Source organism: Bidens hawaiensis, unplaced genomic scaffold (genome assembly GCF_021521415.1).
Source record: "Bidens hawaiensis isolate Kalapana, Puna unplaced genomic scaffold, B.hawaiensis_p1.1 tig00003241_1, whole genome shotgun sequence".
Taxonomy (NCBI): Eukaryota; Viridiplantae; Streptophyta; class Magnoliopsida; order Asterales; family Asteraceae; genus Bidens; species Bidens hawaiensis.
Window position 1 is genome coordinate 1,686,539 of NW_027491177.1, and position 72,089 is coordinate 1,758,627.

Sequence of the window (72,089 nt, forward strand, 5' to 3'; positions counted from 1 at the left end):
AATTATATGCCAGTCGTTGGTTTCGATGGTCTGAATACCAAAACTGGTCAAATTCAGACGGACGTCACCCATACAGATCTATCGTCATCACTGATGACTTGCTAAGTTAATATGTGACAATCGTAACATAAATGATTATATTTTAATCATTAAACTATCTTAAATGCATATTAAGCTAGTAAGAGTGATTAAGTTTAAGCCAAGATCCAATTAAGATGATAATTATATCACTTCCGTCATTTGAAATGACGGAACATCGGATAAAGTCCACCTCACCAGACAAGATATGGCATAATTTGTCATTATTCTATGATCCGTCATTTGAAATGACGGATCACCTAAAACCATCATGCTTTTTTCTCTCCTAGAAACCCTTTTAGCTCATCATTTTGTCCTATTTAAAAAAAAATATCCATTTGTTTAATATACATGTTATTTTTTTATAAATGTTTGTTAATTAGGGAAAGATGACATTACACGCTAATTTAATTGAAAATTTAACGTCGTTAGTGGGTAAGAATCATTGTAGTTACAAAACTCATACATCTGAACCTCATTAGTTAAGTCTAAAAATATTGAAGTGAATCCTCTAATAGAATAAAGTATAGGGTGAACCTTTTAACCAAACTAAACAAGTGGTGGGGTGTTTAAAGCAATGTTTTAAAAACCGGTATTTTACTTGTACCGGATTTAACTAAAAAAAATGGTACAACCGGTTGAACCGGGTTATACCGGGAGATTCGACCGGTTGAATAGTTTACCATTTCTTATAAATGTAACTTCAATCCAAAGAAAACCCAAACCTAAATGATTTCATAACAAAAAATAATCAAAAAGTTAATCCATATTAAAAAATAATGCAAAAACACTTAATTTAAAAAAAATAGTCCTAAAGTTTACATGTTTGAATGTTAATTGTTTGGTTGAAAGTAATTTTGAAAAATATGGATCGCAAAAATCAAAAATTTCTCGGACTTAAAACCGGTTTGCCGGTAAAAACCGGTATTTTAGACAAAAACCGCCGATACAATTTTCAAGCAAACCGGTGGAAAATACCGGACTCAAAATACCGGCATGTTGTACGAAATCCGGTTTAACCGGTTCAACCGATTGGTTTGAACCGGTTTTTAAAACAATAGTTTAAAGTACTGGTTGGAATCTTGTTTTCAAGATACCTTTTAAAATGTCATACATATTTATATGACATTAGCTTATTGTGTTTTTTCTAAGTTTAACCGTTATTCAACACTAGACCTAACTGACTCTAATTTTTCACTGTCTCCACTCACGACTCCAACCAAGTTCCCTAGAAGTCCATTGGTCTATGGTATGCGATGTTTGCCTCTCCTAGATATTCATAATGGGGGGCAAAATACGCATTCTTATATGTCAAGTCAATGTCACATTGACATAAAATTTTTTATTTTTAATTTTACATGTAGTGGTTAAGACTTTTATAATGATTAAATGATTTTAAATTAGATAAAGAAATTAATTAATTAAAAAAATGGGATGATGTGATTGATGTAGGTTGGTTGAATTAATGATGTGACTCATTTCTTTGCGTCCAAACACTGTTCCACATAAACGCACAAACCGTTTTTTTTTTTTGACGAAATGCCCCCTCTGTACCGTGTGTGTGAGAGAGATTCCCTTTTAAAAGTGGATGTAAGTTCAAGTCGTTGTAAGGGCACCCGCAGTGGGCGATGATTTGGGGCGAGATTGGACGAGCCCCCCCCCCCCCCCCTGAAATGTGGGGCGAGGGGGGGGGGGCGCAAACTATTTGTCACCGACTTCCCTTTTCTTTTTATTATTATTATATTTGTGTTATATTTTATTATTATTGGGCCACAACACCATTACACATAAAAAAACCCATATTTTGCTAACTGAGCGCCATATGACATAAAACGCCTCATTTTGTAGCCCCTTCACTACACATAGCCTAATGAGAAAGTTAGATGGTATTTAGGTGAAAAGAGTGACTAGAAAAATAGTAAGTGATAATGATAGCCATTAATTTCTTAAACTAGGAGAGTGGATCGAGGAAATCAAGGGCCAAATGTCACGAAATTGATTTAGATTTTTAGTTTTCCCTAACTATAAAAGTCTGGTAACGTTTGGTATAGGTTAACGAAGAACAACGAAATAAAATGACTCATTCAAATTTAATGAAAATAAGTGTGTATGATTGCAAATTTGAAAGAAATAAACCATTATCAAAGAAATGGTTTTCCTTATAAAAATAGTTATTTTCATTCCTCCCATCTATCATTTTTTTTTCATTCCCTACCTCTTATTTGATGTTAATTATCTATTTTGTTTTTCAACAACATTTCATAATTCTTACACTAAAACGTAGCAATAGAAAACATTTTTAATAATATGTTCTTTTAATTTAGAAAGCATGTTTAATTTATATATATATATATATATATATATATATATATATTAATTATTAGTTGGATAATGTTGTGAAGATCGGTAAACCAAATTATTTTGAAGAAAGGATATTTTTGTTATTTTTTATTAATTATATTTCACTCTTTCGTCTTTTCGTGTATACCAAAGAACACAATGTAGTGATACGTTTCATTCCCAAGGGTAACCAAATATGAAAATAAAATAACGATCCATTTCATTCTCTTGTTCATTTCATTTCTCTGTTCATTCATTCTCTCATTCAATCACTTCCGTAATGTACGAACCGACAACATGAAGTTTGCCTACCATAGTCACTGACCGGCATGATTGGAAGTTTGGCCGACTATTTTTAGCGATTTGTAACATACTAAACATGTTATCGTATTCGTGATTTTTGTGGTGCCATTAGTTGGATTGTTCTCGAAAATTGAGTCAACGTGATTTTTGTGGTGTCGTTAGATCTTGCGTAATACACGAGATGATCCAAATAATAAAAATACAAATAAATTTATGAAGTATATAATGTATGTAAAAAAATATATTCAGTTTAGCTTCTATATACAATGTGTACAACGAATTTTTGCATTAACAATTTAGAAACTAATAAATATATTGTATATATATAAACTTGAAGTTGAATTCATAGATTTAAATATATTTTTACTAATAAAATTTCATATGTAGATAAATTTAAAATACTAAATTTTCTAAACAAGCTTGTAAACAAATCAAACAAACACGAAATACTTTTGTACACCTTTAACTTTAACTAAACACATGATTGAACGCAAACATCTATTTTAACTTAAACACAACCTAGACGATTACGCTTTAATTATTTTTTAAAAAATCTCTATGATTCTTATCAAAGACTAGTAATAAAAAATTTTCGGCAAACTTTCAAAGATTCGATCTAGAATATATTAAACTGTACACCTGATGTAATGTTTATTAATTGTAAGTAAAACCCTGTATTCCCGGCCCAACCTATTTGGTTGAGTAATTTTACTTTATAGAAGTTGCTTGTTATTTAGAAGAAACTAAAAAAAGCACAAACTATTGTAATGGAAAACACAATTACAAGAAAGAAACCAACAAGCTCCTTATAACACAATTACCCGATAACTTGAAATATTTGCAACTCTCTGCTCCCACTTGAAGAATCGACCCAACCCAAAATTAAGAAGAAAACTGGCAGCCCTAAACCTCTCTCTGCACTCACGAACCAGCCCTGGGAACGCCAAGAAACCCGGGTAATCACCAATCTAATGTTGTTTAATCCATTCTCTATCGTTATTCCTTTGATTTTCTAATGAACCAATAACGAAATCACAGCATAAGGATTCTGTTTCTGCTCGTGAAATCGTCCTGAATTAGAGCTCGATCCTACTCGTGAAACCCTATAGTGTACCAGGTACTGCAGCCAGAATTTGTTGTGTTTTCGTGTTAATTCTAAGCTTTTAATCGGTGTTAAACCCGTGTGAAACTCAAACAGCTAAGAAAACATAATAATATGTAACCTAAAACTATAATGAAGAACATGTTAAAATCGGGTATATCATAACCTTGAAGTTAAAACCTTTAACTATTAAACCGAAAACTCAGTTTTTTAAACCAAATCCAGAAACCTAAGTAATATTACAACATCTTAATACAACACTAAACATATTATTTTGATAAGTTATAAACTGACCCGAAACTGTTTTACGCGAATCATCGTATTAAAGCCGAACGGCCAAAAAACCGGACTCGTACTTGTTAGTGAAGCTTTAAAATACTTTTAAAACTTATGAGATATTAGAACAACTTATTTTTATGTAATGTTACAGGTCCTAACGTACTTGTTAAATTTTAAATAATATATTAATTTTGTTAGAAATAAACCATAAAGGTGCTAACGGGCCCGAACTGAAACAAAACCATATTTTGGCTCTGAGCAGCCTAATGTAGGTATAAAACTTCTTGTAAGGTATTACTACGTATTATAACAGGTCACGACATGTTTCGCATCTAAAAACAATTTCTAAATAAATATAAAAGGGAAAGGACATTTTCGGAAATAAAGCGGGCTGAGTATAAACTTATAAATTTGGAAACAGTAAAGTGTAAATTTATAACAGAAAACTTTTACCATGAACCCCTAAAAGTTACGCAAAGTTCAGCCCTTAAAACCGTAACCAGTTTCTAGTAATTCGGCGACTCGTTTAAGTGGAAACTAGCTCGAAAACCAACCCGATATGTGACCTTGTTAACTTCTGTGCATTTGATAAATTTCCAAAATTTAAACATACATATATAAGTCCTTGAAATTGTATAAATCAGCCCCAAGGGGTAATATTGAATTCGGGCTATAAAAACAGTTTAAACGGAGACTTTTGTAACTCGCTTAACTAAGAAATAAGCCCTGCAACCTAACTGATATTATAACATCTTTTCACAGCCCTAAACATAATATTATGATGAGTTATAACCTGACCCGGAACTGTTTTACTTGAATCATCATTTTTTAACCGAACTAGAACCCAAACGGGCTAAAACTGGGCCAGTTAGCGAAAACGCAGCCATGAACATATTTTCAAAACCCAAGAATTACCAAAACAACCTACTTTTATGTATTATAGTGTAACATCCTAAAATATTATAATATTAAATAAAGAAAGTTGCGTTTAGTTATCGAGTGTTAAAAATTAATCTATGCTAAATAAAGAAAAGATCATGGATTGGGATTAAATAAGATGGATTAAAGGGTAATGGGCTTTAGGTCCATGGGCCTTGGGGAATATAAATATCCCCCTAAACCAACCTAAAACCCTAAACCCTCATTCATTTCCATCTTAATCTCTACACACTCAAAAACACACACATACACTTACACCTATATACGGCCGAGAGCAAGAGTGGGATCCAAGACCAAGTAAATGAGATTCTTGATAGATCCTTCAATACGCAAGATAAATACAAGGTCTATGGTCCGTGACTAAGCCAAACAAACATGAAAAGGTACGTTTTGGATCTTAAAGTTTACGTTTCTATAAACGTTTAGCCTTGAAACTTAGAACAAGAATTGTAAGGCCCCGTTACCGGTAGCCCTACTTTCGTGTTGGATACTCATAAACGCAGTTCTAAATATCAGAGTTAATTAAAACATTCGCGGAATATAAAAGCTTTCATAAAACATTTCATAACAAAACCCGTCTTGTCTTAAAACATCATTTTGTCTTTCAAAATAAACGAAACATTAAACATAAACGTTTTGAGTCTTCCGATGCCAGCCTCTTATTCAGTGCCACGTGTCTCCTCAAGCTAGTTGCCTCAACCTACTCACCTGCGTGCATACTAAAAGTCAGCTACGCTGAGTGAGTTCTAGTTAATCGGAATCCATACAATTCAAACACATACATACATATCCGAAGATACATAGCCATACTCAATCCGTTACCCTACTACCGTACATACATACATATCTATAATCACAAACCTCAGTCTACCGAGAGTACGTTCATAGTCCGCCGTCTATACCTGTACTCAGGGTCGTGAACACGTAAAAGGTCCGCAGTCCTTACCTATGTTCACCATTCATGGTACGTGCAAGGTCCGCGGTCCTTCCCTATACCATCCTACATCCACAACACGTACAAGGTCCACAGTCCTTCCCTATGTTGCAACCTAATTCATAGCACGTACGAGGTTCGCAGTCCTCCCCTATGCTACCACATCACAGCACGTATAAGGTCCACAGTCCTTTCCTATGCTGATGTCTATCTATAACACGTATAAGGTCCGCAGTCCTTAACTACGTTGTCGTCTATTATCTGTAACACGTATAAGGCCCACCGTCCCTATCTACGTTTACATCTATCATCTACATTACGTATAAGGCCCGCAGTCCTTAACTACGCCATCACTAGCCGAGTCTATGTCCGACAGAAGCTAGAGGGATTTGCCATCCTAACGTACTATGTCGAACGTAGAACTCACATACCATTCGTGTACCTGTATACACATACTTCACATATACAACAATTACATTATAGCATAAGAACACTCTAGGCGTTCTTTACATCATTCATTTAACAACCATACCCCTTGTCGATACGTGCAATATCCGAAGATCGTTCACGCCCCGACAAGTATTCATTTGTAATGTTCATACATCTTCGATATATAATATTCGTACCTTTATTTTTAACCTGACAGTACGCGCAATATCCGAAGATCGTTCGCGTACCGGCAAGCAATCATTCATATCCTTCACATATATCACATATGGCATACACTTATCACTTAGGATAAATGTATTAACAACACATCGAGTATGCACACAGCCCCGAAAACATAACAAGGAATGGGGCTAGAAACTCACCTGAACACGGTTACGTTCACCGTTAATCGTAATCCCTTTCTTCAGTTGTGCAAGGCTGAGTGTATAACAAGTATACGTATCAATTAACTATCACTACTCATATCATCTTTCTAGTCTTAACTACTACCCAGAACGAACGGGGGTCCGGGGGCAGCGCCCCTGGCAGCGAGGTCTAGGGGCAGCAGCCCCTAGCAGGGTCCAAGGGGCAGAGCCCCTGGCTGGGGTCGAGCCCCTGGCTGGGGTCGAGCTTGATTAGAAAAATTTTATTTACGTTAACTGTCTTAACATATTTTCCATTAGGTTTTTAATTTATTTTCTAATCGAACTTAACTTTAGGCGAGGTTAAACCTTAGGCGAACTTAGCTTTAGGCGAAGTTAAACCTTAGGCGAACTTAGCTTTAGGCGAAGTTGTCATCAGGCGAACTTAGCTTTAGGCGAAGTTAACCTTAGGCGAACTTAGCTTTAGGCGAAGTTGTCATCAGGCGAACTTAGCGTTAGGCGAAGTTAACCTTAGGCGAACTTAGCTTTAGGCGAAGTTGGCATCAGGCGAACTTAGCCTTGTAGGCGAAGTTCATCAGGCGAACTTAGCTTGCAGGCGAAGTTGTCGGCTGCAGCTACTGTTCGTTCTTAAATCCCTTAATCATCTTCGTTTCTTAACCAAATAACTCAATTTAGGTATCCACGGAATCGTCTGACCAGCGCCTACAAACCCCAACCATCAAATCGACCTAACATCGATGTTTAAAGGGTGCGATTTAGGCATATAGGTTACGGGTTCTTTTATCAATCAATTAACCATCAAATCATAACCATTTTCTGTAAGTTTAGCTTTGATGGATTCGTTTTTACCATACAAACACAGATCTATCATTTCTATACTAATCCAAACCTAAACGAACAAGTTCTCGATATAAACGTACCGTAAATGAGTCGAACTACGAACACGAGCTGGTCTTGTTGCTTTGGTTCGTCACGACGATCCAGCACCAACAAGCTCGGGTCCTTGCCTTTGGATCTTGGTTCAGGTCGTGTGTTTTGGGTGTGTGTAGAGATTAGGATGGATAAATGGATGGGGTTTAAGGGGGTATTTACACTCCCTTAAGCCCATGGACCGAAGGCCCATATTTCCTTTTGGTCCATATCCAATCCCATCTAATTATCCTACTAAGCCTTCATATTATGCTATTATTATTATTATCGTTCCACTAACTCGTTTATTTCACCCGACAAAATAATATATTAAATATTACATTAGAAATTTCGGGATGTTACAAGAATGGATCGGGTCTAAACGAAACGTAAAGTAACAAACTTGATGTTGGAAATGAACTTGACAAACCTATGGCTATGTACGACGACTTGTTTTGAACGTCCTTAAGCTTAAAGATCCAAGCTTTATAGTATATACGGGATATATACGAACGAAAACGGTTAGGGAACGTTAGTGGGTGATGTCGAACCATAACAAGGGTATTAAAATCGCCAAAATGCTTGTTAAGATTGATAAGAACCAAACCCGTAGTTGAACTGAATAACTTCGCCAGTTGATCAAGTTCGCCAGATGCTAAGGGCTGGCTATAACTTCGCCTGCCAAATAAGTTCGCTCATGGCTAAACTTCGCTACATGCTAAGTTCGCTGGTGGCCAACTTCGCTTGTATAAGTTCGCTTGTATACAAGTTCGCTGATGATAAGTTCGCTTATTGTTAAGTTCGGTTAATGATAAGTTCGCTGGAGTTATCAAATTAGAAAGTAAATTAAAACCTAATAAAAAATGTGTTAAGACAGTTAATGGAAAGAAAATTTTTCCAAGCTGACCTTGCAGCTCGACCCCAGCCAGGGGCTCTGCCCCTTGGAATCTGCTAGGGGCTGCCGCCCCTAGACCCCGCTGCCAGGGGCGCTGCCCCCGGACCCCATTCGTTGTGGGTTATATAAAGATGGAAATACAACATGAGTAGTAGTAGTTAATTGATACATGTAAATATTATACAGTTAGCCGTGCACAGCTCAATAAGGGAATAACGATTAACGGAGAGCGTAACAGGATTCAGGTGAGTTTCTAGCCCCGCTTCCTTGTTATGTTTTCGGGGCTGTGTGCATACTCGATGTGATAGTTAATACACTTATCTTAAGTGGTAAGTGTATGCCTTGTATGATTTATGTATGATGATTGTTTGACGGTGCGTGAACGATCTTCGGATATTGCATGTACCGTCAGGTGGTAGTTAAGATATGATTGATAAGTATGATGAAAGATATGATGTATGCATAATGTATGTATGTTATGATGATGGTACGTGAACGCTCTTCGGAGATTGCACGTATTGTCAAGGAAAGTATGTATGAACAGGTACGGTACAGTTACACGAAACAAAGGGACCAGACCCTAATAATATATGTGATGTTAGGGACCAGACCCTAATAATATATGTGATGTTAGGGACCAGACCCTAATAATATCTGTGATGTTAGGGACCAGACCCTTATAATATCTGTGATGTCAGGGACCAGACCCTTATAATATCTGTGAGGTTATAGGGCGAAAGGCTCTTTAAAACGTATGATTATGTATGTAAAGAAAATATGAAGGTAAGAATGAAAGTATATGCACTTATGTGTGTATGAAAGAAAGTTAAGAGGTTAAGTATGAAATGTAAGAAGGTATTGTATGAGTATGTGATTAACTAGAACTCACTCAGCATAGCTGACTTTTAGTATGCACGCAGGTGAGTAGAATGTGGCAGGTAGCTTGAGGAGGACACATGGCAGAGTTGGACGAAGCTGGCATCTGAAGATTTTTGCTATGATGTTTTATTTTAAATGACTATGAATGCTCGATAAGACAAGAATTATGGTTATGGAATGTAATGGTTTGAATGTTTTTAATGTTCCGCGAATGTTTTAATTAACTCTGATATTTAGAACTGCGTTTATGAGTAAATCCAACACGAAAATAGGGCTACCGGTAACGGGGCCTTACATATAGCAGGTATTAACAAGTTAGATAACCAAAAGTGCGTTTATAACGAAAGGGCATTTTTGGAAACCGGTTATTTCTTAAAAACTGAAATTATGAAAATATGATATTAGGACAGAAAATTTTGAGTTAAAACGAGCATAATTTAGTTACAAAGTGTTAAGGATAAGTGGTTTTAGAAAAATGGCCCGTTTACAAGTTTAAAACTATTGTTTCGTTAAAACTGACGAATGGGCAAACTTTAAAGACTAAAAGACTTCAAAAATATAAAATGGATATTTTTCCGGAAGTTATAAATATAATTATTTATTTTGATGTTATAAACCATTTTTTTTATATTTACAACACCCCTTTTTGTTAACAAATAGCATTTAACGCAAATTAAGGTATAACCGGTCTAAACCGAACAAGCATTCTGAAAAATGCAAAAACATGTAGATTCTGAATTTAACAGTAAGTATAAGTTTATAAAATTGTAATTTGAGTGTTTATTTATCTTACAAAAATTTAGTAAGCCTTTAACCCGTAGGTACGGGTAAACACAACACCCGAAAACAATAAAATTTGTGTAGGTTGGGGTGTTGGAAAACAACATCTCAAATGGAGATTTGTCATTTAGGACTTTTGTGGGCAAGCGATTGATGATGTAAGTTGCCTTGCTAAAGGCGTCATCCCAATGAGTAATGGGAACACTAGCATGAAAGAGCATGCTAGACCAGTTTCAACAATATGCCAGTGCTTTCTTTCCGCGCGACCATTTTGAGGTGCGGTGTATGGAAACGAGAAGCGATGAAACGTGCCATTTTGGTCAAAAATGTTGCAAACAATTTTGTTGACAAATCCGTACTGCCATCGCTTTGAAAAACTGGGCTTTATCCGTATCATTTACGGGATGTCCGATGGTCGAAAGTTGATCACAAATGGATTTGAACTTTCGCCCATATTTGTCAACGGTAGAAGACCCTTTGGTTATTTGACAAAGGGTATCACGAAGCAAGTGCATCCTCTCCAAAGAGGTGTTGTTGTACGTCGCTTCGAGGGCTGCCCAGATTTGGCGTGCAGTGGAAAGACCAAGTATTTCAGCCACCGCCTCTCCGGTAAGGGAAGAGTTGAGTATGGGGATGGCTTGTTGATCATTGAGAAACCAAGCCGATTAATCAAGATTGGGTTGCTCTTTAGATTCGACAAGAATTGTTTTCGGTGGAGGAGGAATAGAACCGTCAACATAGACGATTAGTTCTTGGTTTGCGAGTAAGGGAAGCATTTGGTTGTGCCAATAGAGGTAGTTAGAGGAAGAGAGTTTAAGTGTTATCATATGCATGATTGTGGCCATATGAAGCTTGGTTCCAGTTGTAGGGGTGGAAGAGGAGAATGAATACAAAATATACAGAATTAAATAGGAGGGAGTTATGGAGAAATTCTTTATGATGAATGATTATGATTGATTTCTTCTATTAATATGTGACAAAATCTAGCATTGATCAACCCTTCAAAGTAAAATATATGTATAGCAATCAGTTCATCAATCCTTCGAAGTAAGTAAAATACAAAGCAATCCATTTTTTAAGTCAATCATACAAACTACCAGTTAAGCATGCCATGTCACTTCTTTTTGCGACGTGCACGTCCTCCTCCGAAGGGCTCCTACCATGTATATAAATATATATATATGTGTGTGTGTGTGTGCTAAAATAAGCTGATAAACAATGTTTATATAAGGGAAACTTTGATGACATGTAATTAAAAAGAGAGAAAACAGTTACCTGTGGCACCTTGATCACCTCCTGTCCCTGCATCTACTGTTGCCCCTGCCTCTGCCTCTTGATCACCTGTGGCACCCACCCATGCCTCCTGTACCTGGCCATCTCTTGCAAGAACCATTTTCTCTTTTAGCTCCTTTAACTTGTTCTTGTAAGATCCATTTACTTTCTCAGGAAAAAGTGCAAGTCCATCATGTCTTGCTCAAAAAGATGGTAAACCATATTTCTAAAATTAAATAAATAAACATAAGTAAATAACAACTTGACATATGTAACACAGTCAAACAAAGAGGCTGTTACCTTTTTAATCTTTTTGCAGCAGAGAAAATCCTGAGCCCCGACAATATAAGGCACTTTTCATTTTGGAGTATTCCTTTCTCACATTCCCCACTTTTGATTGGTTTGGAACCATGATCACAGTACACCGGGAGATCCGAAGCAACCTTTTTGATAGCCTCCCACTCTTCAACATTTTCTGCCAACTCTTTAGTTACCTGTCCCCACCAGTTTTCAACATCTTCTCCCCACTCATCAAAATAGTCTTCCCACCTTCCATCAGCTTTATCATGCCATTCTTCATGTTCCTTAATAGGTTTTTTTAGACCAGTTTTGATGTCTTCAAGAACGCAGCTTTACAAAATGAGGAATTAACAATAAAAAAACTTGCAAAGAAAACATTAAAAAAAGATCAGTAAGTATTACAATGTTGTGCGAAAATGAGCTTCCTTCACCCCAAAATGAGCAAGCATGTCAAGATGAAAGTCATAGACGCCCGATTCGTCATTGCTAATCCAAGTAAGGCTTCTAATGTAGCCTTGATCACAAAAGACACGAATTGTTGATTTCATACCCAAGAATTCATTATTTCCTTTAAACTCCAATAAAGTGGTATCAGAGCAAGGAAATTCAAAAAGGAAATAAAATATTCGATCAAAAAAATATTTAAAGCAGGAAAATTCAAGAAGGAAATAGATCTCAATCAAGTCAATATTTAAAAATTATTTCGTTGAAGGACGACACATAGAAGAAAAGCAATTTAGAAACTTATAGAAAGTAAAGATCAGAATCAGAACATTATAAATTATTAATTTTGATTATTTGTAACAATCATGGTAAAGGATTGAAGATAGTATCAAGTATGATTGGAACCCTAACGATAATACAAATGAGGGTGCTTTCCGAATCATTAGATTTGTGGGACATTATCAAATACGAGTTTGAAGAGATAGAAACGAGGATGAACATACAGAAGAACAAGAAAAGAAAATTATGGAAGATAGAAAGAAAGATAGGAAGAAACTATTTATCATGTGTTGAGGTGTAACCCATACTATATATATGAAAGAATTTTGTCTTAAATATGTGTCAAAAATGCATGGGATATGTCATGCCAATTTCATGTTCAGTATAACTATAGTTAGTTCTATTAAACTATGGTTGTTTGTTTAATCATGTCTAATATTTATCCATTTAACTTTATTCACTCCTTATATGCATCTTAAAGCTCATACACATTTGGGAATGCTCAATGACCATATGACTATTAGCGAACCGAATGTTTGATGAACTCTTCGTAAATGATTAGACTGAAAGTTAGTTTATGTTCCTTAGTTTAATAAGTTGAAACTAAGTTTTAAACTGAAGCCTTTCGCGGTATGGGCGTGGGTTATATCATGAGACACATTTTGATTTGACTACCATATATTCTTTCTTGATTAAATCAATCTTCATTGCAGTTAGCACCTTCAATTTATTGATTCTTTCTTGAGTTTATGAATCACAAAGAAGATTTGAACTTGAGAAAATTCCTAAAATAGGTGTTTATGAAAAAGAATTTCAAGTTTTAAATAACTTTTCTATACAATTTCAAAAATAGGTATTATAAACTAGTCAGGGCGAGTAAGCTCTTAAACAAAACGAGTAGTTTACAGAATCAATAAAAACACGCCACATGGCCATAAGCTACCTAAAGCGAGCACGTTCCATACTCGTTTAGTCACCACGAGCACGTTCCATGCATGCCTCGTTTTCAACGCCCACGACTACTACATAAGTGTTTTAATCGCAACAAGTAGTTTGGCACGCGAAATACATTGGCACGAGTAGTTTTCCAAAAAAAACTAACTGGACCATCTATTTTGTAAGCTATAAGAGTATATCTTGGTCAACGACTGGTCCTTCGGGTATACATGTCGAATCGAGTGGGTTGTTCATTTTTGACGTTTAACTCGTCTCAAATACTGTGTACCACAATCAACTCGTGCCTAATAGTAGCTACTCGTGGTTACCTTTTAACTCGTTTCCATGGCCCGCCTCGAGGGTGTGCGAGCCGCACCCTCGACCGAGGCACGATTTTTTTGAGGGCCAAATTTTTATATATATATATATATATATATATATATATATATATATATATATATATATATATATATATATGGGATGGTTCAAGAGAGAAATGATATTATTGCAAGAAATGTGAGAAATGAATATGGACCACTAATTTTGTTTTAAGTTTTAAATGCTTAAAGCTAAATAAAGAAAATATTAATTATTCTCTTTCTTCAATTAATATAACTAATAAACCATAATACTTATCTATTTAACTAATATAACTAATTAAATTATTATGATTAGAAAATATTAAGAACTCATTTATTTTTATAACTTACTTTTTGTTTCTTAATTTTTATCCTACACAAGTATAATTTATTCATATATTAAAATTTCTTTCTATCCAAAACTAATTTCTTCCAACTCAATATATTAATATCCATCAACACATACTTATATTATAATGAATAATACCAAAAAAACTATTTTACATGTATTTGCGTTAGATATCAACAAAATTCATACAACCTACACAAAAACGAATAATCTACACTTGTTCTAAGAATAAGACAACATATAACCTACACACAAAAAACCATTTAACTTACACACAAAATTCATCATCAATAAAATACACACGCACACGAAAATATTTAACCTACACACGAAAAACATATAACCTACACACGGAAATTTTATCTTACACAAATACAATTTATTCATACATTAATTTCTTTTTATTCAAAACCAATTTCTTCTAACTCAACATATCAATATCCATCAACACGTAGTTACCTTGTGATGAATAATACAAAAAACTATCTTACACATGTTTGCATTAAATGTCAATGAAAACTATACAACCTATACAAAAACATATAACTTGCACTTGTTATAAGAATAAAAAAACATAAAACATACATAAGAAAAACATATAACCTACGCATGTGTAGGATATGTGTATCTTTGTGTAGTTTATATAATTGTTGATGTCGAATTTCATATGTAAGTTGTATGTTTTTTGTATGTTGTACGTTTTTATCGCTCAAAACAAGTGTAGGTTATATAACTTTGTGTAGGTTGTATATTTATTGTTTACATTTAATAGACACATTTGTATGATATTTTTTATTATTATTTATGACAATAATTTTTATAGGCATACCAATTGAAAAAAAAATATATTATGTTTTAATATTTAGTGTTAAAAAACATGCTAATAAAAGTGAAATTTATTTTTTAATATTATAATATTATATGAATAAATTGTATTTATGTTGAATAAAATGAAGAATGTGTAAATAAAAAATAAAACTAAAGTAATGTTTTTATCTTTTTAATTATTATAGTTCAATTAGTTAGATATATTAATTAGAGAGAAATTCATTATGGTTATATTGGTTGTATTAATTGGAGAGAGAGGATGCATTTATTATTGCATTTACATCTTTTTTAATTATTTTTAAATATTTAAAAGCTAAAATAAAACTAATGGCTCATATTCATTTCTCTCATTTCTTGCAATAATTTGATTTCTTTCTTGAACTTAAACCTATATATATATATATGTATGTATGTATAATTAAAAAATTATTCTTATTTATTATAATTGCATTTTGATCCCTTTTAAAGTATCAGGCCCAAAAGATTGGTTATTCATAATCTGTTGGATATAATTTAGGTTATTAGCTTATATATTTCGTTACTTGTTAAAGCTCTCGTGACTTTTTTATTTCTGCTCGACCTAGGTATGTAAATTCTGGAAGACGGCCATACTCGTTTCGGTTATGTTACATGTTAAACCATACGTACTTGTTTATTTGTATTAAAATTTACTCGCGATAGTCAGTGTTTTTGTTACTTTACTTGGCTCCTTACTTTAATAGTCTAATCTACTTGTTACGATATTTTTGTTACCAGTCAACTCGTCTTAACTACTTTGACATTACATTACAGTTAGTTTTTTTGTTATTAACCGAAACTAATCAAACCAAAACTGACAAACTAACTGAATCATATAACTGAAAACTGATTGGTTAATTCGTTTAAGGCTAATAACTATGAACATCCCTATTAATGGTACAACTCATGAGTTTCCGATAAAATATTCATCCATGGTTAAAAAGAATTATTATTATTTTTACATTTTAGAATAAGGAATTAAGGTATGTGGATAATACTAAAAAACATAATTACAGAATTTGCCCTTTATGTTTGTACAAAATTTCACTAATTGTCCTTTATGTTTAAAATTGATATGTTTTATTCTTTACGTTTACAAATCCAACAACGCTTGTCCTTTAGCCCTAACTCAGTTAGTTTTTCTCGTTAAATTGGGTCACATGTCTTGCACATGAGGGGAAATTAGTCTTCACCCTTCAATCCCCGCCACTATCTTCCACTTTCTCCTCCACCACTAACTAAGAAGGGCACCACCACCAACAACTACAACGAACATTGCCGTTACCACCATCTCAAACGGACGCCATTGTTACCACCGTCTCAAAAGGACGCCACCACCACCATCACCGACCGGAACAAAAACCTCGTCTCTCGAACCAAATTTTGGTCATCCTCTTCGACGCTCGCTATCACTGGAGTAGGATTTCAAGATATCCAGAGATCTGAAATCGATTTCTCATTCAAACCAACGACCCCAAATCAAGGTGAAGCCGGATCTGAGTTTGAAGAAACGTGGATCTACTCACTGGTAGCAGATCTACTTTCCTCGGGTGTGATTATATTATTTCACCGATGGTTCTTCTGGATCAGTGTTCTTCCACCTACAAAATGAACAGCGCCGTTACTTACCCCTCAGAAAGGGACAGAGGGGTCCTCTTTGGGGTAACCCTCCGGCGTGAGAATCAGTATATTTGTGGAGAAGATAATAATGTGTGTCAGAGAATCTCAAGAGTATTGCTTAATTGCTCAATACCCTCTGATTGTGAGACTGTCTGTTTTGTATGTAACTGACTGTGAGTGAATGTGATTCAATATGATTGAATGTGTTATCACTGCTTGTAACTGTCAATGATTGAGTATCAATCTGTCATCAAAGTGGAGTTGATGCTGTATTTATAGTGCTAAGGTTACCACCGGTTGGGCTCAACCTCGTTGGCTTCCTCCAATCGCACTGCGCCACGTGTCCTCTGGGACACCTGGCGCTTTCTCGTTGGTTGTAATCACGTGGTAACACATGTGTCATGCTGAGTTGTCGACCTTTCATTTGGCAGCTATCAACATCAGCATATTCTTTCTCCTTAAAAAGATGCCTTCTGGAAGGTTGTCTGACGTGCACAATCAAGGTTGCCCTAATCCTGATTTGGATAAGGACGAGGTTGATTATGCGCACGTGTGATATGCGCCCATCCTGAGGATGCGCGAGGTCTTCTCTTTATTCTCACGCGCAGATATTTCATGCGCAGATGTGATATGCACGAGCATGTGATATGCGCCGCGCGCTGATGCGCTGCGCGCATATGTGATGCGCGAGCATATGTGTGCCTGGGCAGATGCGATATACACGGGCATGTGATATGCGCCGCGCGCTGATGCGCCGCGCGCATATGTGATGCGCGAGCATATGTGTGCCTGGGCATATGATGCCTGAGCATGTTTTGTATGCGCCATGCGCATAGGTTTTGGCTTTGTGCCTTCATAATGTCTTTATCTTGTGGGTTGACCCGCCTTGCTCGGTGTTGAGGCGGGTACATACCTCTTCAGAGTTCAATCTTGCTTATGGGTTTTGACTAGACCATCGGAAACAGCAGATGGCTTCTCCGGCTACTGCCGAGAGCCAAGCCGACCAATTTTTCACAGAGATGGCGGTGACAGAAGGGACTGTCTAGGGTTCCGCCGCAACAACTAGCGGTGGTGGTGGAATCAGATGTGGAACAGTGAAAGAGCATCAAGTGATGAACAACCAAGGTAGTTACAAGACTCGGCATGTTGGTTCGACAATGGATGAATTTCCGGGGAGATACAGTTTTTTGGTGAACCCATCTTGCTACTGTTACTCTTATCACGTTTAATCATACAACATCAGACCATGAGAATGGTTTCATGAATCTCCGGTGATTTGGAGGCATCTCAGCAGCAAAGCAGTAGTAACAGTGAAGAAAGACCGGGGGAGGTCAATGAGTATTGTATAGATATAGTTATTACTTATTAGTTTAATTGTTAATTTTAAAAAAGTAAGTAAAATGACTAATTTGTCCTCATGTGCAAGACACATGACCTGACTTAACAAAAAATCTAACTGAGTTAAGGCTAAAGGAAAAACGTTGTTGGATTTGTAAACGTAAAGGATAAAACATATCAATTTTAAACATAAAGGATAATGAGTTAAATTTGATGCAAAACGATTTCAGTAGTTTTCTCTGCTAAAAATCATAATATAAGTTTACATAATGATTTGAAAAAACAAATAAAAATTAGCGACGAAGTTGTATTGTATTCAACGAAGAAGAGTACAAGCAGCAGCCAATTCAAATAAAATATTCTGGAATGAATGAACAGCCCGTTAACTCAGATCGAAACAACGCTGCCTGCGGCAATAGACAAATGTCTCTAATAAAACCCGTCACATCCATCATCCCGTCTCTACGTTACACACCCAGAAGAATAAACATCTTCACCGGCCACCGATCAACCCAGCACTCGGCATTGATCTCGTTGACCAACGTTTTGACAATTGAGAATAATAATAATAATAATAATAATAATAATAATAATAATAAGATAGAGAGTACGATTGATAATAGTTACATTGTGGGTACTTTCTTCGTTTCACCTTTTGGGTTTCTACTTCTCCGACGTCGTATTGGCAGCTCAGTCTCAGTCTCACATCCTAAGAAGAAGGTTGTTTCTGGTAGAAACCGGAGTGGAGAGTTTCTTCGGCGGTTTGGATCTAAGGATGCTGCTGACGTCATAATTGTTGGAGCTGGTGTCTCCCCTTGCTTATGCTCTTGGGAAGGTGAGATTAGATCTTTCACTTTATTATTACATGTTATATCTAATTGTTTATCGTTTAATCACCAGTTTTTGCAAAATTGATAGGGACATTTTGTATGTTTTGTTTTTAGTATTATGGTTTATTGATTACGAATGCATTTGTTATGATTTTTTGTTTCTTGATTACCCTTGCTTACAAATGAATTTGATACGATTAATGGAGATTAAAAATAAAATAAAACCAAATTGGGCACCGTATTGAAATACGAGTACCGAACCAATACATTTGGTACACAGTTTTGTTCATATTCGGTATCGGTATATTTGGCATCCGAACCGGTATGATCCCGATCTCATCCGTAAGTCTAAGGATCTGTATTTCAACAATCAATTCTATTAGTCCAAGAAACTGTGTATTAACAACCACTGCTATTAGTCTAAGAAACTGTATTTTAATAATAATCACTGCTATTAGTCTAAAGAATATGTGCTTCAACAATCACTGCTGTTAGCCACTGTCACTAGGGCTGTCAAAACATGTCAGACACGATGAACTGTGATACTAAACACGAACACAGCACGATAACTAATCGTGTCATTTTTTCCAAACACGAGCACGAACCTGTTTAGTAATAGGTTAACACGTAAAGACATGTTGACGGATCTGTTGATGAATCATACATGTGTAATGAAACAAAAAGTTTCAAAAACGAGCATAAAAGTCTTAATTAATACATAATCCATAACATATTTGAAACAAAAGACCACAATTCCATAAATACTTGGATCAAAAAATCATAGAAACAAATCATAACATCCATTAAAAAATTAATATTGGGTTCTAACGGGCAGGAGTGAAAGTTGTATGTAACCAAGATTTTAGGAGTGTATAGTATTTCTTTTTATTTAAAAATCTAAAATTGTTACTAACATGTCTTTAACATGTTAGGACATGAATATAAACAGGTCGACCTGTTTAGACACAAAACCCGTTAAGCTCAAACCCAAACATGTTAGGTCCCGTGTCGTGTCGTGTGACAACCCTAACTGTTATTAGTGTTAGAATATGTAATTTAACAGTCACTGCTATTAGTCTAAGAGTTTGTTTTAACAATCGCTGCTATTAGTATAAGAATATGTATTTTATCAATCACTGCAAATTGTCTTAGAATATGTTTTTAACTGGTTATAACAATAACAGGAAGGATGCAAAATTCGTGTGATAGAGAGAGATCTAACCGAGCCAGACAGAATTGTAGGTGAATTGCTACAACCAGGTGGCTATCTTAAGCTAATTGAGTTAGGTCTTGAAGGTATACATAACATGTTGTAGCTACCATTTACCCAAAACCAAGATTACAAAGTAATTAGCATATGGTCATAAATTCATAATCATTTATTGTGATGCAGACTGTGTGGAGGACATAGATTCTCAGAGGGTTTTTGGATATGCTCTTTTCAAAGATGGAAAGAGCACCAAATTATCATATTCTCTTGAAAATTTTCATCCAAATGTTTCTGGTAGAAGCTTTCACAACGGGCGGTTCATTCAAAAGATGCGAGAAAAAGCCAATGCTCTACCTAAGTTAGTACTAAACATATATTTTCTGTCACAACTATTCTTCAAAAAATGTTCTTTTTCGTTTCTTATAAACAATTTGATTATCTTCAGTGTAGAATTGCAGCAAGGCACTGTAATATCTCTTGTTGAAGATGAAGGAACCGTTAGAGGCGTTCAATACAAAACCAAATCCGATGAAGTTAGACAAATGTTTGCGCCTCTTACAGTTGTGTGTGATGGTTGTTTCTCTAAATTGCGTAGTTCTCTCTGCAAACCACAGGTACATTGTGTAAGTTACAGATTTTCACTGTTTTTATCTCGGTTTCAAGTTTTGACTTTTGGTCAACTACAGGTTGATGTCCCCTCGTGCTTTGTTGGACTGGTTTTAGAGAACTGTGAGCTTCCATACCCGAACCACGGGCACGTCGTTTTAGCAAACCCTTCACCGATCCTGTTTTATCCAATCAGTAGCAGTGAAATTCGTTGTTTAGTTGATATCCCGGGTCAAAAACTACCTTCTCTCAGTAACGGTGACATGGCAAAATATTTGAAAACCGTTGTGGCGCCTCAAGTTCCATGCGAGCTGCATGATGCTTTTATAGCTGCTGTTGATTTGGGGAATATAAAAACAATGCCAAACAGGAGCATGCCCGCACCTCCGGTTCGTACACCTGGCGCGATTTTACTGGGCGATGCTTTCAACATGCGCCATGCTTTGACAGGTGGTGGGATGACCGTTGCACTCTCGGACGTTGTTGTATTACGGGAACTTCTTAAACCGATGCATGATTTCACCAACACGTATTCAGTTACCAAATCTCTTGAATCGTTCTACACGTTACGCAAGGTAAACAATTTGATCTTGCCTTTTCTTTTCGTTTATCAGTTAAAATAGATTGTATGTAGTTTGATACTTATTTGCCTTATGCAGCCAGTGGCTTCTACAATTAATACATTGGCTGGGGCTCTGTATAAAGTGTTTTGTGCATCACCTGATCAAGCAATGAACGAAATGCGGGAAGCCTGTTTTGATTATTTGAGCCTAGGAGGTGCTTGTTCATCTGGGCCCATTGGGCTGCTTTCTGGGCTAAACCCGAGCCCGGCTTGGTTAGTGCTTCATTTCTTTGGTGTAGCTGTTTATGGGTTTGCTCGTCTTTTGCTACCTCTACCGACCCCTAAGCGGTTATGGATCGCGGTTAGGTTGATTCTGGTGAGTGTTCAATATTTGGTTCCCATATATTAATTTTTGCAAGTTTTAAGATCATTTACACTTTTACTTAACAAATTAATATTGAAAACCAGGGTGCATTAGGTATAATTTTGCCTATTATTAAAGCTGAAGGAGTGAGGCAAATGTTCTTTCCTGCATATCATAGAGCTACACCGAAGAAGGGTTCACAGTGATACTGGTTGAAATTTCAACAATTATAGCTTACTATATATACCAAGTTAGTGTTTGAGATGTAAATATTAATCTATTTTTCTTTTTGGGTATATATGTATTTTCTAGTAGTATTTCTACTTCTAGAGGCATATATCATGTAGAGATTTTTATTTTTAGTTCAAAATAGATAACAAAACAAGATCATTCTTGTGTGTTAGGATGTATGTTGATATTTTTTGAATTATAATAGATTTAAGATTGGTTTCTTGTATCATCGTGTGGTTAATTATGACTCCATTACTATTTCCACTGGTTCATCTTCAATATAACTGCACCCTTGAGAGGTTTCTTTCTTTCTTTATAGCAACTTAGCAAGTAATCTAATCACTGATTAAGTTAATGCTTCTTGGTATACATAGATCAGTCTTTTCTGCATGTAAAAAGTATATGAGTAGGATCTCACCAATTTTCGATTTCTCGCATTGTAAAGGAGAAAGGATTTAGCCTAACAAGCTTTTGTCCCACATTCATCTTTTCAAGATTAATATCACTTAATTAATAAACTTACTGACTAGTTACTTAACACACCAAACTTATTTTTTAAAGACGAAGTGAGAACCGATTGACTAAGATGGATAACGTGGTTTAACTATAGATCAACTACATGTGTACCACTGGTGGCATAGTGCCTTTAAAGTTGAACATAAAATAGACTGGTAGGTTATCTCTACTATGAAAGGGATTGACGTGAATGGGGATCCCTACCCCGCTTAGTGAGACATTGTGGTAGTGATCTCTACCGACTTAGAGAAAAGATTTTAGTATAAAGAAATTCTATAGTTTAAGATAGAGAAGTGGACATACCGTGGATTTGTTAGCGTATCTTTTTACATACTTACAGATCATATATATTCTCTCAAGAATTAGATGAAAGTTGTTAAAAACGAAAAATAAATAAATAAATAAATAGGTAAACTATTCACACCCTCTCTAGACTCTTGCAAACAAGTATTTAACTAGGTGATGGTTGGCCGATTACTCAAACTCAATTAACCGAATATACTAGTATATAATATATTGGAAAAAATGTATGTTGAATTTGTTGAAAACTTGAAATTTTGATAAGTATATATATGTTAGAACTTAGAAGTGTCGTTGAGTATTAATATTCCCACGTCGGTTATTGAGGTGAGTTTAAAAGAATGTTTCAAGTAATGTGCATTTAACCAGGTAAATCTTAACCACATGAAAATATAAACATGTATATTTGATGAGTATATGACATGGTTTTACAAGTGGGGTAGATATAATACTATGATTAACTAAACGTGAAGTATTGGGTCAGCCTATTTTGGCAACACCACCACACATTCACACCTAGAGCCAAGAGATGTGCATGAGTCAGTCAGCCTATTTTGGCAACACCACCACACATTCACACCTAGAGTGTAAGGCCCCATTACCGGTAGCCCTACTTTCGTGTTGGATTTACTCATAAACGCAGTTCTAAATATCAGAGTTAATTAAAACATTCGCGGAATATAAAAGCTTTCATAAAACATTTCATAACAAAACACCTCTTGTCTTAAAATAACATATTGTCTTTCGAAATAAACAAAACATTAAACTTAAACGTCTTGAGTCTTCCGATGCCAGCCCCTTATTCAGTGCCACGTGTCTCCTCAAGCGAGCTGCCTCATCCTACTCACCTGCGTGCATACTAAAAGTCAGCTACGCTGAGTGAGTTCTAGTTAATCACATACTCATACAATACCTTCTTACATTTCATACTTAACCTCTTAACTTTCTTACATACACACGTAAGTGCATATACTTTCATTCTTACCTTCATACTTCCTTTACATACATAATCATACGTTTTAAAGAGCCTTTCGCCCTATAACCTCACAGATATTATAAGGGTCTGGTCCCTAACATCACAGATATTATTAGGGTCTGGTCCCTAACATCACAGATATTATTAGGGTCTGGTCCCTAACATCACAGATATTATTAGGGTGTGGTCCCTTTGTTTCGTGTAACTATACCGTACCTGTTCATACATACTTTCCTTGACAATACGTGCAATCTCCGAAGAGCGTTCACGTACCATCATCATAACATACATACATTATGCATACCTCATATATTCATACATACATCCTATCTTTCATCATACTTATCAATCATATCTTAACTACCACCTGACGGTACATGCAATATCCGAAGATCGTTCACGCACCGTCAAACAATCATCATACATAAATCATACAAGGCAAACACTTACCACTTAAGATAAGTATATTAACTATCACATCGAGTATGCACACAGCCCCGAAAACATAACAAGGAAGTGGGGCTAGAAACTCACCTCAATGCGGTTGCGTTCACCGTTTACGGTTATTCCCTTCTTGAGCTGTGCACGACTAACTGTATAATAATTATACGTTTCAGTAAACTATCACTACACATATCGCCTTTCTAGTTTAATCATTACCCTCAACGAACGGGGGTCCGGGGGCAGCGCTCCTGGCATCGGGGTTCTAGGGGCGGCAGCCCCTAGCGGGGTCCAAGGGGCAGAGCCCCTGGCTGGGGTTAAATCATTCTTTTCTTTTCATTAATTGTCTTATCACATTTTCCATTAGCATTTTGAATCATTGAATAATATGCTACTTAAAAGTTCAAGGTTTATTTGTAATTAAATCATTTTTTTCTAAGTCCAGGGACCATTCTGTCATTCTGTTAAACTTCTAATTCGTTACTTATCCTTAACAAACTGACTTACCATGACGAACTGGTTCTTGTAACGAATTGGAACCTTTAACGAACTGGACTCTTAACGAATCAGTCCATGTAGCGAACCAGTCCAAGTAGCGAATTGGACATTCTAATTCGTTATCTACTTTAACGAACTGGTCATAACGAATCAAGGGTGATTCGTCACCCCTTTCCCTTAACGAATTGAACACGAACTATAATCAGTTCGCTATGTTCCCATGGACGAACTAGCTAGCGAATCACCTTTAATTCGCTATATTCCTATAGCGAACTAGGGTTAGGTCAGGAATGTCAGAACATTCCCCCTTAACCTCGTACCACTTTCCGGCGCCGTCATTGCCGGAAAGCCGCCGGAAAAACGCGATTTCGCCGGATAAACGGGTTTTAGCTCGTTTTTCGTCCCGTTCAATCCAGATCTGAGCTAGGGTGACTCCTAAGCTCATCATAGGTTCGGTTTATACCCGAATCCACCCGGATCTCGTGACTTAAACGGTTTAACGGTGTCGGCTCGTCGTTTCATGATTATATCTAACGGATTTAAGCTCAAACAATAAAATACTATCATTACCTCGGGTCGGTTCTCGGTTTCCTTCTTGATATCGGTTTAGAGAGAGAGAGAACTAGAGAGAGAATCTTAAGTGTGTGTTTTGGATGGTGTAAGGGATATGTGTAAATGAATTAAATTGAGGATTAAGGGAATATATATTTTTGATCATGGGCTTAAGCCCATGGTCTTTCCTTCATTCCTCCATAACCCAAGTCCATAACCCATATCCATTTACCCAACACAAGTCCATCTCGTATTCTATTCAACTAAAACGATAACGACCCGCTATAAAATAAACGAACTTTATTTTATTAATATAACCGAAAGTAGGATGTTACATAGAGCCTAGAGGTGTGCATGAGTCAGTACACAGATGAGCTATTTTTGAATTTAAACCGAACCAAAACCTAACCGAAATTTCGGTTTTAGAAGACCGAAAGGTTTCGGTTTTGTGTATGGGTTTGATTTGATGATGAGTTGGTATATAGTTTTACATGTGCACAATTGCACATAAGAAAATAAATTAGCCAACACTAATGTTTTTATTAATCTTTTTCAAGCGAACTTATGGTCTAAATTATGCATTAACCCTAAATCAAACAACAAAGGTATAAAAACAAGTTCTGCAGTGTTTGTCACCCATGTTCGGTTGTTTTTTTTTTTTTTTTTTTTTTTTTTCTGACACACCAACAAGATCCAAAAGAATTTCATGCACCCCACTTTTACGCTAATTTCTTTCTACCAAGATGACCTTGTTTAGAACACGTACCCTTGTTTTTTATTATATCAATCCATTCCATTGATTTCCGATCTCAGGTCTTCTCTTTTTTAATCCCATCTTCTTTCAGTTTTGTTATTTAATTTTGTTCATGGGCTTCGAGACCATGAATCCATCTAATTATATGCAGTAATGTATAACAATGTCATTAAAGAAATTATATCAAAGCATAATAAAAGACCCATAAATTCTAGAAAAAGATTTTATGGTTAACAATTGTTGTTAAGGTTTTACATTTTACTAGTTTGGTTCCTAACCAGTGTTGTAGAACTCGTTGGGCGATAAGGAAGGGATTAGCGATTAATCGGATTGGATTTTATATGTAGGCTTTTGAGATATACAAATATATACCAAAGTTTATATTTAAAATTTTCAGTTTTGACCGAGACCAACTAGCGGCAACTAATCAGAGCCTAGGAGGGATTTTTACAACCATGCCCCTAATTATGTTTTTCAGTTGAATGTCTTTATGTTTTATTCTTACTTTACATAGATAGTCATGCCAAGGAGGTTAGGAAACTCGACACGAAGGTTTGTCGGTGGCGGTAGCAATTCATTGGCCGGGATTTTTCATACAAAAACGCGTCTTACACCTATATTACCCGTTGTCCTCGTCTTGCTAGTAAGTTCGTTCATTATCGGTTTTTATTACATTTGATCTTGCAATAGTTCTGATAGTGTCTGTTTTTTCTTTAACAGGGAGCATTTGTTATCCTTACTCATCTTTATAGGCACTCAGGTTAGCATTTGGCCATGGTGAATTGACATGAATACCCTTGTCTACTTGACACACACTCATGGATTGCAGGTGGCTTTAGGGATAATTCAGTAATTAGCATGGTTGAAGGTAACAACATATCAACTTATTAATCACTCATCACAATTTTAATTATTACTAATTTTGTTACAATGTTTAGGTGAATTTGGTTGCACATTTGATGTTCAAATGGCAATACCTTATTTAAAGAAAACATATGGTGATGGAATGCACAAAGTGTTGCATGTGGGCCCCGATACGTGCTCGGTAGTCTCCAAATTAAGGAAGGTAAAAGATGTTGAAGCGTGGGGTGTGGAACCGTATGATATCGAGGATGCTGACATGGCATGCAATCGTCTAGTGAAAAAGGGAATCGTGCGAGTTGCTGACATCAAGTTTCCGTTGCCATACAGACCTAAATCATTCTCGCTTATCATAATTTCGGACGCAGTTGATTACCTTTCTCCAAAGTACCTTAATAAAACCCTTCAAAATTTAGCAAGATTATCTGCTGATAATCTTGTTATATTCACAGGTAACTTGCTAATTGCTATAGAAATATAAAACTCTTTTTTTTCAAAGTAATCACATACATTGCAGATTTACACCGTTGTTTATATCGGTTTCAGGTTATCCTGGTAAGTTAAGAGTTAAAAGCCAACATCTATCTAATTTTGGTCGCCCGGTAAACAAACATTCATGTTTTATGACTTCATTATGTGTTTTGTGAATTAAGATTATGATTAATATGTCGTATCTTTTAGGCTAAAATGAGAAGCGCGTTATGGTGGGCCCGGTTTTTTGTTCAAATGAGCCTTGAAGAGAATGAAGCTGCGGTGATGAAGTTTGAGCATGCGGCTTCTGAGGGTTCATATAAGCCGAAATGCCAAGTTTTTCATCTCAATTCGTATCAGTGATATAAGTGGATCAATGTGTGTGTTTTGATTAATGCAATTTGGTGAAGTTTTTAAACATTAGTCAATTCAATTTATTGGAATTTGATACCGTCAGCTTCATATGCAAATAAATATGAAATTGTGTTCTTATGTGGTGTAACAAATAGGCAGATGGGTTTTAAATCATCCAAACCATCATCCGTGAGCCGATAATAATCAATCATGACTATTCAATAAATGACACCTTTTGTTTTCAGTTATTAGCTCGGACACTGGATGATAGATTTAGTGGATACATTTTAAGCTTTTAAAGTTTTAATTGGTTTGTTTGGGCCTATGAAACCAACTAAAGTAAAGGCCCAACTCCTGTTTACATTTTGAGAACAATCTTTAAATAGAGGTGTACAAAACCGGTTTGGTTATTGCATATTCCAAACCGGTTCAATCTAGAAACCGGTTTAAGTATAGAAGTAGCCAAACTGTTCCGCACCGGTTCGGGTCGGTTTTAAACAAAAAAACCGGGTTGATTACGAAATACTCAAACCGCTATACAAACCGGCGATTTGGTTTCTGTTTGGATACCAGTTTGGTAGAAACCGGTTTTAGGGTTGAACCGGATTGGTTTGGTTTCCGATTAACCGGTTCCAACCCGGTTTTCTTTACACCTTTAATCTTAAATTTCGGAACACTATGTATTTCCTATAATTTATGAAAGAGAAAATGTTTACATACATTTTAAAAGTTATCTGATCCTATCAATAGTTTTGTTATTATTAAGATTTTTTTTCTTTAAATGTTTTTGGTTATATTTTATTGAAAGAAAAAAAACAGAGAATAGACATATTTGTAAAAAATAAAAAAGGTGATATTCAATTAAAAAATCATAACCTTATCCTAGGAATTCAAACCCACAATTATTGCCAACTTCTACGTACCATAACCATCAATCGCGTAATCTAATCTCATCCAACCAATCATTGTGGGTACCACCTCTCATTTATTAGTTTAAATTGCCGTTGGAGGGAAAATATAACTATATTAATTATGGCGTCGGTGATATTATAAAATTTTAAGGACATATTGTAACACCACGATCAAGGCGGCGGAACATGCCGGGGTGCAACGGATTGTTCAAGAACACAAGACATTATTAAAGTGACTATATTTAAACAACTCATTGACTTCATTTAATCATCGAAAGTAACACAACATCGTTCATACAAAATAACACCAAATGCAAGAAATAAATTGTTCATTCTTCTAATAACCTAAACGGTCTCAAAATCACGTCTTCCAAACTCCAATCAACCAATAATCAAATTTGTAACAATGCATAAAATATGATTTATCAACACATATGTTGGTGAGCAATTTAATAGTTTTGAGTATATATAATATAATGCAAAATCCACAACTCGTATATGAAACTATAAATAAAAGCAACAATTGCGGTATATAAATCATAAATAAATGAGGATCCTTTCTAATCAGTAACAACCAACATACTCGGATAATGAGTCCATATTCTACTAGCACAAGGCTAAATAGTTAGGGGTGCGTATGATCATACTTATTGAGGCTCAACAACAACAAAATAAACACTCGTGCACGTAAAGCATATGAAACATATAACACACAATAGAGCAAGTATTCTAAGTATCATACACCCTAGAGTTTGTGGTTTGAGGATCGAGTATATTAAATCATTCTTGTTTCGAATAAGTATGCATGTTACCCCCCAAAGTATAAAAGTGAAAACGGGGGATGAAATGTACTCACATGAAATAAGTAATTTGAAGGATTAGTTGCGAATAAAAGGAAATGTAAGTTCAACGAGCAAGACCTAGATTAAGAGGGTCTTGAGTTAGTAGATGGTCTTAAAAAATTTAAAGTAAAATAACATAACAAGTAAGATAAATAATTATAGGTTTGAGGGTTAAAAGTGTAAATACATAAGAAATTAAAGTAGTGGTTTTTGAAAAGTAAGTTTACTCGAAATCGGGTCTCGGTATTCTATCCATTAGTTTTACTTAACCTTTGCTAAGTAAATATTTGAGTATAATTACGATATTGCAAGACCCTTTGTTAAATAGATACTAAGACGAGATTTTACGAGTGTTCGAATTTGTTGGTTCGAGTCTTGATAATTGGTCAAGCTCGAAGCCGAGATTCCAAAGTGAAATGTTATGAGATAACTCAATGAAATCAAAAGAAACTTAACCAAGTGTGTAGTTCTATTAGGAAGAACCTCAACGTCTGTTAAGCGGGTGTTTGGCTTTGTTGGTCCAGACTTGTTATAAGATCAAGTTGGATCCGACATACCAAGTATTTTGAGAAAACAATTAAAATTAGTTTATAATATAGTTTTAAAGAAAATATGAGTTTCGGTGGCCCAAAACACAACTTGTGTGTCTTAAGCGAGGGAACTCGGTTTAGTTCGGTCTTGGTTCGGTCCTTGACTCGGAATAAGACCGAGGATGGTTACCACATACCCAATACCATAGAACTCATAAAAATAAACTTAGAAATGATAATACTTAAGTTTTACATACAACATGTTAAGAGTAAAGTATTTAAACAAAAGTTCTGTTTTGGTTCGGTCATAACCGAGGATGGTTGCCACATACCCAAATACCATTGAACTATTAAACTGATTTGGAAGCTAAAATGACTAGAAACTAAACAATTATAATATGCTTAAACAAATTAAAAGTGTTAACAAGGACTATAATAGTCCTCCATGTAGCCTTGGTAGCAATACACCTAAACCGACCATGGCCGGAGAAGGGAAAGCCAAGGAAAAAAAGGAAGTATGTTTTAAACAAACTATAATAACTAACTTTAATTAACAAGAATTAGCTAGAACAAGAACAAGCATTAGTTTGACCTTGAGAAGTCAAACTATCAAGAGTTTGAAAGATGAATACTTAGATCTAGATTGAGAGAGTTTTGAGGAAGAATGAACAACAAAAATGGGTGCATTGGATTTGTATTTATAGTGAAAAAAAAAAAAAGGTTATGCATGCATTTTGATTAGTTAAAATGGTCAAACAAGGTGGATGGTGGTGGAAAAAGTAAAGGTTTTCCATTAGTTTTAAACACTCCCTTAGCTTTAGTTGTTTGGCGATTTGGGTCCCTGAAGTTCGTTTTAAGTCGTTTTTAATAATAAAAGGGTGTTTTAAGGCACCGTAAAGGGTGTTTTCTTGATCCGACAATTGTGAAACATAAAACACAATATTTTATTAATAACGAAGGATCCGAAAGACAAAACCAGTCAGGTTTCCAATACAAATACAAATACAAGTTAAACCGAAAATGACGAATGTCACACATATAGAAGTTGATAATATCTATCATGCGATTGAATTTTAAAATTAATTGAAAGTTAAGTGTGCTAAATTAGAATGGGAATAAAATGAAAACCAGCAAGAAGCAAGAAACCCAACAAAACAAATATAGGAAAATAAATGAACTGAAATGAAATAAATTACAACAGATGATTAACAAAATTAAACTTGCATCATTTCTCCTAATTTAAACTCAAACATCAATTGTATTTTTGTTCCACTCAAGGAGGTGGCTTTAATGTCATTAACATAATTTGACACCAAGAACATTCCAAATTGTCACACCCGATCAAAGGCGGCGGAACATGCCAAGGTGTAACGATTGCCCATAAGCACATGACACTATTTAAAGTGACAATATTTAATAAAGTCATTTCATTTCACAACATCGAAAATGTCACATAACAATATTCATAGCAAGTCATAACAAAATATAGCAAATCAAATATTGTTCATTTTGCTAATATCCTAGAGGTATTTGTGATGTTTCCTCCACAAGCTCCATAATCAACCAAGATGTAAACATGTAATATTTCATAAAATAAAGTTTATCAACACAAAGGTTGGTGAGCAATTCAAAAGTTTGAGCATATAGATATAGTAAAAAAGATCCACAAAACTAGTATACGAAACAATAAATAAAAGCATAATTTGGATAAAATCGTTAATAGAATTACGTTAGTGACACCTAACTATAAGGGGATGTCAAATAGTCTAGGATTTAATAGTTATCGTTAATTACATTACGTTAACGACACCTTGCTACAAGGGGATGCCAAGTAGTCAAGGATTTATAGATTCCACCAACCAAAAGCGATAAACACGTAGGTATGTAATCATAGAACACCAAATCAAGCAAGTATTTAAGTAATGTATACAATAACGTTTATGGTTTAAGACCCAGGTATAAAACATTTAGTTTAGATAAGATGAAATGTCACCCCCAAAATAAAATATAGATAACGGGGTATGAAAGTACTCACATTCAAGTAATAAACTTGAAAGTTGATAATTTGGAGATTTGCAGGAACGACGGGTTTAACGAACAAAGCCTAAAAGGAAAGAAGTTTCGGGTTTAGAAAGGTTGTCTTGAAAGTCTTTAAATAAAATAAATGTTGAGAAATGTAAACAATTTAAGTTTCAAGGTTTAAAATGTTACTATTCGCAATTTATAATAATAACACTTTAAAATTGTAAGTTTACTCGAAACTGGATTAAAGTATCTAACCTTAATAGTTACTTAACCTATGTTAAGTAATAAGGTGGGTAAAAATGCAAGAATGCAAGTCCCTTTGGAATAAAGATACTAAAACGGGTTTTAACGAGTGTTCGGGTTGTTAGTTCGGGTCTTGACAAATGGTCAAACCCAAAGTCAACTTTCCAAAATATTAAATGTTATGAGATAACTCATAAAAATTAAGTAAGACTTAACCAAGTATATAGATCTATTGTTTTAGAATTAACAACGCACGTTAAGCGAGTGTTCGGTTTTGTCGGTCCAAACTTTGTTATGAGATCAAGTTGGATCCAACATTTCCAAGTACTTAAGAAAATAATTAAAATCAGTTTGTAAACTATTTTAAAGAAATATATAAGTCTTGATAGCTAAAAACAACTTGTGTGTCTTAAGCGAGTAAAAGTCGGTTTAGTTCGGTTTGGTTCGTTTTCCATCTCACAAATAGTTCATTGATGGTTTCCACATGCCCAAATATCCAAGAACTTGTATAATAATTTATAATTGAAGAAACTTAAGTTTTATAACCAAAAAGTTAAAAATAAAGTCTTTAAACAAAAGTTCGATTTTGGTTCGGTTTCCATCTCCCAATAAGTTCATAGATGGTTTCCACATACCCAATATCAAAGAACTTGTAAAAATGATTTTAGAAACTCAAATCTAACATTAAACATGTTTAAACAACTATTTTAACAAAACTAGTAAGCAAAAGTTCAGTTTACAGTTTAGAGCTATTTACGGTAACCGAAGCATAGACCCTCAAACTCATAACCATGGAACTTGTAAATACACTAAAATGAGTATAAGTTAAGCATGGTTAGTAAGCAATAATAAAGTTAGATAAGTATATATATATCAAGAACACGAAGTCTTCCATGAAGTTTTGCCTTACAAGGTCCGAAACTCACCGACTAGAGCCAGAGAAGTAACTACCAATGTTAAAAGGGGTATTATATTATATACATGTTATGCCACCATAAACAAGTATTAATAAGGTTAGATAAACAAATTAGAATGAAAGATTTAACTCAGTTTGACTTTTGGAAGTCAAACACTCAAGAACTCTTAAGAAAATAACCTTGAATCTTTGATATTTGAGAGAGATTTTTGGAGTTGTAGCTGGGATTAAAGGGTGGAAATGGTGGTGTATATATATGGTAATGTTGGTGGTCAAATGTGGGTGTTAACCAAAAGAGTTTGCATGAGAAAATGATCAAAACAAAGTGCAAACAAACAAAAATCCGTAGCTGCAGCTGATATTGCTCGCGCTACGCGACCGCCTAGGGTGTCCCCCGTCGCGCGGCGCGACGGGGTTGATTTCCTGATTTCCCAACTTTTCAAAAATGGCAGTTTTGGTCCCCGGAGTTCGTTTTAAGTGGTTTTTACGCGTTTTAAAGACCGAAATGAATGTTTTCAAGACCCAACAAGTGTAAAACAATGTTGTAACATAAAATCTATCATTTTGATTATTTCCAAAGTGTCGGTTTACAAAACGGGTCGGTTTACATGATAAAACGAATACAAACGAATACTATTCGGACCCGAAATTGACGAATGTTACACAAATTCTCAATAACATCCAACAAGTTACCGACATGATTGCATTAACTGCTTCACATTTCTCCTTATTTCTTGTAAGCTTACTCGGATATTCTAAGATCTCTTTACTGAATCAAAACTCACCAAAATAGATAATTTGACCAAGTCATATATGACCAAGCATACTCACCTATCACCTCTACAATGCACCGTGGACCGAAGATTCTTGGCTTAGTCCACACAACACACACTTTTAAATCCACATCATCTATGCCTCTTGAAGATAACGCCATTTTAATGGAAATATGATCCAATAACAATCTCAATATAAAACAATTAACATTAGTTGGTGCCCACATTGTCAAAAAGTAAAATCATTAGCCGGATACCTCATATTATCTGTTTCCCACCTTAGGTTTTGACCTCAAACGGAGTCTCGGACTAGTTCGCCCCTTCCATAACCACAAATCCAGACTAGCGGTGAATATCACATTTGAGACTAAATTTAAACAACTCTGTAATTCACCTCTCTATAGTCTCGTACTTGGTATTCTCTTCCATATTGATGGTCAGGTATATTTAATGTATATTATCATATTAATTGGTTCGTTTTAGTTTAAATATTGTGTGAACTTTGGTACTTCAAGCATGTTTATGTGTTTCAGGTCTTTGAACATTATGGATGTTTATTAATGATGTTTACGAGTTTGGAATGATGATTTAGAAGAGCAGAACTGAGTGGCAGGCATCCCACTGCAGAAAACAAGAATGCCAAGAAGTCCCTTCGCGCTACACGAAGGGATGAGGAGTTGCTTCTACGCGCTACGTGAAGAAGCCAATACCAAACCCAACTATTTTATTATTCGCGCTACGCCGAGGGCCATTATTTAAGATTTTCGCGCTACACGAAGAGGGTTAACGTCAGGAAAAATTAACGTAATTGCATAAAATCAGTTTTCAGCCCCCATTCGAAATATCTTTCATTCCAGAAGCTGTAGAAAAACCCTAAGGCGATTTTGCATCATCCGAGAGCTTTTGGTTTGTCCAATCGGTCCATGCTTCATCATTTCATCAGATAAGCAAGTTAATTGTTATGCCGGTGTTAGGCTAAACACCTCTGTGATTAGAGGTGCACAAAAACCCGAACCCGGAACCGGACCCGAAAAAAAACCCGGAACCGGTTTTTCTAAAACCCGGGTTTTTAATACCCGAACCCGACCCTACCCGTAGGGTAGGGATAGGGTATGACTTTAAATGTTGAAACCCGAACCCGATCTAAACCCGATAATACCCAAAACCCGGTTTAAACTATACCCGAAACCCGGTTCTAGTTATACCCGAAACCCGGGTTTTTTGCATACCTGAACCGGATTTTTTGCATGCTAGGATATTAGTGTTTATGCACATGTTTTTGTGTGGCTGTCCACATATCTATAGTCGTTCTCCAACGGATCTTTTTGGAGCACGTATACGATATAAATACTTGTTTAGAGCAACACCTTTTGATATAACAAACAACAACTGAAAACACATAAAATATGTGTTTTTTGTATCATTGTTTAGTTGTTTATGTATGTTTGAATGAACTTTGAAGTTTATATGCAAAAAAATGGAGTTAGGATAAAAAAATGAAGCAGACCCGTTAATAGAAGAAAACTGTAGAAAATGGATTTTTTTTAATGCCCGGAAAATAGGGTATTCAAAACCCATAAAACAGGTTTTTTTCAATACCCGAAAATAGGGTCTTCAAATACCCGGGTATTGAAGACCCGGTTCAATACCCTACCCGAACCCGGTACACAGGGTATGGTTTTTCAAGCCAATACCCTACCCTAACCCGACCCGATTATTGTTAATACTCGATTTTTCAATACCCGATCATACCTGAACCCGGTTCCATACCCGAACCCGGTTTTTCATAATACCCGATTTGTGCACCTCTATCTGTGATCACTTTAGGCTAGAATTTATGTAAACTGATTATGTCATACCCGGCCCTAAACGGCGGAAACAGCCGGGCGCGCGCGAGTGGGGATTGATAGTCAAGCACGGGTCATTGCAAACATTCAAGAAAAATAAAATTTCCATTGCGCATGAAATGTCTAGTACAAAATACATTACATTGTTTAGAATTACATAAAAACATCCAAGTATGAAAATTATTGAAGATTTCCGCGCCATATCCCCTCGCACGGCGGGGACAACCGCGCGTGTGGAAGGGATAGAACTAAAATCTTCCAAAAAGCTAATTTTATAGATGTTCTGCGTGAAGTGCTCTATGTGTGACCCCTTGCGCTACCTAGCTATCCCCTGAAAGACACGTAAAAACATTTGAATCAGTATAAACTTAGTGAGTTCACAAGTTTTGGTGACTTGATAAATTGTATTGCAACATAATCTTTGATAAAGCCATATTGAAACATATTTCTGATAACATTGTTTAAACATATGCTTGATAGAACCGTCCCGCGGGTCACGCGCAGACATTCCTGAAAACCGTGGCGCTGCCACTACAACAATTTAGATATACCGTCCCGCGGGTTACGCGCGGACGTTGTGCCGGAAAACAAGGCGCTCGTCTTTGTAAGAGGTGCGACCTCTACGAGCGGGCTCAATCCCATAGTACTACCCCGTGACATACTAGGCACTCGTCTATGCAAGGGGTGCGACCCCTACGAGTGGGTTGATCAAACACAGTAGTCCCTACCCTTAGAGTTCCAATGGTAAAGTGATCACTTACTCGTATCTTGCGCACTTACATCGAAAACCAAGATAAACATAGATAACCGTTTGCATTGCTCGTAAATACACCATGATAAAACATAATTTAAACACGTGTCCCTCGCCCCGAAAACAGTTTTAAAAACAGTGAAAATAGTGAAAATATGGGCTGTGAGACTCACCTGTGATTCTTGCTAAGTATGGTTTAGATTAAACGAGATTCGGGTTCCTTGGTGTTAGCCTTGAAATTGGGAGTCTAGAATATGATTAAATAACAAGAAATATGTATATTAAGATCAAGAAATCGAAGAATATAAGGGCTGGTTAGAAAAGTAATCTCAAGACTAAGGTTTCGGCTTACCTAGTGATGGAAACGGAAATGGAAACGGATGCTTGGGAGAGAATTACAGATTTAAGAGAGTTTGGGGTGTGTTTGTGTGATGTTTTATTCAAGGATTGATACATATTTATAGGCAAATTCAAGGGAACTCAATCCCTTGATTTAGGGGATTAAAATCTTATCATATCTAGGTGTAATGATGACAAAGTATGGGATTTATTATTATTTATTCAGGGATGGGGGTGATAGTCCTAGGGAGTGGTTAGAAAGATTCTGATTGATTTTTGACAGGACATGCAGGACTGTGGTTGGTGGGAGTAGGTGCGGCTGACAGCTGACATTTCGTGTTACAGTATACTTTTCCTGGTACTGTTGTCAGTGTGTAGTCAAAAGGTAAAAATATCTGAAACACGCTACTGGTCCCTTCTGGGCGGGGGAAATCCCCTTACATTTGAGAAATAGACTTAAGTGTTTTGTGCGTGTAGCCTTGCGCGTATAGCCTTCTGCGTGTAGGCTGTTTCTTTGCTGCGAGTAGGTGCGTAACCTTCTCGCAGTCAGGGACGTTGAGTTTCATTTGTAGATTTTCCATGAGGTCTTGGTATTTCAACATAGTGATCAGTTATGTTGAAGTCAATTCCATCCTGGAGCTTCAGACAAACTAGCTCTCAATGTTCCCGCCATGCGGGGAGGTTAGCCCCCTTTCCGCACGCGCATAAATGATTTGGGATGCACCCGCCTTAGCATCAAGCAGGGCGGTCAATCCATTAGACACGACATAAAGTTAAGTTATATGAAAACATAAAGCCAAAACATCCGCGCATGGCGCATATAACATATGCCTGCGCTGATCCTAACATGGCGCGCTCGCGCAGGGCGCATATAACATGCACGCGCTGATTCTAACATGGCGCACTCGCGCAGGGCGCATATAACATGCACGCGCTGATTCTAACATGGCGCGCTCGCGCAGGGCGCATATAACATGCACGCGCTGATTCTAACATGGCGCGCTCGCGCAGGGCGCATATAACATACTTACCTAATAATTAGGTTGATTACTTGGTTTATGGGATTGGGAAATTACCGGGTCTCACATTCTCCCCCTGATAGAAGAATTTCGTCCCGAAATTTAGGAGGCGTTGTCGACAGGAGCTATGCTTTGAAAGAGGTATGGATACTTCTTGCGCATTTGGTCTTCTCTTTCCCAAGTGAATTCAGGCCCACGCCTTGAGTTCCATTGAACCTTCACTAACTTGATCCGGCTCCTTCGCAACTTTTGCTCTTTCCAATCGGTTACTGCTATAGGCTCTTCTACGAAGTGTAGTTGTTTGTCGATATGAATCTCGTCCAACGGTAAAATTAACGTTTCATCGGATAAGCACTTCTTGAGGTTGGATATATGAAACGTGTCATGAACTCCACTAAGTTCGGCGGGTAATTGGAGCTTATAAGCAACTGGACCGATCCTTTCCAGGATCTCAAATGGTCCGATGTATCGCGGATTCAACTTTCCTCGCTTGCCGAAACGGGGGACTCCTTTCCATGGAGAGACTTTCAAAAGCACTTTATCCCCTACTTGAAATTCCAATGGTTTTCTTCTCACATCAGCATAGCTTTTCTGTCTGTCGCGCGCTGCCTTAAGGCGATCCCGTATCTGGAAAATTTTGTCCGTTGTTTCTTGGATCAATTCTGGACCAGTCATTTGCTTGTCACCTACTTCAGCCCAACACAGCGGGGACCTACACTTGCGCCCATACAGGGCTTCAAACGGCGCAGCCTTGAGGCTTGTGTGATAACTGTTATTGTACGAAAATTCAACCAATGGGAGATGAGTATCCCAGCTACCTCCGAAATCGATTGCGCACACGCGCAACATATCTTCTAATGTCTGAATTGTTCGCTCGCTTTGTCCATCCGTTTGGGGATGATAAGCCGTACTCATGTCAAGACGAGTACCTAAAGCCCCTTGTAACGATCTCTAAAATCTTGAGGTGAACCGACTATCTCTATCAGAAATGATGGACACCGGGACTCCATGTTTTGAAACTACTTCTCGAATATACAATCGGGCTAACTTTTCCATCTTATCGGTTTCCTTGATCGGCAGGAAGTGTGCTGACTTAGTTAGCCGGTCTACAATAACCCAAATCGTGTTGTAACCCCCGGGTGTCCTTGGCAGTTTGGTAATGAAGTCCATGGAGATTTGTTCCCACTTCCACATGGGGATTTCTAGCTGTTGAAGCAACCCCGACGGTTTCTGGTACTCAGCCTTCACCTTTGAACACGTTAGGCACTTACTGACATACGTCGCGATGGCGCCCTTAAGATTGGGCCACCAGTACAGTGCTTTAACATCTTGTCTGCGCCAGGATGTACTGAATACCGCGTTTTGTGAGCTTCGTTTAACACTTGCTCGCGCAATCCTCCCTTGAGAGGGACCCATAAGCGGTTAGCAAAATATCGAGTGTCATTCTCTTTGAGTTCCAAATCCTTAACCATACCCCCAAGGGATTCGTTCTTGACAAACTCTGATTTCAAGGCTTCTTGTTGAGCTTCTCGGATGCGGGTAGTGAGATCTGCGCGAATGGTCAATCTTAGAGCCTTAACTCGTAGCGTCCTTGCCCGCTCTTTCCTACTTAGAGCGTCCGCTACCACATTCGCCTTTCCAGGATGATACTTTATTTCACAATCATAATCATTCAATAACTCAACCCATCTTCGTTGCCTCATGTTTAAATCCTTCTGATCAAATATGTGTTGAAGGCTCTTGTGATCCGTAAAAATCAAACACTTTGTACCATAAAGGTAATGGCGCCAAATCTTTAGCGCGAAAACAACTGCTCCAAGTTCCAGATCGTGCGTTGTATAGTTCCTTTCATTGGCCTTGAGCTGACGAGAGGCATACGCTATGACTTTGTTTCTCTGCATAAGGACACATCCGAGTCCTTGATGTGATGCGTCGCAGTAGACGACGATGTCATCCGTCCCCTCGGGCAGAGACAAAATTGGCGCACTACATAACTTTTGCTTTAATATTTGAAACGCTGCATCCTGGTTTTCGCCCCAATCAAACTTCTTATCTTTCTGGGTTAGCGCGGTCAGAGGTAAAGCTATCTTGGAGAAGTTCTCAATGAAGCGTCGATAGTAGCCAGCCAGTCCTAGGAATTGCCTCACCTCAGTTGGTGTTTTTGGCGCTTCCCAATTTTCGATGGCTTTGACCTTGGAGGGGTCGACGTGTATTCCTTTCTCGTTTACAACGTGACCGAGAAAGTGAACTTCTCTAAGCCAAAACTCACATTTAGAAAACTTTGCATACAGCTTTTCTTTCTTCAGTAATTCCAAAATTAATCTCAGGTGTTGTTCATGCTCAGCTTTGGTTCGGGAGTAAATCAGAATATCATCTATAAACACAATCACAAACTTATCCAAGTATGGTTTGCACACACGGTTCATCAGATCCATGAATACAGCCGGCGCATTAGTTAGCCCGAAAGGCATCACTAAGAACTCATAATGGCCGTATCTAGTTCGGAAGGCTGTCTTCGGCACGTCTTCCTCATGGACCCTAAGTTGGTGGTATCCTGACCGTAGATCTATCTTTGAATAATAACTGGATCCCTGCAACTGATCAAATAAGTCATCCATCCTCGGTAAGGGGTACCGATTCTTGACTGTCAGCTTGTTCAGTTCTCTGTAGTCAATACACATTCTGAAGGAACCATCCTTCTTCTTTACAAAAAGCACTGGAGCTCCCCAAGGTGAAAAGCTTGGGCGTATGAAACCCTTATCCAATAGTTCCTGCAACTGATTGGATAGCTCTTGCATCTCAGATGGAGCTAGTCGATAGGGTGCTCGAGCTACTGGCGCAGCTCCTGGGACCAAGTCGATTCGAAACTCGACTTGTCGCGGCGGTGGTAATCCGTGCAAATCTTCAGGAAAAACTTCTGGGAATTCGCGCACCACTGGTAAGTCTTCCACCTTTCGCTCATCCCCTTTCTTCTCTACTACGTGCGCCAGGAAGGCGTAGCATCCTTTCCTCAGGCACTTGCGCGCCTTTAGACACGAAATGAGTTTTGTCGCAACTCCTCTTCTTTCTTCTTGAATTACTAAGGTTTCTCCGCTCAACAGTGGGACCCGAACCTGCTTCTTATGGCAAATAACTTCCGCGTGGTTTTCGACTAACCAATCCATACCTACCACAATGTCAAAACTTCCCAAGTCTATTGGCAATAAGTTAATATTGAATCCGTGACCTCCCATGACCAATACACATTGCTCAGTCCTCTCGTTCGCGCATATCTGCCTACCATTGGCTAGTTCTATAGTATAAGGCGTGTCTAGCCTACTGGTTGCTAGGCCTAGGGAGTTTTTAAACTCAGTGGATATAAAACTTAGGTCAGCGCCAGTATCAACTAAGACAGATGCAAAATGGTCGTTAAGTAGAAACGTACCGGTTACCACATTCGGTTCTTCTTTGGCTTCGCCCGCGCCGATCACAAAGGCTCGCCCGCAAGACTCACCTTCAAAAGAGACGTCTGCGCAGAAACCAACTGGATACGCAGGACCCACCATACTCAGAGACGTGACGTCCTTACGCGCAGTACGCAAGCTGTTCCCGCAGGAAATGCCTCCCAATGGTGAAGTATTCTGCCTGTTCCCGCAGCTGCGGATACAAGCCATCAGGGAAGGCCACCCGCGCAGCAAGGCTACACGCACAAGGCACTTAGCTCTCAATCATTCAGTGTCACCTGAAGGAATGAGCAAAGCCGGGAACAATCCCGCACAAAGGCGGGAGGGGGAATACTCCCGCCCAAAAGCCAGTCCGTACGATACGGGAAGATCTTTTGTACTGTACCTGACGAGGTATGGGCAAAAGATCTGACTAAAGATACGACAGCTTATTGACAACAGTATGGCGAGCAGCATGCTCTCGTACTGTATGTCACTATTAGCCGCTGCCTACTCACCAACTCCTGTCATACCACGTGCATAGCCGGCAGTTGGTGGAAAAGGAATAGTACACAGCAGGCCTGGTCACTGTCAGCCGCTGCCTACCCACCAACTACCAGCAGGGCACGTGCGTAGGCCACAGTTGGTAGAACAGGAATACTATTCAGCCGGCCACACCTCCTTGGAAACCTACCTTCGGCTATAAATACCCCAAATGGTATGATCATCTCATCTTATCATATTATCATCATATTATACCTGATATCTGCTCTAGCAATCTCTTAATATACATTTATATTTAAAGAGCAATCTAGTCTGATTCTCACGCCGGAGGGTGGTCACAAGGAGGAACCCCCCCCCCCCCCTTCTCAGTGACGAGCTCACGGTGTCTGTTTTGCAGGTTATCAGAAGAACCATCTTTGCCGGGTCTAACCCCTCGTGGGAAACATCTATCTAACCCCCAGGTTACCCGTAATCTGCCCAGGGTCCGGTTAGTGTTTCTTCATTGGCGCCATCCGTGGGACAAAGCTAGAACTTCATTTCTTTTCAGTTTTTTCAAACTTCTGGAAAGATGGTTAAAGAAACTCCGGTAACCACAACCCCAGCTACTAGGGGGAATACCGGCTACACAGTCTTTACAAACACTACCCCGGTTATCCAAGCCGGCGCAAGTGAAGTAAATTTTACGAACACTACCCCAGTTACCCAAGCTGGGGCAAGTGCAGTAAATAATCGCTCACTGGGATTCACCGATACCCAGTTAGAGAAACGAACAAGGCTCCCCCGCCAAACACTCGATGAAGTTAAGGCATGGGCGGAGGCACGTCAGAAGGAATTCCAAGCTGAGTTGGACGAACGCTTGCGTTCCGTCCAACAGGCTGACGAATTCGAAGAATACTTGGACGATGATTCGGAGGAATCCGATAGAGACGCAAACCCTCGTCATAAGGCGAAAGGGAAGCGTAAAGAAACGGACTCCCAACCGAGAAGGCGTTTTGGGGAAGCCTTCAAACCAAAAGACGCAGGTGGAAGCCCACGTGACTTCTCCAAAACATTCAGACCAACTGTGGCAAATGCGGAAACGTCCAAATTTGCAAGGGACATTGCGGAAGCAATTGCCCCAAAAAGTGCCAAACAGATGTCCAACATCGGCACTTATGATGGTATATCTGATCCAGACGATCATTTGAACAGGTTCATAGCGGGGGCAACCGTCAGTAGTTGGACGGAACCTACGTGGTGTTACATGTTCCAAATGACGCTTGTTGGGGCTGCTAGAGCGTGGTTCGATCGTCTACCGGTCAACCACATCTACGACTGGGCAGACTTCCAACAGAAGTTTAGCCAACACTTCAGCCAACAACGAAAGTATACCGAGGAGCAATGGACAATCCTCAAATGCATTAGAGAGGAAGATGAATCTTAGCTAGACTTCATCACTCGCTTCAACTCAAAGAAGCTAAGTCTGGGTAATATCAGCGAAGATCTTGTTCGCGCTGCCTTCATCCAGGGCGCGAACGACCCAGAGCTCATCCGCACCTTAACGGGTAAAGATGGCATGCCATCCACATGGGATGCCATCATGACAGCAGCAAAACGCTTTGCGGAAACGGAGAAGCAACTGGGTAGAGATCTCCCACAGAGCACAAACCTCTACACCCAGAAAACAAGAGAAGACAACGTCCTTACCGCCCGATTAAACAAAAAGCGGAAGCTAGGCATTTGGCAGTCAAGGGTAAACTTTGACACCTCATCCAGCTTGCAACATCGGTTAGGCGGAAGAGATAACGTACAGTCAAACCAGAACTCCAGATGGACGCCGCTCACCAAAAGCGTCACCGAGATATTCGCCACTGAGGAGCTCCCATGGCCAAAGGCTCCAATAATCCGACATCGTCACAATGCTGATCGGAGCAAATACTGTGACTTTCACAGGACAAAAGGCCACAACACTGAAGAATGCAAAGACGTAAAGGACATGGTCGAAGCATTTGTCAGAGATGGGACGCTCGCGCACCTCGTGGCGCAATGAACGCTGAGCAGGCTGATGCGTGTAGAACCCCAGCTGGGGAAAACACGAATAAAATTACAGCTTCATTGTGGAGACTACATGCTGCGTAAAGAACGAGATCCCGAACCAGGTGCATATCGGCTCGATGGCACTCCCATCCCAACAACATGGAAGGGAGCTCAATTACACAGTTTGCATGTAGATCAATTCCAAATTTGTAAAGAAAAGGCACAGAGCCACTTCTAATGGAAATGAATCTCCTTAGAACATCGACGCTGATGATTTCACAATTATACTTTATGAACTATCAACACTGATGCCGGTTTTCACCGCATACATAAGTGTGAAAGTCGCTGCATGGGGAAGGCGGCAAAACCCGCATAAACCCAAAAAACGACAAACCTTCACGCAGGTCAGTTGAAGGGTAAAGTTCAGTCATCCCACTAAATGAAAGTGCCGGTCTATCCGCATGAATCATGATAGAGGAAACTGAACACTAACCTATTAACAACCGCGCGTCGAACGGTTAATTTATTCAACAAGAATATGCCGGTTTTCACCGCATAATTACGTGGAAAGTCGTTGCGTGGGGAAGGCGGCAAAACCCGCATAAACCCAAAAAACGGCAAACCTTCACGCAGGTCAGTTGAAGGGTAAAGTTCAGTCATCCCACTAAATGAAAGTGCCGGTCTATCCGCATGAATCATGATAGAGGAAACTGAACACTAACCTATTAACAACCGCGAGTCGAACGGTTAATTTATTCAACACAGATATGCCGATTTTCACCGCATAATTACGTGGAAAGTCGTTGCGTGGGGAAGGCGGCAAAACCCGCATAAACCCAAAAAACGGCAAACCTTCACGCAGGTCAGTTGAAGGGTAAAGTTCAGTCATCCCACTAAATGAAAGTGCCGGTCTATCCGCATGAATCATGATAGGGAAACTGAACACTAACCTATTAACAACCGCGCGTCGAACGGTTAATTTATTCAGCACGGATATGCCGGTTTTCACCGCATAATTACGTGGAAAGTCGTTGCGTGGGGAAGGCGGCAAAACCCGCATAAACCCAAAAAACGGCAAACCTTCACGCAGGTCAGTCATAGGTAAACTTTGGTCAACTAAATGAAAGTGCCGGTCCTAACCGCACAAATCATGAGAGGAAACCGAACCTATTGACAAACGCGCGTCGAACGGCTAACTTATTCAAAACAGAGAATTTCTAACAAAAGGATGAGGAAAACCTACACGCAGGTCAGATATAGGTAAAGTTTAGCCATCCTACTAAGTGCAAGTGACGGTCCTACCCGCACAATCACGAAAGAGGAAGCAAAACTTCAACCTATTATCTACCACGTTCAAAGGTTAACTTATCCTAAACACTTAGAAATTTCAAAAAAGATGAGGAAAACCTCCACGCAGGTCAGATGTAGGTAAAGTTTAGCCATCCTACTAAGTGCAAGTGACGGTCCTACCCACACAATCACGAAAGAGGAAGCAAAACTTCAACCTATTATCTACCACGTTCAAAGGTTAACTTATTCTAAACACTTGGAAAATTGCTAATTTAAACTAAAGTATGCAAGTCATATAACGTTTATAAAGCAAGGAATCCAGTGAAAGTAGCGGTCTTACCCGCACAAAGATTTATATTTCATAATATTCGTTACAAGAATGGCCGGGTAACTACCCGCCTACAAGAATATAAATCTATACAAGCTAAATCTATCCTAGCAGTGGGAAGGGAGTAGATCGTGGCAGTTCAAGGAAAGCTTTAAGGATAGCTAGCCCATCATCAGCAGCAGCAACTTCATTTACCTTCTCCACCACCGGATGCGGGAAGGCGGCATACTGATTCACTGCTTGGTCGTATACAGCTTCAGTATCTACATCAAATAAAGGGAAGTTGGAAGGCGGGATGCCTTTCTCAACGAACCCTAGACCAAGCAGGAAACCGGCCTTTTCCCCATCCTCGTGAGAAGCGTTGAGGGCTGCGCTCATAGCATCGTCATAAGACGTATCAGCAAAGACCCGATGCACAACCTACAAAAAAATATACAAGTATCAGAACCTTTTCTATTTACAAAGAAAAGCGTAAAGACATGAAAAGCATACCTGAGACAACGCTTCTCGAAGAAGCCATTCCTTGGCAACCAGAGCCTCCTGGAGGGCAGCTTGAGCTTCGTTACGGGCGCGTTCGGCTTCACTCTTGTTAAGGTTGGCAAGCAACACTTCTTTAGCCGCAGCCTCTTCGACGCCCTTTAGCTTCCGCTCAGTGTGGTCAAGCACCCCCCTCTGGTCCAAGATCTCTTAGAGCTTTTTGGCGTCTTCCATCGCCAAGGCATCATGAGCCTGCTGGAGAGCCTCTAATTTGGCTTTAAGCTCCTCATTCTCCACGCGTAGAGGCTCAGCAACAGCTTCAGCCTTGGTGGCCCTCTCGGTTGCGTTCCTTGCAGTTTCCTTAGCCAGTCGAAGCTGTTCGTTAACAGCTTGGGCAGCCTTGGAACGGGCCTCGAGTCGGGCCTGAACTTCAACCTCGAGGGCCTTGAAGGCCTTCTCCTTTTCCGCAGCCACTGCGGTAAGCTTTACGTTCTCCTCCCGGACAGCCCGCGCCCGAGCTACTTCCTGAAGGCGAGCTGCTTTTAACTTGTCGTTTTCACGACAAAGCAGCTCGACGCGCGGCTGCATCCGGGCCAGGAGAACCCGAAGCTCATTGGTTAGCCTACCCTCCTGGTAGCTAGCCATGGCTTCCCCCAACGCACCACTGGGAGCTGCGTGACGAGCCCACTCCACGCACTCCACAGGTGTGCGAAGGGTTGTTCCTCGGCGGATGTTCCATCGTGGAACATACACTTCATTGGAATCCGACACTGCACAAAACATAAAGCAGTTAGGAAAAGATGATAAAAATATGAAAAGGGCCAAAAGAACCCTACGCACCTGTAGGGTCAACAACAGGCCGATAGCCGCCAAACCCATCACCTGAACCCAAGGGAAATCCATCCAAGAGGTCAGGCAGATGGGAAGGAGGCAGAGGTTGGCGATAAGCCCCATGCATACCTGAAGGATCGGCCGTCGTTGCCGATGACGGAGGAGGCATGGTAACAGCCGCTGCGGAATCCGCAGCAAAAGTAACCGCCGGCTCAGTGAAAGATGCGGTAAAAATGGCACTGACAGCCGGCGGTGATGTCATCACAGCTGGAACAGTCGGCTCAACGGAGTGAGCAACTGAACCAGCGGAAGCAGGCGCAGGCGCGGCCGCCTGGGTCGTCGCCTCAGGTAGGCTGACCAAGCCTACCGTCATGGGCGGAGGGGTACTCCTCTGCGCTCCACCCTGGAATGCGTCAACATCCACGCCTGCACAAAGAAGATAAGTGTTAATGATATTAAGCTATGAAGTTAAAAATAAAGTTTGTACTTACGGGTTTTCTTGTGCCTGAAAGTGCGGACAGGCGGGGACGAACCCGATGGAGCCGGCCTTTTTGCGCCGCTCACCGTCGTCATCCGGGGCTCTCCGGAGGTGACAGTCGCAGCCTCCGGAGCAGTGGTCCTATCACCACCCGGGTTCCCCGCCACCTCCTCGCTCTCGGCCTCTGAGTCAGACCGAGGCACCGGATCGGCAGTGGAGGCCACCTTCTCCTTCCCCTTCCCGCCGGCGGCCTTCTTCTTCCGCACCAACGGAGGACCATCTGCGGATTCCTCATCAGAACATAAGATTAGAGGAATTCCAGCAGAGGTTTCAACATTGAGGGGTCGAGGGTTGAATAGCGCCTTACCTGGCCGCCTGGCGCTCAGGATCTCGTGGCCTAGCGGGTAGACCTCCACGAACCGATCCGCCGTTTTTTCTAGGATGGGCAACTCGTTCTCGTCTAGAGCGCGAGTACCCATCCGAGCGGGACTGTCAGCCTCCCGCGGGTACATGAGCGACTGCAAGTCGTTCCCCTCTGAAATAAACAGGAAAGAAGTTAGAAGAGATTTTAAATCAACAAAAAGAAACAGAGCATACCGTAAGGAACAGAGTTCGAACCGTAATCAAGGACGATTGGGATCTTTTGCGCGTCTACATCCTTCCACACCCGGCTCATCCCGAGCATCACCATCCCGGACTCCGCAAACCGGTAAACCGGAGATTGGACTCGGGATATCTTCGAGAACCATTCCGCCTCCTGGTAGTTGGAGGCGTGAAGGCTGGGAAGTGCTTGCCCATTCTTGAACTTCATGGCAAGGGGGATGGCGCGAGCGGAGATGTAGAAGAACTCCCGCTTCCACGAGCGAAGACTGCGCTAGGTTGCGCAAATCTTCAAACCCTTGATTCGGGTTATCAGCGTATACCACCCCTGGATGCACCTCCAAGAGTAGAAGGTCATCAGGCGGTCGACGAAGGGCTCAATGCCCAGTATCCGGCACACCCACTCGAAGTGGCGAATCTTAGCGATCGCCATCGGATGCACCTCGGTCAGGTGCCCACCGTGCCTCTCCAGGACACGGTACACAAACTTTGTCAACGGGAACCTAAGATTCCCATAGACAAAGAATGCAGCATATACCCCGATCTTGCCTCTGGGGGCATCATACACCGTCTGATGGGGTTCAGGAAACTCAGGCTCGAGAGACTCGAGCATGAACTTCCTGACGATGTACTGATACAGATCGACAGGCAGAGCACACTGGCACTCGCCAGCAGTACTCTTGTCATCGGCAAACACCCCAGCCTCCTGGGCTGTAGATTCGAGATCACGAGAAGACATCTTGTAGATGAAAGAAGAAAACGATTTCAAGAGAATGCTCGACTGAAAGGTGAGTATTCACCGGAAATCGTTTTGAAGATGAAGAGAAGAGTGAAAGTGTGGATTACAAAGAACCATCTCCCCCTTTATATACTAATCGCAATTAATGCAATGAATTTAATGCGGAAGAGAGAGAAATCGAAGGTGCAATGAAACTATGACACGTGGCAAAAAGCAAGCTGGCAACAGCTGTTGAAAGGACGCGTACCATTAATTTCGCGGCCACGCGCCCGAAAAATCGCGCCCACACGCCTGAAAAAGCGTCTGGAATGACCATGTACTGTCACGTCACCATAACTTCCTGCACGTCCTGACACAGTCAGAAGAAACCGTCGCACGACGTTTCAGAGGTTTGGACTGTTCTTATCCTTTTACCAACTCTTCGAATTTCAAAAAATTCAAAAAGATTCAAAAGTAAGCGGGAAAATACCCCTTACCTTGGCAACCAAGTAACCATAAGACGGGTGCGGGTACAGTGTTAAGGCAAAACCCTTCACATACTTAGCACCTGCAGGGAATTGAAGCCAAGAATACCTCGGCAACCAAGTAACTATAAGACGGGTGCGGGTACAGTGTTAAGGCAAAACCCTTCACATACCTAACACCCGCAGGGAATTGACGCCAGGAATACCTTGGCAACCAAGTAACCATAAGACGGGTGCGGGTACAGTGTTAAGGCAAAACCCTTCACATACCTAGCACCCGCAGGGAATTGACGCCAGGAATACCTTGGAAGTAAAGTAACCGTAAGACGAGCGCGGGTATAGAGTCAAGGCAAAACCCTTCACATACCTAGCGCTCCGCAGGGAATTGAAACCAAGAAGGATCTTCTGGGCAATGCTTGCGGAAACGGAAATAACATCCCCGCATAGCGGGAACGTCGAGAACTACATTGTTTGAAGCTCCATGATGGAATTGGTGGTTTTAACATAATTGATCACTATGTTCAAAACTACCAAAACCTCATGGAGAATCCACACAAGTGGGACTCAACGCTCCTGACTTGGGAGGAGGTTACAGACCTACCCGCATCATACCCAAAGATCAAGCAGGAAAGTCGGGAATTTCTGCAAGTGACAAGGACTTCCGCGGGAAGAATCCCCATGGAAAACCTTAAAAAACCCTTTTCAAAACCCTTTGCTTAAGTCCAAAAGTTCACCTCACTTTATTAAACATTCATGAGAAGAACATTGGACTGGGGGGACTTGAAGAGGTAGGTCCCTGCATAGCCCAGTTGGACCCGCAAGACTCACCTTCAAAAGAGACGTCTGCGCAGAAACCAACTGGATACGCAGGACTCACCATACTCAGAGACGTGACGTCCTTACGCGCAGTACGCAAGCTGTTCCCGCAGGAAATGCCTCCCAATGGTGAAGTACTCTGCCTGTTCCCGCAGCTGCGGATACAAGCCATCAGGGAAGGCCACCCGCGCAGCAAGGCTACACGCACAAGGCACTTAGCTCTCAATCATTCAGTGTCACCTGAAGGAATGAGCAAAGCCGGGAACAATCCCGCACAAAGGCGGGAGGGGGAATACTCCCGCCCAAAAGCCAGTCCGTACGATACGGGAAGATCTTTTGTACTGTACCTGACGAGGTATGGGCAAAAGATCTGACTAAAGATACGACAGCTTATTGACAACAGTATGGCGAGCAGCATGCTCTCGTACTGTATGTCACTATTAGCCGCTGCCTACTCACCAACTCCTGTCATACCACGTGCATAGCCGGCAGTTGGTGGAAAAGGAATAGTACACAGCAGGCCTGGTCACTGTCAGCCGCTGCCTACCCACCAACTACCAGCAGGGCACGTGCGTAGGCCACAGTTGGTAGAACAGGAATACTATTCAGCCGGCCACACCTCCTTGGAAACCTACCTTCGGCTATAAATACCCCAAATGGTATGATCATCTCATCTTATCATATTATCATCATATTATACCTGATATCTGCTCTAGCAATCTCTTAATATACATTTATATTTAAAGAGCAATCTAGTCTGATTCTCACGCCGGAGGGTGGTCACAAGGAGGAACCCCCCCCCCCTTCTCAGTGACGAGCTCACGGTGTCTGTTTTGCAGGTTATCAGAAGAACCATCTTTGCCGGGTCTAACCCCTCGTGGGAAACATCTATCTAACCCCCAGGTTACCCGTAATCTGCCCGGGGTCCGGTTAGTGTTTCTTCATATGTCTTATACTTTAAACACCGGACCAATCGTAATTGGCTTGAGCGGGGGTTTGATTTGAAAGAACACAGATAAATTAAAGATCAAATGGTTATCTTTCCTCATGCGATGATAAAAAAAGGTATCGCGTCATTCCAAGTTTAATGGACACTTAAATATTTATTCAAACCCGACTCATTTACTTGTATATTTTCAAACTAGACGAAATTAATGCCATAGATTAATTAAATTATATTTATAAGACACATTTAAGCGTAATTATCTATGACTTGTAGTTTACTTCAATATATTTATATAATGCATACGTTGCTTCGTCATCATTGAAGTAGGTCTGTGAATATCATGTAAATTTTTGTCTTGAGAAACTGTCTAGAGACAGAACTATCGGTTCACGATTGAACCGTTATATTGACCTTGGTCTTATTGTATACTTGTATGCTTTTGCTCATTTTCATACTTGTTCATCTTTCATTCAAATTGATTGGGCTTAATATCCGCGATCGATATATCTATGATTAGTTGGTTTAATCTTGGGAGGTTCTTTTGACTTGTTGAGTTGGTATTATGGTTTAGCAAAATATATAATCATATTAACTTATATAGGATATAGTTTCAGTTTTACAAGAGAACACATTTAACTAGGGATGGCAATCTTGACCCATGGGTTGAATGGGTTGTATCAAAATGTATAAGATGAGTCAGAATGGGTCAAACTAAAAAAAGAAAATGATTGAAACGGGTCAAAACGGGTTGACATTTCTCGTTTTTCTTTATGGAACGAGAAAAACGGAGGAAACTTTTTGGAATTTTTACTTTTTAAGTTATTGATTTATATTTCGAGTTATAATTTTTTAATTATTTTTTTTATTTTTTGGTGAGGGTTTCGAAATCTTAACCCATTTTGACCCATTTCAAAATCCCTTACCAAAAAATTCAAAAAAAAAATAATTAAAAAATTATAACTCGAAATATAAATAAAAAATTTAAAAAGTAAAAATAACAAAAAGTTTCCTCCGTTTTTCTCGTTTCATAAAAAAAACCGAGAAATGTCAACCCGTTTTGACCCATTTCAATCAATTTTTTTTAGTTTAACCAATTCTGACCCATCTTATACATTTTGATACAACTCATTCAACTCGTGGGTCAAGATTGCCACCTCTACATTTAACTCAATCGTTTGTTGTTGAATATGTACATAGACTCTTTTTCGACAAGAATAAATTAAAAACCTAACCATCTCTAACTAGTTAGACTATTAAATTAATTTAACCAAGTTGTAATTCCATGGTTTAAACAGGGACTCCAAATGATGAAAGTGAAATTTATAAATTAAACTAACACTACTTCTTTCGTTGGTAACGTGTAATCGTGATCGTAAGTATTCAGTGATAATCACCGGTGTTTCAACTGTGAGTTGAGCTTTGATGGTTTGTCCATAAAGTATTTATCCAACGTACAATTTTTACGAAATTTCACCAAAGGTACGTATCTTTACTGGCAAACAAATCTAATCATCGCAAAATATATTCCGATTTTGTATAAATCTTTAAAACTAGACAACTTATCAAATTGATTGGTTTAATGATTTGACCTCTTAAACTCACACCACCGTTGATTGCTATTTCTTAGGCTGAGGGGTGTGGAGCGTGAGAAAGGGCGCAAGAAGACAGCCACTCGCGCCCCGGGGCGCGAGCACCACACCACCGAGGCGCGAGAGGGGCGCGAGAGGGGCGCGAGCGCGGAAAAAGAGGCAGGCGCCAGGGGGTTCGCGGGACAGGTTGAGCGTGAGGGGCATGGGGAGTGGTGAAAAGAGCCGTTTGAAAGATAAAATGAGCCGTTGGCTCTTAATTTTTTTAACAAAAAAAAATTTTCTACTCCTATATATTACCCATTTTATACAACACTTTAACACAACTTCAAAAAACACCAAACTTACCCATTTCTTTATACAACACTTCCTATATATTACCCATTTCTTTCAAACTTTTTTAAAAAAACCTTTACAAAATCCTATATAATACCCCTAAATCAACCCATTTTTACCATATCAAACACAACTTCAATCTCCAAACAACCCATCGTCCCATTTTTTTTTTAAAAAATAATGTCGTCGTACTCGTCTGATTCCGACTCCTCCGAAGAGGATGATTTGCTTCTTCATGTAGGGGGAGTTTTGACCGCAGCCGTGGTAAATCTCTTGCAAAATCAAGCCCATCAACCCCGACTCCCGAGGGTTAGAGCACCACCTCGTGATCGTGATCGATCGGGTGCTAACGATACTTTGATGAGGCATTATTTTAGCCCTCAACCGGTATACGCGGAGTCGGATTTTCGAACTCGTTTTCGAATGAGCAGGCAATTGTTCACGCGTATAGCGAGTGATTTAGAGGCACGGTATCCCTTTTTCCAACAAAGGGAGGATGCTAGGGGTCTTCCCGGTTTTACCCCTCTTCAAAAATGCACGGCTGCTATCCGTCAACTAGCGTACGGCATCTCGTCGGACGCTTTGGACGAGTATTTACAGATGTCGAAAAGGGTTGCACGTGAATCCCTTCATTTTTTCTGCCAAGGTAAAAAACATTAATTTTACTTTTTATTAAATATTTATTACATTTTTTAATATATATTGTACGTAGGAGTCATATCGACTTACGCTCGGAGATATCTGCGTAAACCTACAACGTATGACATCCAACGCATATATGAGGTGCACGCAGAAAAACATGGTTTTCCTGGGATGCTAGGTAGCATCGATTGTACGCATGTTGGATGGGCTATGTGTCCAACGGCCTGGCGAGGTCAGTTCCACCGTGGTGATCATGAAGGGCCGACCCTCATACTTGAGGCGGCGGTGTCACAGGATCTTTGGTTTTGGCATGCTTTTTTTGGTGTTGCTGGGTCAAATAACGACCTTAATGTTATCGATCAGTCACATTTGATCAACGACCTTATCGACGGGGTTGAACCACCTCAATCTTTTGTTGCAAATGAAGAACTCTTCAAGTACGGGTACTATCTGGTCGATGGTATTTACAACGAATGGGTTGTGTTAGTTCAAGCTTTTACAGATCCAGTCGCCGACAAACGGAAGTATTTTACGAAGAAGCAAGAGTCTGCTAGAAAAGATATTGAAAGAGCTTTTGGAGCTATAAAAAAACAATATTATGTTCTGGAGAACCCGATACGTTATTGGACTCGGGAGAGGATAATGGACGTCGTCTACACGTGTCTTATCCTACACAACATGACGTTAGAAGACGAGGGCAAAGCTATATGCCAAAACTACCAAGGTGACATTCCGCCACAACCGTCCACAATCAGTGATCAACAAAAACTTCATTACGTAGCAAATATCAAGAGCCGTGAGATACACGGGGATCTTCGACATGAGTTGGTTGAACATTTGTGGGCGAGGCGACCAGAGGATCTTGTATTAGATTAGTTTTATTATTAAATATTATTGTTTGTTTAATTTTTAGTATGTTTTTTTTATTATATGAATTTTCAAAAAAATGTGTGTTTTTTTAAATAATTTTTGCGTTTTTTTAATAATACGTTTTTTTACTACATTTAAAAAATAATAAAAAAAAAACCGCTCGCGCCCCCTCTCGCGCCCCTCCACACCATGTCCCGGGGCGCGAGCACCACTACCAACACCCATCTTATCAACTTTCTCTCTCTGCCACACATCACAATATTATTGGCTGGCGCCCCCACTCGCGCCCCCCACACCCCTCAGCCTTATTATTCCATAAAATATATCATATGTTTTATAGGTCAATATCTGAACTCGAAGGTTCTACCAAATCATGATAAAGTGGACCACCATTAATTCGTACGGCTTACCCAAAATGATAACACTAAGGCTGAGGGGTGCGGAGCGCGAGAAAGGGCGCAAGAGGCGAGACGCTCGCGCCCCGGGGCGCGAGGACCACACCACCGAGGCGCGAGAGGGGCGCGAAAGGGGCGCGAGCGCGGAAAAAGAGGCAGGCGCGGGTGGGGTAGCGGCTGGGGGAGCGTGAAAGAGGTCTGGGAATGCGTGAAAAGAGCCGTTGGGCTCGTTTTTTATTAAAAAAAAAAAATTTATTTACTCTATATAATAACATACATTGCAACCAATATCAAACCAAAATCAAACCCGATTTTTTCTCTATATTCAACCTATATCAAACCCAAACCAACACCAATATCACATACCACACCCAAAACCCAAAATCACCCCATCTTCCAAACCTTTTTTTAAAAACATGGCTGGAAATTGGTACCCAAACCTAGATTCAGATTACAGTTACGAGGATTTATGGTCGGCACCGGACCAAGCGATGTTTTATTCGGGGTCGCAACAACCATCCGGCTTTCAACCATCCAACATACAACCGTCTCCTAACTTTGTAGTTCCGGAGACACAAGAACCAGAAGGTGAAGCTGCGGGACAAAGAAGACGCGTCCACCGGAAAAAACAAATTGCAACGGACGGGTCGGGTTCGGCTTCGACCGGAAGGACGAAACGGAAAATCACTCCGTGGTCATCGGATGAGAAGGAAGCCCTGTGTCGGGCTTGGATAGTCACTTCTGAGGATCGGCGTTGCGGTAATTGTTTTAACGTTTTTAAAAATGATTTTTAATAAAAAAGTTAAATGACTTACAAATTTATTTATGCATTTTGCAGCGGACTACCAAAAGAGCAAGGTCTTTTGGACAAAGGTTAGGGAGACGTTCTATTCGCTCGTTGGGAGTACAGAGCGGACCGCCGATATGATTTCGGGTCGGTGGACCGAAATCAGAAAATTTGTCGGCTTGTTTACTAATCTGTTCAACAGGAACGCCGGTCGTATGAGACCAAGTGGCAGTGACGATTTGGCGGTTTATAATTTCACTGTCGAAGAGTGGAGGCAGGAGTGCCTGCGGAGGTATGGGACGGTGAAGACGTGGGACGATGTAAAGGTGTGGGAGAGGTTGAGAAGGTGTTCTAAGTGGGTTGAGCTGGTGGCGCCGGACGTTGATGCGGAAGTAGGGCCGAAACGGACTAAAACTAGTTCGTCTGGAGCGTACAGCACTTCCGCCGGGTCGGATTGCCGGGTTGGATTCGACCTAAACGTTGCGGGGGAGGAAACGTCTTCACCGCCGAGAAGGCGGCCATTGGGAAGGGACGCCAGGGGCAAAAAACCGGCTGAGGGGGAAGCCGTAAACATCAACGATCTTGTTGAATCCCTCAATAAATTCAACAAAACCATGGAGGTGGTCTCTAATGACAAAAAGGAAAAAAAAAAGAATGAGAGATTTGGAATTCCTTACAAGAGACTTCAGTAACCTAAATCCGGTCGACCAAATGCTGATGGAAAAACAAAAGGAACGTATCCGGAAGAGGTTGATCGAAGAAGACCAAGCCGAAGAATAAGAATAATGTTTTTTTTAGTACTTTAATTTTTTTTAGATATTAATGTGTTTTTTTAATTAATGTGTGTTTTTTTAAATAATTTATGAGTTTTTTTAATAATACGTTTTTTTAATACATTTATAAAAAAATAAAAAAAAACCACTCGCGCCCCCTCTCGCGCCCCTCCACACCACGCCCCGGGGCGCGAGCACCACTACCAACACCCATCTTATCAAGTTTCTCTCTCTGCCACACGTCACAATATTATTGGCTGGCGCCCCCACTCGCGCCCCCTCTCGCGCCCCCCACACCCCTCAGCCTAATTCATTTTACATAGATTAAAAATTGCATAGTCATGCTCTTGATTCCTGACTAACATTAGTTTTGTCATATTTAAGTGTTTTGAATTATTTGATGATTTAATTAGTGTTAAATTAATAAATTATTTTTAAAGGAAACAAAATTTAATGTTTAAATATTTTAAGAATAAATTTAATGTTTTAATTATAAATTAGTGTTGGAAGCATGCTTTGTAAAAATCCAGATTATTTGCCGATTAATCTTGATTAATAACCAATTAATTCAAGTTAATCCCTATTAACTGCTAGTACACACCCTACCGGTTGACTAGCGACTACAACAACACTCAATAGAAATTGAACACGTATTAAATTGGACTAGCGATTACTATAACACTCGTTAGAAAACAAACACGTATTAAAATAAACATTAAAATATGCCATGTTCATATACAAGTTGACATAACAAAAGGGAGTTTTCATGACTTAATATATACAAGTTGACATAACAAAAGGGAGTTTTCATGACTTAATGCACGCTTGTACACCACTAATTTTCTATATGTTTCTATCATTACACGCTTATCTAAAATATTATATTTGTTTTAAGTTGAATATTTAAAAAATAGCATGAAAAAGGAAATAGGATATAAACAATTCTAAAGAAATACGTGACCTAACTTTGTGATGACTTGGAACATATATTTGAGCCGACAATGCATTATTATTGGACATGTCCTTTATTATATGTATGAAACTTCAAACATTTAATCATGTAAGTTGGTCCCTTGACACCTCATCAAACTTTCTATTTCAGCTAAGTTTTGGATTTTATTGTACAACCAATCAAAACACGCCACCTTAATTTCATCTTCTATTACTTTTTATATTAAAGGAAACACCTTTTAGATATCTAACGATGAAAATAAAGATTGAATACGTATATATTATTGATTACGGATTGTCTGCATATATTAAGTGATCAACCTCTCGTTAGTTTGCATGACTCATTTGCATGATCGCGACTTGTTTACTCAAATAACTTAATCCTCATACTTTCATCGATAATCTTCGTAGATATGAGGGTAATATTTTTAGATCACTGAATATTTATTATTAGTACGTAGCGGTTCTAGTGGAAGCAAAACCTGGAACCAAAACCTTTTAGTAAGAAGGTCATTCATTATCAAGGTTATATTCTCTTTTGACTAAGACAAAGCGGTCACTTATTAGATATAACCCGACTTTTGTATCTAAAAGAAATGACAAATTTTGGTAACCAGAGGGTCAATGGACCCTCTTGACGAGGCTTCCCTAGTTCCGCTCCTGTTTACTAATAAATTGCTATAGTATATTCACCGATAGATATGTTCAATTTTTTAACCATTTTTCAATACGTAGTTTTGTATGTAGGTGGATTTGAATATTGTGGTGAAGAATTCATTTCTTTTTCTACACCCATGAAGATGTAATTTTCAAAAGAATACATATGTTATTCATCAGTGTTTTGAATGTAATCCACTGTATTTATTCAAGCACATACATAGAACTATAGAAGTCCTCATATGATGTCCCAAAATGAACGAGAATTTGCGATTTATATTTTATTAACGACTTTTGTTACATATGGGCTTCTTCGCTGTATAATCGATGATGATTGTTTTACAGTTGTATGTAAATTTGTATATATAACAAGAGCATTGATCATATTGAATGAAAATTTGAATATTAGTTGTATGTTCTATAACCATACCCTACCTCACATTCCCATCAACCTCAGACAAGGTCCCTCAATTAATTAATTTAAGAAAGCTAGCAAAAGAGGCAATTGTAAGATAACATGAACACTATCTTTGTAAAATTGGACCAAAAATGTACGAAAAAGACACTTCACGTGGTCTCGCTCGATCTGTTAGATTTCAGTTTGCTTTCTTTTTCTTATAAATATTTATTCCAGCGCAAATAAACAAATAACAATCCATTATTGCAAATAAAGACATTACAATCATTTTTACATGCAAATATTTATTTATGTGACCACATATACGTACACACCACACACAAAATGTTAAAAAAAACACAAGAGAAGTACCATAATATGTTAATATACATAAAAGATAATCAAATTAGTGAAAGAGAAAAAATGAGACAGATACATAACTATTTTATGTATAAACATAACTATTTTATGTATAACGGTTAAAAGTACCGGTTCAAGTGATTATATAGTCTCATAGTTCTCATTCATGTTTTTTTTTTTTTAAATTGCTTATCTTAAGGTTTATTTATTTATTTTTTTAAAATATCCGATGATTATAATAATACTTTGTTTTCTAGCACTAAATTTAGTAGTGAAATAAATGTTTTGATATAGTCTAATGTTCCCTGGATTCTTTTCTTTTACATTACTGATTTTAATTATAAAAATAAAATAAAATAATTTATAAGCTTTAACGTAATCGGTAATAGTACTAGGGCTGTTCACGAGCCGAGCCGAACCGAGCGAAGGCTTGCTCGTTGCTTGGCTCGTTTAAAATCGAACCGAACCGAACGATTGAAATTCGAACCGAGTGAAAACTGAAACGAGCCAAAATCGAATCGAGTATTTTTCGATCCAACATCGAGCGATTTCGAACATTATTTATTTCTTTTTTACTTTAAAATTTTCAATAACAAACAAATTTGAAGGTTGTAAACAATATATTTTATAAATAAATTTGTAGTTTTTAGACAAACGTGTAATAGATTGTAAATTTTTATTAAAAATAAATTTGAAGTGAGATATAATGATCATGTAAACAAACTTCTAGTATTCTAAAAACTTGAAGCGAACAAATAATACTATAAAATTGACGGAATATGAAAAGTTTAAAGGGTTAAAAATAATTGTAAGTAATTGCAAGCTTATATTTATGTGTTTTGTCTATATATTTTATATATTTGTTCATATATAATTATATATAAAATAATTAAAAATATTCAAGCCGAACCGAACCGAGCAGACATTTGCTCGTTGCTTGGCTCGTTTACAAACTGAACCGAGTAGAGTGGCTCGTTTTCTATTGAGCGAAAAACGAGCGAGCATTTTCCGAGCAATTTCCGAGCGAGCGGCGAGCGAGTTTGAGCGACTAGCGGTTTGAACGGCCTTAGGTAGTGGTGCTTTTGTAATCGTACCTGAGCAATTCAACTAGCTAGAATAGTCAAACAGGAAATCACACATATACTTAGATAGTTCGTAGTGAACCAACAACCCCCTCCCCCCGGTTTTTTTATTTGGACCGGGAGGGGGGGTGTTCCTACATAAAGCCGACTCCTCCTCTTTTGGTCAACATAGCCATTGATTAACGACTACTATTTTTTTAAAAAAAAATAATTATTTTCCTATTTAATCACCGAACATCTAACTTTCTAAAACTATCTCTACAAATTCCTCAGACTTATAAACACTCTCTACAAATCTTACACCAATCTTTACAATTTTTTATAAACTTTCTATTCAAAACACTATCAAAGTGGATTCTCCCTCTTCGTCCGACATAATCAATCGATATTTGCAAAGTAACGCACACGGCCGATGACGAGGCGGGGGAGGAGACGGTTACCAGTGCAGTTACAGTTGCGACAAAGTATATGCAATATATTAATTCTCCTCAACCGTTTTGAGAAAATAATATATTGATTAGGCCGTGAGGACGCGAACAATCGTTTAATGAAAGACTACTCCATTGACTCGTCGAATACAAGAACCGAAAGACTTTTAGACGTTGCTTCCGGACGTCTAAACGTTTAAGTTTATGCATTGTCCAAGATTTGAAGCGCAAGTATGATTACTTTAAGCAAAAACGAGACGCACGAGGGTTGTTAGGATTCACCTGTATCCATAAGTGTACGTCAGCGTTACGCGTGTTCGCCTACGGAACCACCAACGACGAGTACTTAAAAATGGGGGGAAACGACACAAGACACAAGACACCTTGGAGTATTTTTGCCAATGTATTTGTTAAACTTTAAAAGGAAATTATATTACGTTTATTAAAAATTTGTTTATCTGGTAATTTTAATTCAGGCATAATACAACCATACGATGAACGTTATCTTAGAAGACCCATGTCACACCCCGACTTAGGGCCTAGGCGTGTGACCACAAGTTGGTACCTGTTTTGAAAATATATCAGAGTTTATGGGTTAATTTTAGCGGAAGACTTTAGGTTGAATACAATATTAATTTACATTGAAAATTTACTCGGGAATTAAATACCCGAGTATTAGTTTACAAAATATATGTTTTCATATTACAAGGATTTTATATCAAAAACGGAGCCATCTTGTACGCACTTCTATCTTCAATAAGACTCAAATCCTTGTTAATGCTACTTATGCTTAATTACCTGCAATGGGTAGGAAAAATAAGTCAGCTATATGCTGGTGAACACGTATGACTCAATAAAACATTTGAATGACAATATAATACAAATATAGTTTTCTCTACAAGCTCAGCAGAAGCATTTCTACTTCTGGTCTATGTACCACTGCCCTACACACACAATTGTTCCCGAGCCACGTAGCTCTTTCCCGGAGACTAGTTATGACCATTAACCCGCGGCCACGTAGCCTTAGAATGATTAGGCTGAACGGTTATGTTTGGATACAGACACATGTGTATTCGGTCTGAGTTGACTTTATTTTCTATCTTGTATTATAAAGTTTTAGAGATTACTCGATCTCATGTAGACATTGATTGACTCGTTAAGACAAACACCCGTTAGTCTATTATAAAGTTTTTGATTGTGAATGAAAACACTTAGTTTTATGTGACGTTTGATATAGCATGATTTGGCCTAATAGGTTCTATCACGTTAGTAAGTTTCTCCAGGTAAGTAAACGGGTCCCTCGGTTGATTGGGATTTATGCGAATTACTTTTCCTTAGGCAAGAAACTTACTATTAATGATATCCCCCTTCCAGTTACTACATGCTCGTCAAAATATCTCTTTTGTTTTAACATTACTTCATCATGAAGTAACGTTTTATGAAAATATGATTCTGAATGAATGTTTGTGAAATATGATCAAGGTTAAAGGCCATAGCCTCGATTGATAGTCTAAACTATAATTCAAATAACTTAAACATAACTCCTACCTTAATTCGGATGCTTAGATTGATAACACGATAAGGCAGGACTTGATCTACTCACTTATGTGATTGCTAGCTTAATTCCAACTTCGTTTCTTGCATGTATTACGAGAAAATGGCACGTCGGCTCGTCACGGATATTGGGCACGCCTCCCTAGGTTAACTATGTGAGAATGAAGGTGAGTTTGGGATGAATGGGGTTCATACCCGTCCTCCCCTTTTATAGCCGTTTTTGAACCCTATCGCGATACGCGATAGGTCCCTTGTGGCCCGTCGCGTATCGCAACGCCGCCATTTTACACCGCCTTATGCGGTGATGACACGTGGCCTGTCATATTGTGCCACGTGTCGACAGGGTGTTCAACACGTGTCCGGTGACTCACCAAGCTCATCGCGCTACGCGATGGGTTGATTGTTACCCCGTCGCGTATCGCGATGGGAACAAATTTTCAGAATTTGCACTTTTGGTCCCTGTACTTCCTAAGTTATTACTTTTAAGCTTAAATTAAAGAAGGTAAAAGACGCGGTGTTACATCATCCCCACCTTTTGAATAATCTCGTCCTCGAGATTCATTGGAATAGATTGGGATACATTTTCTTCATTTCTGACTCGAGTTCCCACGTATACTCGGGTCCTCGTCTTGAATTCCATTTGACTTTCACGAGCTTGAGTCGTTTGTGTTTGAGAAACTTGATCATGCTATCTTCTATTTGAATAGGTTGTTCCACAAACTTAAGCTTTTCGTTGATCTTAACATCTTTCAATGGCATAACAAGGGTTTCGTCGGCTAAACACTTACGCAAATTAGATACGTGAAACACGTCATGAATGCCTTTCATTTCATCGGGTAACTCTAGCCGATAAGCAACTGGTCCAATTCTTTCTAGTTGAATGGTCCAACGAATCGTGGACTCAGTTTTCCTTTCTTTCCAAATCTTACTATACCTTTCCAAGGCGACACTTTCAATAAAACTCTCTCACTTTCTTTAAACTCTAATGGCTTGCGACGAACGTCCGCATAGCTCTTTTGTCTATCTCTTACTGCCTTTAATTGTTCTCGGATTTGTATAACTTGATCAGTGGTTCTGTGAACTATTTCAGGTCTTGACAACTTACTATCACCTGTTTCTGACCAACATACAAGTGTTCTACACTTTCTTCCATACAATGCTGCAATGGTGCTGCTTGGATACTCGTATGATAACTGTTATTGTACGAGAATTCCATCAGTGCAAGATGAGTGTCCCAACTTCCTCCTAAGCCGATAACACAAGCACGAAGCATATCTTCCAGGGTTTGAATTGTTCGTTCACTTTGGCCATAAGTTTGGGGATGATAAGCAGTACTTAGGTTTAATCGAGTCCCCATAGCCTTTTGAAAACTTGACCAAAAATTTGAAGTGAATCGACTATCTCTATCGGATATGATGGATAGCGGCACACCATGTAAGGATACTATGTTTTCGACATATAGATGTGCTAACTTATCCATACTAAACGTTTCTTGAATTGGAATGAAATGGGCAGACTTAGTAAGTCTATCGACAATAACCCAGATCGCATCATTTTGACGTGAAGTTTTTGGTAAATTCATGATGAAATCCATAGTTATCATATCCCATTTCCATATCGGGATTTCCGATTGTTGTAGTAATCCTAACGGCTTTTGATGTTCGGCTTTCACTTTTGAACACGTCAGGCATTTAGCTACATACAAAGCAATGTCTTTCTTCATCCTGATCCACCAATAATCATCTTTTAGATTATGATACATCTTGTCGCTTCCCGGATGCATCATGTACTTTGACTTGGGTGCTTCTTCTAAAATTTTATCTCTTAGACTTCCGATCATTGGTACCCAAATCCTAGTACCAAGTCTAAGTATTTCATCACTTCATTTAACTAGTTGATCGATTGAACCATTCTCTTTTTCAGCTTTAATATTTCCTTCTTCCAATGCCAATTTCTGGGCTTCTTTGATTGACTAGTTAGATCAATTTTAAGTTCTAGTCTGAGAGCTCGAACTCTCTTTGGTTTCTCATGTTCTTTTCTACTTAAGGCGTCAGCCACTACGTTGGCTTTCCCTTCATGATATACGATCTCACAGTCGTAATCGTTAACTGTTTCCATCCAACGCCTTTGCCTCATATTCAATTCATTTTGATCGAATATATGCTTCAGACTTTTGTGATCAGTATATACCGTGAATCTTACACCATACAAGTAATGTCGCCATAACTTCAACGCGAAGATTATAGCACCCAATTCAAGATCATGTGTGGTGTAATTCTTTTCATGACTTTTCAATTGTCTCAAAGCATAAGCAATCACTTTCGTTCCTTGCATCAAAACACTTCTCATTCCCGTATGCGAAGCATCACAGTAAATGATTAAGTTTTCTAGCCCTTCTCGCAAAGCCAGAATCGGTGCATTAGTTAACTTTTGTTTTAGTGTTTCGAATTCTTCCTCTTGCTTCGGTCCCCATTCAAACTTAATTGCTTTCCTTGTAAGTGAAGTTAATGAGACAGCTATTCGAGAGAAGTCTTGAATGAATCTTCTATAGTATCCGGCTAAGCCTAGAAAACTCCGGACTTGAGTCGGTGTCTTGGGTTTCTCCCATTTGGTTATAGCCTCAATCTTTGCTGGGTCTACTTGAATACCCTTCTCATTTATAACATGACTAAGAAATTGTACTTCGGACAACCAAAATTCATATTTCGAGAATTTGGCGTATAATTTCTCGTTCCTTAGGGTTTCAAGTATGATCGTCTTAAGATGAACTTGATGATCGTCTTTGGATTTTGAATAAACAAGGATGTCATCGATGAAAACAATAACAAACTTGTCCAAATAGGGCTTGCAAATCCGATTCATCATGTCCATAAAAGCTGCTGGGGCATTAGTGAGTCCGAAAGGCATCACAGTGAACTCATAATGTCCATATCGGGTTCTAAAGGTTGTCTTTGGTATATCTTCTTCTTGTACCTTCAATTGATGATAACCCGATCTTAGGCCAATCTTAGAAAAACAACTTGCTCCTTGAAGCTGATCGAACAAGTCATCGATTCTTGGTAATGGATACTTGTTCTTGATCGTGACCTTGTTCAGTTCTCGGTGATCTATGCACATCCTCATCGATCCGTCCTTCTTCTTTACGAACAAAATTGGGGCTCCCCACGGTGACGAACTTGACCGTATGAATCCTTTCTCCAAAAGTTCATCTAACTGTTTCTTTAGTTCTTTCATTTCCGTTGGTGCTAGACGATAAGGTGATTTGGCAATTGGTGATGCTCTTGGCATGAGGTTGATTTTAAATTCTACTTCTCTATCAGGCGGGGCTCCTGGTAGCTCATCAGGAAATACATCTTGAAATTCGGACACGATTGGCACTTCCTCCATCTTCTTTGGTTCGGGTTCTTTGGTTACATATGCTATGAATGCGAGGCATCCTTTACCTATGCAATGACTTGCTTTGATCTTAGAAATGATTCCTACCTTTCCTCCTTCTTTATCTCCGGTTATACGAATGGTTTTGTTATTAGGTGTTCGAATGTCAATGGCTCTATCGTTACATAGGATACGGGCTTGATTAATCGATAACCAGTCCATACCTAAAACTACATCAAAACCTGCTAATGTCATGGGTAACAATCGGACAGGTATGACGTGATTGGCTAAAGAAATTGTGGCATTATCTAAAGCCTCGGTTATTTTACTTACATTACCATCAGCAGTCTCGACTTCATAATGTTTATCTAATTTAACTAAGGGCTCATTTAATAGACTACAAAATTTATAATCTATAAAGTTTTGGTTTGCACCCGAGTCAAATAGAACTCTAGCATAAACATTATTTATAGAAAACGTACAGGTGATCACGTCCGGTATATCAGCTACTTTCTGGGTGTCTAGCATAAAGACACGAGCATTTCCTTTCTTGGCATCGGTCTTCGTACCACTGCCACTTGCTCCAACCGTCACTGTCGTTGGTTTCTTTTTCGAATGCTCGTTGCTATAATGTCCCTTCTCACCACATAAATACCCAACCCTTTCACACATAAATCCTTGCTCATAAACTCTTTCTTCACTCAAATTTAAGAATCATTCAAGATTGTTTTTTAAGTTTATGTCAAGTTTGACTTCCAAAGTCAAACTATGCTAGTTTTTCATTTTTATTTGCTTAACTTAGTCTAACTTAATACTTGAATCATATGGCACAACATATATATATACAACTCTTGTTACCTCTGGTAGTTACTTATCCGGCCTCGGTTGGTTAAGTTTCAGGCCTCGTAAGGCAAGGCTACATGGAGGACTTTCGTGGTCTTTGTTATATATTTTCCGCATCTAACCATCTAACTTTATTATTGCTTACTAACCATGCTAACTTATACATATCTTGCTTATTTATCAAGTTCCATGGTTATGGGTTTGAAGAGTCAATGCCTCGGTTTAACCGTAAATAGCTCCAAACCGTAAACCGAACTTTGTTTACTAGTTTTGTTAAATAATTGTTTAAACATGCCTTATGTTGGATCTCGGTCTTAACCCGAAACTAGATCTGAATCGAAAACCGAACTTTCGTTTAAAGACTTTATTGTTAACTTTTTGGTTGTGAAACTTAAGTTTCATCATTTATAAGTTATTATACAATTTCTTTGATATTTGGGCATGTGGAAACCATCTATGAACTTATTGTGATATGGAAACCGAACCAAACCGAACTAAACCGAATTTCACTCGCTTAAGACACACAATTGTGTTTTTTAGCTATCAAGACTTGTATATTTATTTAAAAACACTTTACAAACTGATTTTAAATATTTTTGAATCCAACTTGATCTTATAACAAAGTTTGGACCGACAAAACCGAACACTCGCTTAACGTGCGTTTTTAGTTCTAAAACAATAGAACTACATACTTGGTTAAGTGTTAATATATATTTTTATGAGTTATCTCATAACATTTAATATTTTGGAAAGTTGACTTTGGGTTTGACCAATTATTAAGACCCGAACCAACAACCCAAACACTCGTTAAAACCCATTTTAGTATCTTTATTCTAAAGGGAATTGCATTCTTGCATTTTTACCCACCTTATTACTTAACATAGGTTGAGTAAATATTAAAGTTAGATACTTTAACCCAGTTTCGAGCAAACTTACATTTTTAAAGGATTATTTCTATAAGTTCTAAAATAGTTACTTTATAAACCTTAAACTTTAAATACTTACATTTCTTAACTTTTATTTTAAAGTTTTCATAAAACAACCTTTCTAATACAAGGCTTTTATTTTTATTTAGGCCTTGCTCGCTAGACTCCATCCTCCCATTTTCCCGACTTTTTCCGACCAAGTTTTATACTTGAATGTGAGTACTTTCATACCCCGTTTTTCATCTTTTGTTTTTGGGGTGACATTTCATACTTATTCAAATTAAATGCTTTATACTTAAGTCTTAAACCACAAACGTTATTGTATACTTTACTTAAATAAATGCTCGATTTGGTGTTCTATGCTTATATGTTTATATGCTTATGTGTTTTATCACTTTTGAAGGGTTGATTCATAAATCCGTGAACTATCTGTTATTCTCTTATAGCACGGTGCCGTTAATATATTCTTATTAACGACCTCATGAAATTCGAATCTATTTGGTATTCTCTTATTAGCGACCTCATATTATCCAAATTATTGCTATTTATTTGTTATTTCGTATACAAGATTGTGGCTTTTCTTATTATATACATATATGCTCAAAACTATAAACTGTTCACCAACCTTTGTATTGATAAACTTTATTTTATGAAATGTTACAGGTTTGCATTTAGGTTGATATTGGGAGCTTGAAGAAAACGTCACAAATACCTTTAGGATATTAACAAAATGAACAATATATTTATTTGCTATATTTTGTGATGATTATTGTATGAACAAGTATGTTATGTGACGTTATGATTTTGTGAAATTAAATGAGTTGTTAAATATTGTCGCTTTAAATAGTGTCATGCGCTTATGGGCAATCCGTTGCATCCCGGCATGTTCCGCGCGCCTTTTGTCGAGGTGTGACAGTTTACCCGACATGATCGGGAGTATAGATTGTATGCATTGGAAGTGGGCTAACCGTCCAACTGCATGGCGAGGTCAATATACACGTGGTGACCGGAAAGTACCAATGGTAAGTCTTCAAGTGGTTGCTTTGTATGACCTTTGGGCTTGGTCGGCCTACCTTGGCAGCACTAGGTCCAACAACGACATAAACGTTTTGGAGGCGTCGCTCGTGGTAGAGGATTACATCTCCTATACCGTACCAGTCGCATCGTTTTGAGCTAACGATAACTGCTACCCACACAGATACTATTTGGGAGATGGGATATAATCAGAATATTCTATTATTGTCAAAAGATCCGATGAATGAAAAAAAAAGAAATTATTTTAAGAAAGTACAAGAGTCTTCGCAAAAGGACATCGATAGGTGTTTTGGGGTTCTTCGCCATCGTTGGCATTACATGAAAAATCCGTGTCGTGTATGGACATTGGAAAAAATGAGAGATGTTATGTATATGTGTATCATATTGCATAACATGATTATAGAAGACGACGATGGAGCAATATGTCAACATTATATACGGGGGAATGTCCAACAACTACAACAACCTCAAGCAACTATGGCGGAGAGGGTGCAAAATGCTTATCAAATGCATTCAAGTGAGATACATAATGCGCTTACGGCGGATTTGGTCCAACATGCTTGGTCGGTACGGCCAATTCGAGGCGAAGGTGAAAGCGTATCAAGCGGGGTTGACGAAGGAGAAGAGGAAAGTGAAGACACACTCGACGGAGACGAAAACAAGTCTAGTCATTTTAATCCAAACTCATGTGTCATATTTCTTCTACTAGAATCATGTCACAAATTCCTTCAAGCATATACTTAGTAATCCTTGATAAACTACTAAATGAGATGTCAATGTTCTTGATCAACTCTCAAGCAAAGATATAAGAAGTAATGTCTGAATTTCATCATTAAATTTAATGTCAATCAACGATTTGTAATTAAATATATAAACTCGTTGATGTGAACGGTAGCTGAGGTATCTTCTTTCATTTAAGTTCTTACTAACTATCGAATTAAGAGAACCTTATTCGATGCTAACGACTTTTGGTGCATGTTGGGTAGGGCCTCAATAATCTAGACGATGTCTTTTCATTAACGATGTTGTAAGCCACACTTGACGCCAATGATTGTGTATAACCCCGGCCCAAACCAACATCTTTCTATTGAGGTTTGTTTTGTTAGAAAATGTAGAGTTTATGGGTTTTTAAACGCTCATACACGCTCATCTATTTTTACTCCTACTCTTACATCTAAACTACTTCAAGAGATGATCCACTCTCATGTCATGTTATGAACCTATGTCTTCATTCTTAATGGTAAAAGCCTACTCTTATTTGAGGCATCTATGTAGACTTTATGGTATGTGGGTTTATTGTGCAACAAAATGTGCACGACGGAGACGAAAACAAGTCTAGTCATTTTAATCCAAACTCATGTGTCATATTTCTTCTACTAGAATCATGTCACAAATTCCTTCAAGCATATACTTAGTAATCCTTGATAAACTACTAAATGAGATGTCAATGTTCTTGATCAACTCTCAAGCAAAGATATAAGAAGTAATGTCTGAATTTCATCATTAAATTTAATGTCAATCAACGATTTGTAATTAAATATATAAACTCGTTGATGTGAACGGTAGCTGAGGTATCTTCTTTCATTTAAGTTCTTACTAACTATCGAATTAAGAGAACCTTATTCGATGCTAACGACTTTTGGTGCATGTTGGGTAGGGCCTCAATAATCTAGACGATGTCTTTTCATTAACGATGTTGTAAGCCACACTTGACGCCAATGATTGTGTATAACCCCGGCCCAAACCAACATCTTTCTATTGAGGTTTGTTTTGTTAGAAAATGTAGAGTTTATGGGTTTTTAAACGCTCATACACGCTCATCTATATTTACTCCTACTCTTACATCTAAACTACTTCAAGAGATGATCCACTCTCATGTCATGTTATGAACCTATGTCTTCATTCTTAATGGTAAAAGCCTACTCTTATTTGAGGCATCTATGTAGACTTTATGGTATGTGGGTTTATTGTGCAACAAAATGTGCATGTGGTTGAGTGAAATGAATGAATACTTAGTAAGTGTGATTTACAAGAAATAAAGATTAAGAAAGGAATTGCAATTGGATATGTGGATCTTTATAAAACCTAAGAACAATTAGTGATGAAGGAATGCAGATTTTGGATTTTTAGGAATTTTGACAAATCTTGATTTTAGGATTATCATCAAAACTTTTGATACATCATTTATAATTGTTAAACCATATTATGTGGTTTTCGTGTAATTTGGAAAGTATTGTGTATATATGTATTTTTTTTTCTTTTTAAGTGTTTTTGTTTAACTGTTTGATACGTGGTTGTACATAATTAGCTTTATACCTTAATCTATTGGCACTTTATTGTAATTAGGGTGGATGTTGCTAAAGGCACCATCACCGTGACCACTTCATTACCCCCACCACCTTGTTAAACCATATCGTGCAAATCAAAGCTGACGGCATGGCCGCTCTTCCACTCTTCCCATTAACCTGATGATGCTGAAAGGGCTCAAAAGGTGGGGTCCATCCCACTAACAATGAATCACTTTTTTTAGTTAAAATAAAAATCTAGTTAAACATAGTTAATTTATAAATACGTTTTTTAAAAGGTAAACTAATTAAAGTATATTGTCTATGTGTCAGTGATAGGACGTTGATGAAACCTTTTAACTAGCTTTTACTATTTATATCACAACTAGAAATCCTAGAAAGGTCAAACCACTAGAATAGAAAAAAGAAAAAGAAAAAACAAATATCGGTTATAAAAGCTAAAAATCGATCCAATAAATATCCAAATCACCTCTATACTCTTTTTTTTTCACCTTTTTAAGTCTTTTTTTTCTCTATCTATCTCTCTTTTTGAAATATTCTACTTTTGTGTTTTTTTATTGAATATATATATATATATGTCTTCTTTTTTCACTTGAGGTCTATAACGAACCAAGTATATTATGTCATTTCTTTTAATTTGAAAGTATTTTTCATCGGGGTGAATTCTAAGGTTCCTTATTCCGGTTGTAAAGCGGAAGAAGAGTACAACCGGAAGAAGAGGGAGAAGGGGCACAGCCCCACCAGCAGCCCACGTTTCCGACCCGAAAGGAATTGCAAATGAAAGAAGAATCTGTGTGTACTATCCAGTTCCAGAACAGGTGGCTGGTATACTACCATAATGAAACTGCCTTTTATTTTCTTTATTCGGATCGGATTTATGTTGGCTTCATTGGGGATCTATTGGGCTTTCACCTGCACTGCCTTCGCCTAGGACATTAGAAAGAGAAAGGGCTTGCTGCTGGTTCGGAACTCCCCTATCTATTTGTCATAAAATTGATATTCTTTCGTTTTCTTTCTTATCAGAGAGGAGCCCCTTGTTGGGCGGGGCAGAGTAGTAGATATATTAAGATTTGAAAGAATGTTAAGGTATAATTTGTGGACGAGCATGATTTGGCCTTGTTTTATTATTTCACCTTATGGACGCGCTTGGTACTATACTAGGTATCTACTGATACCAGTCCTGAATTCTTAATTCTTAAAATCTTAAAAATTTAGTAATGGTACATTCGGTAAATATTAGTACCGATCCTGAATCTCCCGATTTCGATTTTCTAAAAGACTTGTATCCGTTTAGGTACCGATATCCGATACCATTTACGCATCCTAAGAAAAAACTACCAACCTGAAACTAGACTACCGGCCGGTCCTAAAATGCCAAAATAAAATGAACAAAAAACAATCTCATATTTGGTTTAGTCTTAATAAAGGCAACTTTATTTCTTTTTTCATTTTTGTTAAAAATAAAGTATTTCAAAACGGTCTGAAGTTCAAACCACTCCTAGCCCATTTGTAATTGTTGTGCATGTTTGGTTACTTTAAGTTAATTGTAACTTGGTTTGCTGCTATTAGTTTAGGAATAACCTAAAGACATTTGTAATCTCTTTTTATAATCTAATATCCAGTTTAGAGGTTACATTGAACTATCTGTTTGTACTAATCAATATTGTATGTTTGTCCGCTATTTTGGTATTACTCTCACAGTCTCATATAAGCGTTTTTAACTCTCACATAAGCGTTTTTAACTGCAAAAGTTCTCCTATCATCCACATGATCACAACCAATGTGACCAAACACATTTGTGAGATTTATGGTTGTACATTCTTTATAAACACAATCTCTCTCTTGTCAATGTCGTATGACTTGTGGCTAAGTTGTTACAAAACAATCACCCTATAATGGATTCACTGACAGCTCTTATGTTGCATAGCCACACCGACATTATAACGACTGAAAACCTACAACAAAACCTTATATGAAATCTATAGAGGTAGGATACCAAAAAGACCCAAATACCCTTAAGAACCTCCTGCAGGTCAGAGGATTCACCCTCGTAAGGCACCCGCAGCACGTATGAGTCACCCGCATAACCGTTTAAGGAATGAACACCCATACGACCTATGCGGAAGCATCCTGGCACCCTCAGAAGTCATCCGCAGGACA

The 72,089-nt window shown here is 38.4% G+C and overlaps 1 protein-coding gene and 1 pseudogene across 2 annotated transcripts; both read left to right on the forward strand.

Annotated features, from left to right (window-relative positions):
- Positions 1 to 18,416: 18,416 nt before the first annotated feature.
- On the forward strand, positions 18,417 to 21,919 carry LOC143622667 (squalene epoxidase 3-like; annotated as a pseudogene). Its single transcript, XR_013151761.1, has 7 exons — positions 18,417 to 18,828; positions 20,008 to 20,119; positions 20,217 to 20,391; positions 20,479 to 20,647; positions 20,720 to 21,214; positions 21,299 to 21,577; positions 21,670 to 21,919. The product of XR_013151761.1 is annotated as a squalene epoxidase 3-like (transcript).
- Positions 21,920 to 26,263: 4,344 nt separating this feature from the next.
- Positions 26,264 to 27,462, forward strand: LOC143622713 (putative pectin methylesterase CGR2). The gene is made up of 4 exons (XM_077093777.1): positions 26,264 to 26,476; positions 26,554 to 26,593; positions 26,663 to 26,701; positions 26,772 to 27,462. The coding sequence occupies exons 1-4, from the start codon at positions 26,354 to 26,356 to the stop codon at positions 27,173 to 27,175; spliced, it is 606 nt and encodes a 201-aa protein (XP_076949892.1). The 5' UTR covers positions 26,264 to 26,353; the 3' UTR covers positions 27,176 to 27,462.
- Positions 27,463 to 72,089: the final 44,627 nt, after the last annotated feature.

Excerpts from the sequence above, each read along its gene's own strand:
- LOC143622713 (XM_077093777.1), top strand. The coding sequence starts at position 26,354 with ATGCCAAGGAGGTTAGGAAACTCGACACGAAGGTTTGTCGGTGGCGGT. Across the intron at positions 26,594-26,662 it reads TCATCTTTATAGGCACTCAG|GTGGCTTTAGGGATAATTCA; the intron begins GTTAGCATTTGG and ends CATGGATTGCAG. Across the intron at positions 26,702-26,771 it reads AGTAATTAGCATGGTTGAAG|GTGAATTTGGTTGCACATTT; the intron begins GTAACAACATAT and ends TACAATGTTTAG.